Source organism: Phyllostomus hastatus, unplaced genomic scaffold (assembly GCF_019186645.2).
Source record: "Phyllostomus hastatus isolate PE091 unplaced genomic scaffold, TTU_PhHast_1.1 phas_contig_1, whole genome shotgun sequence".
NCBI lineage: Eukaryota > Metazoa > Chordata > Mammalia > Chiroptera > Phyllostomidae > Phyllostomus > Phyllostomus hastatus.
The window spans coordinates 9,383,998-9,456,086 of record NW_025333498.1 but is presented as its reverse complement, the minus strand read 5'-3'; positions in this window follow the sequence as shown (position 1 = coordinate 9,456,086).

The following is a 72,089-nucleotide window of genomic DNA, read 5'->3' as shown; positions in this document are numbered from 1 at the left end:
GAGGAGGGAGATAATGGTGGAAAAAAGGGGAAGGAACTAGTCAAGGAACATGTATGCATGACCCATGAACATGGATGCCAGTGTGGGGATTAACTGTGGGAGAGGGTGTGGGCTGGATGGGGGAGGGCAAAGGGGGAAAAATTAGGACAACTGTAATAGAGTAACAAAAAATTTAAAAAAAGAGAAAAGACTTGTTCAACTAAAAGCTTAAAAACTATCCCATTAAATATAAAATACTTTTCCTCAGTTATAAAATTATCTGCCAGTGCTAAGACAAGTTAGAACAGCATCACCTCTGTTTGAAATGGAAAAAATTTAATGTCACTGTTTTTAATTCACTGTTAAGTCAATAAAAGTTTTTAGAATTATTAAAAAATTAATATGTACACTAGACCAGGGAAATCAATTATTTGAAACATCAGTTGTTTATGGATCTTTACTAGAGTTTGCCTCCTGGCTTTGCCCCAAGAGTAATCCTTTTCTGGTTGCCACTAACCGTACTGGACCCCCTGCTGCTACTGTTTCCCAGAGAACCAGTGTCTATCACCCTTAACATTAATTACTCTCCATGTTTGTGACTATACTCTATCCAGTCATCATTCAGCAGCTACTTGAAAGTCATTTTACCATTTGGTTTTCAAATGCCAGCAATATAGCACCGTGGTATCATTAGGGAGCTTCAGGATATCACCTTTTTTTTCCCATGGTGGTTTATGATTTCAATCTATCAGTTAATCATTAATAAAGGTGTGACTGATAGTGATAATGACACAATATAAGAAATATATATGATTTTAGTATCTATGGACTTACATTTGGTTGATGAAATTTATGAGTCTCTATTCTCCTCAGCCCTGTGTTATTTCTATATCTTACATTCTATTGGGAGAAATGAGCATTTTGACAAACATAGTGAAGAAGCCTCTTAAGAATTTCCATCTTAGCCCAATTGGAGCAGATAGCTCATGGGGAAAATGTCCAGTGCATTGTGAGACTTATAAATAGCATTGTGTGATATGTTTAGTCACACGCCTGAGACCTGGAATGCTTTTGATGAAGCTTGTAATTATAGTTCAAGGTAATTTTGTTCATACAACTATTGCCTTATTAGGTGTCATAGACTGTGGTTAAAATTATTAATTAAATTGCTATTTATAGGACCTATACATATATTATTACATTTTTTCCTCTTGATAACTTGTTGGTTATACATTCTTTCACTATCCTTTTAGTGGTCCTGGTGTGAGAGATTATAACATGCATTTCTCACTTATTGTGGTCTAATACCAATGACTGATTTTAGCACTTCCCTGATAATACTGGAATTTTATGGTGCTACATTTACCCACTACCTCCATTCATATTACTTTTGTTATGCATTTTAATTATACATGTACTTTCAACCCAGAAGGCATAACTATTGTCAAATTAGTATTCACTTATATTTACACAAATATTTACCCATCATTTATATCTCTTTATTTCTCCAGTATTTTGTTGATAATTTTTCTTCTGCTTAAAGATATCCCTCTTTAATTTCTTTTAGTGAATGTCTTATGGATATGCTCGGTTTTTATTTACTTCAATAATGCCTTTATTTCACCTTCATTTCTGGAGGATATTTTCACAAAGATTTAGAGATTGGTATTTATTTTCTTTCAGCACTTAAAAAATCTTTTCACTGTCTTTGGCTTCTATTATGTATGTGAGAAGTTCTCTTTTAGTTTTATTTGTGCTCCTTTGAATTGATACATCACTGGTTTAATGACTTTAGTTCTTGAAAATTCTAACACTAGGTGATGGGCTATTATGTTTTTAAAAATTCTATTGATTTCAATAAGATGTATAACAAAATCCATTTCAACCTAAGATACCCAAACTGAACAAAGGAAAAAGATTTATGGAGTAATGAATCAAAAATGAAAGTAAATAAGTACAATAAATGAAGTTTTACTGTACCCACTAAAAGAGGAAGAGATGATAGGAAATAGTGGTTGGTATGGAGGGGTGTAGCAAAATAATTCTTTAGATGGTACATTTATTCTCTACCATTTTATCACCAAATTTTCAACTTTTTTGAATTTCTTTGTTCACTGATATTCACACTACACTTAATCAGAAATGCATAGCCTTGAGGATACCTTTAGTAGAAAATAAAGACTAAACATGGGAGAGGGTTAAAACACAGAAGCACAGCACATACATACAACACATTGAACAATGGTGAAAGATAATACTTCAGAAGAATTGTTGAAAATGCTACTTTTCCAATCTTTTCACTTGATGTACCTTTGAAAATATGTATTTTTTGGATTGTCTAAATATGGTGTGCAATATTTATTTTTCCACATAGTACTTTCTGAATAGAGACTATTGTGTTGGGTAATTTGGTGACTGTGTTTTTACATGAAATCATATAGATATATTTATCATAACATAATTATTTAGTATCAGTTGCATCCTTCAAAAAGATATGTTGAAACTCTGGAACCACGGGATATGACCTTATTTGGAAATAGGGTACTTGAAAGAGATAATTAAGATGAAATCATAGTGGAGTAGGGTGGACCCCTAAATCAGTATGGCTGGTATCCTTATAGGAAGAGGGAGAGAGACACACAGAGAGGGTGGCCATGTGATGACAATGACTGAAATTGGAGTGATGCATCTATATGCCAAGAAATGTTAAAGATTGCAGATAAGCACCAGAAGCTGGAAGTAGCAAGACCCTGCGGATAACTTGACTTTAGACTTATAGTGTCCACTCTTTTAAGATGCCTAGTTTCTGGTAATTTCTTATAACATTTTTAGGAAACTAATACTGTGTGATTTTTTCTTCTTTTAGATTTGAGTCATTGTTTGTTTGTTTATTTATATTGACACTATTACAGGTGCCCCTATTTCCCCTGGGTCCACTTTACACAGTACCATTGCTCTGGGCAAAGGGTGGAGGGAGCATGGCTGAGAGATCATGTTTGATTTTCACTTGAAAATAAATTGTGCTTGAGTATATGAAACTGAGTGTGTATTATCTCTATCTACAGGTGTTTGGGGGAGAGTGTGTGTATTTCCATGGAATGACTGATAGTGACTTTCCTGCCAGTCTTGGCGAATTTGTTTTAATTTGGTTTTCCTTATTTCAGAAATATGACATTATTTGTGCCCCCAGTATTCTGAAACAGCTCATACCGTCTCAAATGGAATTTTAAAATAATTTTATCAGTCCAAAAATACAATTGGATGCCTGGGAAATTTCCTGTTGCTGAGTCCATTTAGACTAGCATCCAAGGACATCATAAAAAAGAATCCTATATTGCTTGGGAGGTTACACCATTTTTTTTAAAAATGGTTTTTTTAAAATATTTTATTTATTTATTTTTTAGAGAGGGAAGGGAGGGAGAAAGGGAGACAGAGAGAGAGAGAGAGAGAAACATCAATGTGTGGTTGCTGGGGGCTGTGGCCTGCAACCCAGGCATATGCCCTGACTGGGAATCAAACCTGCAATGCTTTGGTTCTCAGCCCATGCTCAATCCACTGAGCTATGCCAGCCAGGGCACACATTTTTTGAATTTAGAGTTGTATCTTAGTATCTAGGAAAGTACCAGGCACATAACAAGAGTGGTGCATATATATGCTGAATAAATGGGTGAACGGATAGATGCATTGAGGTGACCTCTGGTGTGGATATTAGATGAATATATGGATGAACTAACAAGTTATTAGATTATAATTTATATGGATGCTGTCTCAAGAAAGTTATGTATTTCTACAAAAGATTTAAAGAAATCAATGCTTCAACCTATTCATTTCACTTGCAACAACAGTTCTCACTGATGCTATGAAACTTAATCTAATTGCTATTGCACCCTCAGATAGGAGCCATCTTACTCAGAACTCATTGGGAGCTTGGAGCTCCTCTAATTTTGTTCCTTGTCTCAGCACTCAGTTGCTGACTGCTGCCCTCTTTTTGTTCAGTCACCACTGCACCATTGTCATCTGGATTACGTGGTTCCTTTTCTCACTCAAATAGTTGTGTGTGGGCTTTTCATTTCCAAGGGTCTATGGCATAAGGTGGAAACATTTCCTCATTTTGTTCTTTTTGTGCCCTTTAAAAATTAAAACAAAAACTCAAATGTACTAAAAAAGATAAACTTTTTCAATCATTGTTCCTTCAGAGGCAATATTCAAGGACGGTTGATCATGCTATTAATGCATATTCCTTTTCTGACTTAATATTTCTAGCTTGCTCTATCCCCTGAGAGAAATGCTGTTCATCTTTATGCTCTTTGCAGCATAACAGCTTTCAGTGTTATTCAATTTAAATTAAACAAGGTATAGTGAAAAAGAGACTGGTTTGGAAATTCTGGCTGGAGTCTTTGGTTTAACCTGATGGACCCAAAGGTCCATTTTATCTTAAACATTCTATGAGTCCACCATACACTAGACACATTGTGCCTACAATTTTAAAACAAACTTGAGCATAATATATTTTGAACTAAAAATAGTTTTCTAATATTAGGGGACTTTTTACACTGCATATATTTAGCTTTTGAAAAACTGGTTCAGATTTGCACATGTTAGAAGCTGTACTTTGCAGCATTCATGTTTCCTGTTTTGGGTAAACACCTCTATTTTAGAAAATACTTTGCTAAATATTTTCCATTTGTTTTAGCAAAAGTGTGTCACCCTTTGAATTTCTCTGGATAATGTGGGAAAACAACATTTGTTCCATTATAGTTATTACTTTTTTTTCCTTTTTGTTACAACTGGAGTCTGGGCTGGTGGGAATAAGGTGGGTAGAGTTTGTACTCATGCATACTCTCTGCTTACAGCCAGAGAAGAAAATAATTATGGGAAATTTTCTTTTTCACAAAACACTTTAGAAAATCCATTTTCTTTCCTATTCTGAAATCATTCCAGCAATGCTCTTGAAAATTAGTCATCCAAGTTTGACTGAACATTTAATCAGAGAAAGTTTATTGTGTTTTAAGGCTCCATTTTCATTTTAGAAAACTTTGTTAGAAAATCTTCCCTACCCTTAAATTGAGCTGAAATCTCCCCATTTTGAACTTCTATACTTTGTTTTTAGTTCTAAAATTTGGGGCTTTCCAAAATAAATCTGATCTCCCTTTTATATGCTAGCTTTAAACAATAAAGCCTTTAATGTGTCTTCTTCTTACTTCTTCTAGACTAAATGGAAGCAACCTCTTACCATTTGGTTGTCCTTTGGAGGCACTTCAATTTGTCTATGCCTTTAAAAAACCCAGAGAAATAATTAAGAACTGTTTCTTAATCTTGACACTGTGTAGGCAGTTTCTGACTCACGGATATTTGATTTATATGACAGCAACCTTGTATGAATAGTGGGGAAACCCAAGTCAAGAACCCCTATTTTCTTAGGAGGAAATGTTATTTTCAGGTTCAGAGTACTAGGAAAATGACTCTTTCAGGCCCTTGCCAAAATCGGGGCTCTTTTCTCTAGACTGAACCTATGGTTTTCAATACTTCAAAAACAAATCAAAGAAAACCAACAACAACAACAACAAAATAAGGCAGAAATTTCAGGCAGGACTTCAAAGACAAAGATGTATAGCAATCTTTGCTTGTGAAATCTTTTAATGTTTTCTGTGTCTGAGTCACCCTGGACCTCCTAGACTTTTGGGAAGTGGACAGAGCTCTATTAACCCACAGCTGAGGGGTGTCTGCTCCACCAGTGTTCTGACCTTTGATAAGCTTTTCTGGAACAGATAACATTCATATGCTGATATCAAATCAGAACTCTATGACTTCATTTAAGAAAGAGTAGCAGTATTGAATAGAAAGCTAGCAAAATTTTGCATACAGTTTTCTGTTACAAACTGTTTAAGCATTGAATATTGATGTTTTGTTGACTTAGATAGCTTTGGCCTTTCCCTAAGCTTGACTAACCTTTAGACAGGTGTCTCCCTAACTATAGTCCCTGACCTGCCTTTTCTTAGAGCATTCACAGGAGGTCTTCAAATGACATAATTTCATTCAACGCTGTTTCATTAAAATGTTGATGAGGTAATAGCTAACAACCATCAGCTATAATATGTTATTTCTATCTTTTTTAATGGCAAAGTAGAAAATTATGTAACATGGTGATAGCAGAGAGATTTAGGGCCATAAAAGGGATTTGATGAAGAGATTCCCAGAACACATATTCAAAGAGAATGTGTACAATTTCTTTCTTATATGCAAATATAGTTAATATGTTCATTGGTAGCAGGAACTCTGAGAACGTTTCGCCTTTGACACTTTCCTGGCATGTCCTACTGGAACCAGGCTTGATTTTTGTGTTAAAATGATTTATAATTGTAGCTGGTTTTGGCCTCAGATAAAATCAAATGGGATTAAGACATACTTGGGCATATCTAGAACACTTGAGGATCAGACCTGCCAGGGGCCTCTTTGTATGAGGACTGAGGGTGAATGTGAGGGAGTATATGGTGAGTGAGGGAGTAACCCAACATGAGGAATGTGTCTTTTTCCCTTTGATGTAGCCTGCTTCATTCCTCTCATCACTTCTCATCATGTCCTCCACTCCTATGACCCTCAGCTCTAAGTGGACTATGGAAATGCTTCCTAACTGACCTCCATGCTTTCTCTCTTGTGTTCCTGCAGTGTATTTTCCACTCTTCTACTTTCAACATATTCCAAATAGAATCCAAAGTAATCTCCAGGGTTTGCAGGGCTTTAGTGACCAGTCCTTCTTGGACATCATTTTCTACACTTGTCCTCTCCCTTCTGACTGTCTAGCTGCCAGATCTTCTTACATTATCTTCCCACCCAGTCTAGTTAAAGCCCTTTGCACTCCTGTTCTCTCTGATTAGAATGCTTCTCCCCAGGTATTTGCCTTACTCCCATCCGCATTCAGTGTTAGTCTCTGCACAAATATCATCTCTTTAGACCTTCTCTAGGGTACACTGAATTCTTCTTCTTCTTTTTTTCTGTTTTTTTTTTAATCTTTCATAGCACTTCTCCACATTTGAAGTTATACAATGCTTATCTGTTTGTTGTTCCGGCCCTCCCATTAGACTGTAAACATGATGAGGCCAAGAACTTTGTCTTGTCACTGCATTAGAAGTACCTAGAATGGTGCCTAGCATTTAGCAGCAGGTGATGCATAAAATATTCATGTGCTGAACAAATGACCGCATTTATGCTTAGAGGCTGATGAGGCCTCTGTGAAGACTTGAGTTACACAAATTGAGAGTAATTGTGCACATCTGCATGTTTGGTATGCTCCCTCAGATAGATTACATCATGGCTTACAATAGTGTATGTGTGATAGACAGAAGCACTGAATTAAATATATGACATTTTATACTCTGGTTTCTTTTCAGATTGTATAAATCTTTCACCTTTAAATATATGACATTTTATGGGGAAATGCATTTTGAGTTCCAAATAAATGGCTTACACATGATGTTTTGGAACATGATACATTTAAGTTGGGCATAACTAGGCATTCGTAAATGTAACCAAAGATTTTAATAGTATATTTCACTAATATTACCAAGAGAATTGCTATCTTCCCTTGTAACCATAGAACCCAATTGGTGAGCATGACAGGAGTTTCTTTACAATAACATTACTCAAAGTGTTTAGCAAATTTGTTTATTTGGAGTCGTATCTCTAGCCATGCTTTAAGGATGTGAGGGAAAGGGCTGAATTTTTCTGCTGCCTTGGAGAATAACTGGCAAGAGGCAGGACTAGTGTCAGTCCTAGGAAATAAACAGTACTCTGTTTTTCGAGAAAGCGTGTCAGTCAGAATGGAAGGGGAGGTCCAATGGTGATAACTGGAATTAGGTGAAAGCTACAATGTGGTGGGTATGCAGGGGCCCATGATTTACTGAGACACGTTACTAAAACCATGGCAATCCTGATTACAAATCCTACATGCAAGGTTCTGTCTCCAATTATGTAGTTTTGCTGTGGCCAGAAATATCTTAGGCATCACAGCAGGCTTATGGAGAAATGAAGAGACATTTACTGAGCACTCACTGGGCCAGCCACTGGTGCTATACATGCATTGTGTCATTAAAGAACAGACTGAAAGTGACCAGAGGGGAGGGGGGAGGACTATGGTGGTGGAAAGAAGGGGAAGGAACTAGACAAAGAACATGTATGAAAGACCCGTGGACATGGATAGCAATGTAGGATGTTATACATCCCAGGGAATTGACTGTGGAAGCATGGGGGGATGGGCAGAGGAGGGCAAAGGGGAAAAATTGGGACAACTTTAATAGAATAACAATAAAAAATGACTTAATAAAAAAAGGTCCTAGTAACTCTACAAGGTGGGTCCTTGAATTATCTCTATTTCATAGATGAGGGGGCTGAGGCTTAGCCTGGATAAGCAGCACAGTAAGAATACTGCGCTGGAATACTCATCCAGGGCTATCTGACTCAGAAGTCAATTCCGTTTTCTGTGGCATTCTGCGATTATTGCTGCATAAGACTGGGGAATAAATGATCGATGGCATAGACTCTGAGGGCAGCATTTCAGAAAGTTGCCAATATTCTTGAATTTTTCTGGAAAGCTCTTGAAGTCATTGTTAGGGATTTAGGGCCAAATTGGAAGGAATTGCAAGCCAAGAATAAAGTGCATATTAAATCTTAGGTCTTAGAGTTTCCTTGTAACATCTTTTTGTCAGCATTTATCCTTCTATAAGAGGATATATACCAAAGAAAACAATTGAAATTACTAGTTCTTATGAATATACATATAGATGAATTCGTAGCCAGTCACTAAAGCATAATCTCTGCTTGAGTTTATAAGTTCTTATCAGTTTGATTTCCTATTTTTAAATTAAATAATGGATACCTGCAGCAATGAATCCAATACAGGAAAATGGGAGCAGGAAAATGGGAGCCAGAAAATGGGTGAAGGGATGCTATATGTAAATACCATAATAATTTAAAAAATACCCATATTTCTGAGACCAGAGAGGTTTGTGGGTCCTTCAGGAAGTGGTAGTGAGAAAATTCTGCTTTGGGCATGAGGGCCTATGGGGAATAGCTTTACCTTCATTCTTGTTATTTCCATAAGAAATCCAATTTGAGGCTTTTGGTCTAAGATATGGAGGCCTCAGATGCTGTACCTTGCCCTGCTCCTAGAGTCTTGCATTATTTACTTTGTTCAAGTTATTTAAGTTTAAAAAACAATCTGTTAAGAGAGAGATTTGACTTTCTGCCTGCACGGAAGACTTTCCATGGGCATATATTGTGATTTGCTCACACCAGACTTCTCTTCATCCCTCACAGCAAAAACCTTACTCATGAAGCTCCCAAAGAGAGTCTTATTGATGGGAGTTATATGCAATGAAGGAGTTCAGTGGTGGGAGTTTGTACTCACAGAGGTCAGGGAAATCTTTTTTTCTTTCTTCAGTGTGCTTTCCTGTATTCCTAACATCAACTAAATCATACTATAATTTGTAACCCATTATTGTGCTAGGAAAGTATTGATATATTTCCTCCATTAATTTTTAAAATAAACAAACCATAATTGCTAGCCCTAACATAGATTAACCAGCAATTCCCACCTGTGCAGCTGAGAGTCTGTCTTGCTTTTATAGGGTCAGGTCCCATAGAAATATGACTGGGTTTATAATCACAAAAGAGGAGAGATAAAACTTCAGGGTTGATTGCTTTCCCATTAGTTTATATATATATATATTTAATTTGCATTTTCAGGTGTGAAATGTACTATGATCTCTGTACTATGGATAATTATGACAAGAAAGCAAGTGCCTGTCAAAATGGTGAGGAATATTTAACAGGCAATGTGTTTATTCCATAAACTCAATTCTAGAGAAAAACATCTGGCAGGCAGTCAAACAATTTTAATATAAAATATAATGCAACAAGGATGCCATATTTTAGTACAAATTCACTAGATTAGTAAAGTGAAATGTCCTTAGTCTGAAAAAATAAAATGAGTTGCATAACACAGGGTACATTGTGGTAATTCTTAGGCTGTCAGTTCTGTTACCTTGCAATTTGAATTTAGATAATAAAAAATAATATAAGTCTATTTCCTGTTTTTTTTTTCCTGGTTAAATACATAAAAATATAACAATAAGTTTCATTTATTAGAAAAATGAACAGAATATAACTTCAGTAAAAAATTTCTGATTTGTAAGATACCTTTAATTATTTCTTTAATATTTTTTGCTTGTGTTTATATATCATGGCCTTAAGAGAAAGCTCCACGTGTTTGGTTTTAATCCATTTTATTTTACTTTATTAATTTATTTACACCTCAATTTATCCTGCAGATAATATGTGATGGCTTATAATATAAATTAAAAATTAAAAAGAAGAGGTGGTACAGGTGGATATAATAGCCATGACTAGAAAAAAATAGAAAGACAGGTGAGAAAACTAGACTGTGTTAAAACGAGACAAAAAATGCAGGACACAAAGCTTATGTAATTTTTGTGGCTAAATTTCAAATTTGATTCTAAATTCCTAGCAGCAAAAAGTGAAATACGATGAGTTATACAGCTGCCTGAATTATGAAAGAAAACCCTGTTAATTGCATGTAGAGCATTTTAAGTTATAAGTAATGGAAAACCCAACTCAACTGGTCCTCAAGGGATTAAAAATATCCATATGTAGGTGGCAGTCAGGCCTGGTTTCACAAGAACTTGATATGATTGGCTGAGCTAGTATGGCATTTTCACCTTTCTGTGTTGATTTCATCTCAGTCCTGTCACAAGATCCTGCAGCAGCACTAGGCTGACATCCATATACAATTGCATGCATGGGTTGTCATGCCTGCCTTGCTCGTAACACAGGGACTTGCCATGTTTTTCTGCAAACTTCCCCTCACATCTCACTAACCTAATCACTTGATGAATAACCTATGACCAAAGGAATGCTGTGAGATTATTGAGTTTAGGCATAGTTTTCTAACAAGGAAACTAGATTATGTTGGAACATTCAGGGACTCCCTGAAACTGTATGATCAATTTTGCTTCAAATTCATGAGCTATAAGGTTCAGGGATGGATACGTGAACAGATATTAGAAATTAGGTAGGGGAAACAGGTGCAAACAACATTATTTTCTATACAAGTTACCCCAGGGAAATTAACTCTGTTTATTACATAGAAATTTAACATTCTGGATTCATTTATTGGTTACAAAAGTCTATTTTGGATTTGCCTCCAGAGACAGTAATGATATTCCAAAGATTTTAATATTAAGTAAGGATAAATTATAAAATGATCCTATAATAACTGTATCTCCTTTGTGGAGCCTGATGAAGATAGTTGACTTCATAGAAATTTTACATGACAGGCTGATGGGGTTAAAAATTTTCAATATAAATCTTGCCATTTTGTCCAGGTCTTTCCCTATTTTTCACTACATTCTTCTAGTATCTGTCTAAACAGAAGTAAAAATCATTGTCTGTCAATCAAAATATGTTGATTTGAGAAGATTTTCTCATTATAGGAAAAATAATTTTTTGGGAGGTGGGTGGGGGAACAAATTTGAACAACAGAATAATCACTGTAGTGCTAGGGCTAAAAGTTTTGATTTAAAGACATGTCCCAAGGTCAAAGGTGCTGTTACTTCAAGGGTTAAGATCTTAGGTAATGACATGCCTGACCATTTTGTTCATGCACACACTCTCTTCCCAGTAATCTGAACCGGAGGAGACTTACTTCCAAATGTGATTTTTTTCTCTGAGCATCTATGGAATTTTAAATCATTTGACTGCTATTGCCTAGATATGAAATACAAAATCAACATTGTAAAAATATTTTAAAATTTAAATAGGATGTAAGGATGAATTGGTCATAATAAATATTCAGTTTTGCTTCTCTGAATTTGATGATGCTACCTTGTCCTTCTCCCTCCCAGTCTTTGAAGACAGCTTCTACATTTAAACAATGGCTTCTAATTTTCTGGCTCTGCTTTGCTTCGAGATCATTTTTTTCTTTGTAAACAGTGGTCTTGGCAGGTAAATCATCCCGTAAGTACAGTCTCCTGAAATGAAGTGAATTCAGTGTCCTCTCTGGGGGCAGCACTAGCCTGTATTTTATTATCTCTTCCAAATCATGACATTCAATGAAGTGTGGAACTGATAAAAGATGAATTTACTTTAAGGTCCAAGAGAGAAAACATAACAGAAAATGAGAAGTTTCATCATAAATGCATCAATGAAGTTGCCCAGGGAGACTTGGTGATGGTGAAACTATCTCATAGCCACAGAAATTGCATCTCACCTTATTCATGACTGACACTCTAATGGAATCTCAAACTATCTCAGCATATGTCTGTTCCAGCTTCATTTTCTCTTTCGGGTACAAAGCAGTGTTTCTGGTTTGACCCATTGTCTCAAACTAGGCAGAAAGTTTCTTTGGCATTGGCCCAAAGGACAATAGGGAAGTGATCTAGCTAAAATTATATATTGATCTCCCCTTCAACCATCATCCTTTCCAGTTAAATTATCCTGTTTTTCCCTAAGGGATGACTGTGAGTTTTCAAAACCTGCTTAACCTAGCTTCTTTGGTGATAATTTTTTTCTCTTACAGCTTTCTGATTTAGATTCTGAAATATTTAAATAATTGTTATTTTCACAAAAGGATAACAATTTTAGAGTGGTATAAGCATAGACTATTAGGTAAAAAACGATTCTGGAAGTAGGGCAAATTAAATATTTGCTGATGTGAATCTAGGAAAAGTTTTACTACCATGGGAAAATTGAATGTTCTTTCTTCTTATTCTTTTTGCCTAGCATGGTTTCCCTACTATCCCTTTTCCATATTTCTGAAAAATTCTCCTTCTTTAATAAGGTTTACTAATTTTTAAGCCTCTTGAAGGTAGGAAGAAATGTTTATGCTTGTTTTCTTTTTTAACTTCAGGTGCATAGACTTGAATTAACCATGGTACAGTTTGGTTCATGGCACAGTTCCATTAGTCCATGAAAGGTCCTTCTCTTATTGATACAGTAGGTGTTCAATGAATAGTGTGCACAATTGATTAAAGTCTTACTGTTTCAGAAACTTCTTCAATGTGGCATATGGGTAAGAGGATTGAAAATTAATCAGAATTATTTCCTTTAGCACACATAGGAGAGGTTTTTGACAGTTTCTTAGTTAAAACTGGCTTCTAACATGAGAACTCTGTGTCTTTTTTATATTTTATTTTACATAACTATGAATGTTAAAGGACATATCACTGAGATCCAGGTATGAACCATACAGGGCATATGGTTCAACTTTTGCAGTTTTATAATAAATTTACTAACTACTTTATGTATTATTATAAATAAATGCCTGATCTGGTGAACCGTATTAATCTGTTCTAGTCAACATTCAAATGTTTGAAAAATGTACAATCAGGAAGTTTCATCCTTCACAGATAGCTGTCTTAATGAGGTTCAATTCTGGATTCAACAAGTTGAATAGACAATTACTAAATCTTGTTTGATTATGTGCTTGATGTTTCACCATTCACTGACTAAGCAAGCTCTTGCAATCAAGGTTAAAAGGCAGTTTTAAGTGCCACTCAGGGAAGAAACCAGTGCATGATGTGGTTTGCTACGGAGAGACAACATACATATCAAGCTCAAGTGGTACAGTGTTTATTTACAGCAAGAGGAGAGAAAGGCAACACAATCCAGCCCCTTGCAATGTGTTGGTACTCCATGGCCAGTGGATCCACCTTGCAGCCAGCCAGCACAGGCAAGATAGTTGTCCACACCCCACTTTCTGCTGCAGGAAATGTGCCTTCACCCCTCCTCTGTGGAGTCTGAAATACAGAAAGCAAAAGAACCTGAGGACTATTGGCACGTGTACTTAATAGAACAAGAAATGCACACTAGGTCTGAAACTGGGAAAAACATTTCTGCAGGAGGTGATAAACCCAGCACGGGCTGTAATGACTCACCTTGGTGAGGAAATGTTCTAGGCCCAAGGTCTATTCTTATGTGGCTGAGTGGGGGTTGAAAGTCAGCATGTATGAAATTGCATTTCGCAACACTTGATAACAATTAAATGTTTTTATTGTAAACAGATTCACTCATATATAATTTGGGAAAAAAATACTCCAGTGGCAGTGCTGTTGATTTGACTGGCATACAGGTTTCTAGAACAATGTTTCTTTTATGTGTTTAACTATGGTAATAAGTATAACATAAAATAACAAAAACTTTGGAAACAACACTTTCCATTTTTAAGTGCAATGCCCTCTAACATTTTTTGGTTTGCTTCTATTGTATTATAGTAGAAAATCAACCCATTTAATTGATTTCATTGAGTCCAAACTACTATTGAAAAAATGCTATTTTAGGAATTGGTCCATTCTTAAACAATAAAGTTTACAAGAGAATTCAGGGCTTTGAAGAACAATGGGGATGGGTGACAAAACACATTTTCCTGTGTGTTTTGAGTTCCATGTAATTTTTCCTCTTCATCTAAATGGCCAAAGCAAGGTCTTTGGGCATGTTGTTTGCTCTGCTCAGGATGAAATCTTCCATGCCATTCTCCTGCTTCTCTCTCTATATAGTTAATTTTTTAAATAAAAGATTTTATTTATTTTTAGAGAGAAGGGAAGGGAAAGAGAAAGAGACAGAGAGAAATATCAATGTGTGGTTGCCTTTTATGCACCCCCTACTGGAGACCTGTACGGACCTGGCCCATAACCCAGGTATATGCCCTGACTGGGAATTGAACCAGTGACCCTTTAGTTTGCAGCCTGTGCTCAATCCACTGAGCTACACCAGCCAGGGCTACACAGTTTAATTTTTAATTTCTTTAAATCTCATCAGAACTGTCACATTCCCAAGTCTGTTGTGACTCTTCCAAGAATAAGTCATGTCCAATTCTACTAGGTTCTTATAATGTGTCTTTCCCAATACTTCACAGTACTATGTTCACTTTGGCTCACCAGTCACAACCTACTGACTAGTTCCAGATCTTTTAATTTTCTACCTGGATCACAGTTGTCTTTGTACAGGAACACACACTTTCCTCTTTCATATCTTTATGCATCAGATTTGGTAGTGACTTGCATGTAAATGTCTTGTTGGTAGTGACTATATAATAAGTGCATGTTGATTTTTTTTCAGGAGATACACACACACATCACTAATGTAATAAGACCTGTGGAGAGGGGTATATTTCTAGCATAACATTAGAGAACATTTACATAGTCATTATAGTTGTGTTTATTGATTTCCATCTTTTAGAATCAATCTAATAAGAAACATAAAAAATATGTGTCAGCATTAATGTGCTTATGTTACCAAGTGTGTTCAAGAGTTCCTGTGGAAAGTAACTGTAATAAAAAGTGTGTTTTTAGTATGTTATATATAGTTAATGGTTAACCAATCAAAAGCTAAAAATAACAATATTACTATCCAACACTGGGAAGAGGTACAGGGGAGGAGGGAGCAAGGTAAATGAACTCAGTTCCTCCATTTTATAATGATAGCAGTCAGTAGACAGTATTTAAAATTAGTAAGTCAAGATAATAAAAAGAAACCAACTTCATATTTAGACTTATAGAGATAACCACTAAAACCTCTAGAAACAGAAAAAGAGATTATCTTTGATGAGTGTAACTGCAGGAGGGGAGGAATTGCATGAGAGACTGCTGCTTTTCATCATGGATCTTTAGTACTATCAAGGCAAAAACCTAGGAGAAATGTTATACAGAATTCTACTTTATGATTCAATTCCCTTAAAGCTATTTTTGGGGCCCATGCATTTTGCCTCAACTCTGGCTTTTCTTCATCTTACTATGAACTGATTATAATTATTTCTTTTAAAGCACATATTGAATTGCCATGATGGAACATATTCAGGCCTTCACACTTGAACATTGTTATGGGTGGAAATCTTGGTCCTTATAAAATGGGCATCCACATACTATACTAGCATTTAAAGTTTCTATGTAAACAAAAAAAAGTCTTAATACTTCCCAAAGTTGCTTATAAGCAGCGACATTATGAAACCTAGTTAGAAGTTCATTATGGTTCCTTCCAAAGAAACAGAATATATTCTTTACTGATATTGCTCTGTTCAGACACAAACAGATGTTTAGACACTTTAAAATGGTTATATTTTTCAACAGGTTAAATGGAGATCAGGTTTTTTGCTATCAGTTCCTAGAAGCTACAGAGGAGTTGTAGTCTTTTCTGCAAAAAAATGTTTTTATCACTAGTCTTTATTACTTAGAACAGTTTTAGATGCACTGCAGCACTGAGCAGAAGTGACGTCTGGTTTCCAGCTCTACATGTATCAAGATTGGGATTTGCTACTCCTTGCTAACAAGTAAAAATCTGAACAGATAGAAGAAAACAGCTGCCTTAGGAATCATAAGAGAGGTGAGGGTAGGCCCCCACTCCAGGACTGGAGAGACAGACCAGCAAATACAAGGAGTGGCGCCTGACCAGGGCAGACTCACAGGAGGAAACCAACATGAGTACCAGTGCTGGGTGGGAAACTCCTCTGAACTATAATTGATGAATTGCTGAAAGCTCAGTGTGGACAATTCTAAGAGTTAAAAAGTCTAGGGAGCCCAGTCACAAGGGAGGTCCACATTTTATTTCAAGAAGTTCCACCAAGTTCTCACAACAAATATTGAGGAGAAAAATCTGCTCATCCTTCTGGCAAGGGGAGGGAAAAATAACAATTTTTGAAATGTGCCTATATACTTTGTTGTTCCTTTAATTTTTTCCCTTTCTGTTTAATTTACTGGGGTGACACTGGTTAACAAAATTATATAGTTTTCAGGTGTATGGTTCTATAACACATCATCTGTACACTGTATTGTGTATTCACCCCCCCCGCCTCCAAGTTAGGTCTCCTTCCATCATCATTTATCCCCCTTTACCACTATCCACCCCCCCACCCTATTGCCCCTCGGCAATCACCACACTGTTCCCCGTGTTCACGTGTTTTCTCTCTCTCTCTTTTATTTGCTTGTTCCCTCTACTCACCTACCAAGCTCCCTACCTCTCCTAATTGTCATCCTGTTCTTTGTCTATGAGTCTGTGCCTATTTTGCTTGTTAGTTAATCTTGTTCATTAGATTCCACATATGAGTGAAATCATATGGTACTTGTCTTTCTCTGACTGGCTTATTTCACTTACCATAATGTTGTCCAAATCCATCCATGCTGTTTCAAAGGGTAAGATTTCCTTTTTTTTTACAGCTGAGTTTTTTTATCCACTCATCTACTGGTAGACACTTGGACTGCTTCCAAATGTTAGCTATCATAAATAATGCTGCAATGAACACAGAGGTGCATGTATTCTTTCAAATCAGTGTTTCAGGTTTCTTTGGATGAATTGCCAGAAAAGGAATTCCTAGGTAATAAGGCAGTTCCATTTTTAATTTTTTGAGGTTACTCCATGCTGCTTTTCACAGTTGTTGCACAAATCTGCATTCCCACCAACAGTGTACAAGGGTTCCCCTTTTTCCACATCCTCACCAGCATTGTTGTTTATTGATTTATTGATGATAGCCATTCTGACTGGTGTGAAGTGATATCTCACTGTGTTTTTAATTTGCATTTCTCTGATGATTAGTAATACTGAGCATCTTTTTATATGTCTAGTGTCCATCTGTGTGTCCTCTTTGGAGAGGTCCTTTGCTAATTTTTAAATTGGATTTTTTGTTGTTGAGTTGTATAAGTTCTTTATAAATTTTGGATATTAACCCCTTATCAAATGTATCATTGGTGAATATGTTCTCTCATTCAGTGGGTTTGTTGTTTCATTTTTTTGCTGGTTCCCTTTGCTGTGCAAAAACTTTTTAGTTTGATGTAGTCCCATTGTTTATTTCTTTTCTCCTTGCTCGAGGAGATATATGAGAAAAAATATTGCTATAAAAATGTTTGAGATTTTATAGCCTATGTGTTCTTTTAGGATTTTTATGGTTTTGAGTCTAACATTTAATTTTTTAATCAATTTTGAGTTTATTCTTATATGTGGTATTAGAAAGTGGTTTAATTTCATTTTTTCTGCATGTATCTGTCCAATTTTCCCAACACCATTTCTTGAATAGACTATGTTTAGCCCATTGTATATACTTAGTTCCTCTGTAGAATATTAATTGACTATGAAGGTTTATTTCTGGGCTCTCTATTCTGTTCCATTGATCTATAGGTCTGTTTTTATGCCAGTTCCATGCTATTTTGATTATTATGGTCTTGTAATATAGCTTGATATCAGGTAGTGTGAGTCTTCCAACTTTGTTCTTCTTTCTCAAAATTGCTATTCAGGGTCTTTTTGGTTCTATATAAATTTTTGGAATATTTGTTCTAGTTCTGTGAAATATCCCATTGGTATTTTGGCAGGAATTGCATTGAATCTATGTATTGCTTTGTGTAGTATGGGCATTTTAATGATGTTAATTCTTCCTATCCATAAACATGGTATATGCTGCAACTTATTTGTATCCTCTCTAATTTCTTTCCTCAGTGTCTTATAATTGTATGAGTACAGATCTTCTACATCCTTGGTTAGGTTTATTCCTAGGTATTTTATTCTTTTTGTAGCAGCAGTGAATGGGATTGTTTTCTTAATTTCCCTTTCTGTTAATTCATTATTGTTGTATAAAAGTACAACTGATTTTTAGATATTTATATGTATCTTGCTACTTTAGTGAATTCATTTATCAGTTCTAGTAGGTTTTTTTGGTGAAATCTTTATGTTACTCTCTTTATATATCATGTCATCTAGAAATAATGACAGTTTTACTTCTTCCTTTCAAATTTAGATGCCTTTTATTTTTTTTCTTGTCTCATTACTATGGCTAGGACTTTCATATGAGATCTGAAATTATTTATACTATGTGAATAATAGTGGTAAAAGTGGGCATCCTATCTTGTTCCTGACCTAACAGGAAATGCCTATAGTTTTTGCACATTGAGTATTATGTTGACTGTGGGTTTGTCATTTATAGCCTTTATTACATTGAGGTTTGTTCCCTCTATTTCCACTTTACAAATATGTATTTATTCTAGAGAGGGAGAGGAAGTGACAGAGGGAGAATTATCAATGTGACAAAAACATTGATTGTTTGATTCTTATAAATGCCCTGACTGGGGACTGAACATGCAACCTAGGCATGTGCCTGTACTGGTAATTGAAACCCTGACCCTTTGGTTTACAGGACGATTCTCCAACCAACTGGCCCACAATGGCCAGGACAGCTATTCCTGCTTTTCTGAGAGTCTTTTTTAAACCGTAAATGGGTAGGATTTTTATCAAATGCTTTTTTGAATCTATTGATATAATGTGGTTTTTATCCTTAATTTTGTTTATGTAGTGTATCATGTTTTCTGCTTTGTGAATATTGTACCAACCTTGCATCCCTGCCATAAATTCCACTTGATCGTGGGGTACAATCTTTTTAATGTATTGCTGGATCTGGTTTGCTAATATTTTGTTGAGGATTTTAGCATTTATATTTGTCAGGGATATTGATCTATAATTTTCTTTTGTAGTATCTTTATTTAGTTTTGGAATTATTGGGATAATGAGCTTGGGAATTTTCCTCTTCTTGAATTTTTTGAAACAGTTTGAGGATAGGTATTAGTTTCTCTTTGAATGTTTGGTAGCATTTACTTGTGAAGCATCTGTTCCAGAGCTTTTGTTTTTTTGGGAGTTTTCTGATTACTGCTTCAATTTCACTAATTTTTATCAGTCTATTCAGGCTTTCTGCCTCTTCTTGATTCAGTTTTAGAAGACTATATGTTTCTGGAAATTTGTCCATTTTGCCCAGGTTGTCAAATTTCTTGGTATATAGTTGTTCATAGTAATTTCTTAAAATCCTTTGTATTTCTGTGGTATCAGTTGTAATTTCTCCTCTTTTGTTTCTGATTTTATTTATTTGGGTCTTGTCTTTTATTTTCTTGATGAGTCTGGCTAAAGGCTTATCGATTTTGTTTATCTTTTCAAAGAACCAGCTCCTGGATTTATTGAGCCTTTGAATTGTTCTCTTAGTCTTTATGTCATTTAATTCTGCTCTGATCTTGGTTATTTCCTTCCTTCTACTCTCTCTGCCCCTTGTTTGTTGTTGTTCCTTCAGTTCTTACAGATGTAAGAACAAAAACCAGGCTAAGACAAGGAAATATCAAAATTTGAGACAAAAAAAGAAGGGCAGGAGGAAGGCAGTATGGCATAGGAGAGGGGAACAGTAAAATTTGAGATTTGAAATACCAAAATAATGACAATCTAGAGATAAAATTGAAGAAATACAACAACTGCCACCCTATCCACAATTAATGAGCAAAGATGGATAAAGATGAAAAGAGAACAAGGGTATTTTAAGAGTGGGAATAAGAGTGGGAATAAGAATGTGAAATGACAAGAAAAATGGTTTTGAGAGACTGGGGGGAGGAGGAGTATTAAGAGTGCAAAATGGAAACAAGTCATAGCCAGAGAGAAAACAAAATTTAAAATGAAAATAATAAGATGGAAGAAGAAGGTAAAATGGGATAAGAGAAGGGAGGGGCAAAATATGAGATCTGAAATGAACTATGTTATAAAATCTAGTGACTTCATATGTACAAACATAAAGGATTAAAAATGAATGTTTAACAGCTATGCAGGAGAGAAACTATCACAAATCATGGAGAAGACCATGTGGATTTCATTTCTGTAGCATCTAGTATTTACCACTTTTTTCTCTCTGAATCTGCCTATAGTGATGTCAGAGGGTATCCCTGTTTGGCCTTAGGCAACCTGTTTGAGACTGTCAGAGATCTACCATCTGTAGCTTTCTCCTTGAGTTGTTAATCTAGTCACTCCATAATCAGCAGTCCAATTTTAGGCACCACAGGGTGGGGCAGAGTAATTCCTGTATGTGGTGCTATACTTTCCCCTCATGCTGCTGCCACTTGGAGGCAGCTGGTGTGCCTGAGCAAGATGGCTCCTGCAACATGGGTGATGACTCAGCATCAGGATCCTGGTGGCTGCTCTCTTAGTTCTCTCCCCAAAGCCACTGCCCCCAGTCTTTCCTCAAGCATCTCTAGGACTAGAGGACTAGAGAAAAGTTGCAGGCAACTTGTCCTCCCTTTGCTGAAGCCCAGAGTAAGTGTCTGCAAATGACATTTTATGTGTTGGCCCTTTAAAAGGCTCTCAGTGATTCCAGCCATCTGTCCCTGGCAGAGAGAAACCCTGCCACTTTTCATAGCTGATGTTATCCGGGGTCTTTTCAGGCTCTGGTGCTGTAGGCTGAGGAGCCCAGCTTAGGTTTACAGCCCATACTTCTCAGGGCAAACTCCTCGGCCACTGAAATATTCCTCTGGCACTTCAGCTGCCACCAGTGGGAACCCAGCTAGCCCTCTGGTGTCCCCTCCACACTCCCTACCAGTCACATTGTGCTGAAGGTATTTCTTCAATCTGTCTGTTGTTATAAGGCTTCCCTCCCACTATTGTTCAGTTGTTTATTCTGGCTGACTTCTCTACAATTTAATTTTAATTCCAGATTGGTCCTGGGAGGAGGTTTGTGTAGCTTCCACTTACTCCTCCACCATATTGGATCTCTTAGTGTTAAATTCTGACTGATTTTAAAGAAAGTTTACTTAGAAAATCAGGGAAATAAACATTAGGTCAGGTGTGAGGAATCACTTTGGCTAGTTTAACAAGTTACAAATTTATTTTTCCTCATATGAAAGATTTCAGAGGTGGCAGCTCATTGTCCATATAATACTCTGTCATCCCAGACTCCTTCGATGTTTTTGCTTCCCTACTCTTAATTCACGGTTTCAGTCCTTGGGTTCTCAGTTTCTATCTTTGGTTTCTAACTTCATTGTTTCCACCTCTTATGAGATAGCACAAAATTATTATTTTACTTCAGGCAGAAAGAAGGGGGAAAGGAATAAGGACTTCTGCCAGATAAAAGAGAACTTTCACAGTAATTCCACCAGAGACTTGAGTTTGCATCTTATTTGGTACCCTTTTCTGCAGGGGCAGCTTAAATTTAGGTGTTTTACTGGAAACATTGCTACAGCAATGATGTAAGAGCAGTGAAGAAGGGGAAACAGAACTTTTGCAGGCAACTTGCCATCTTTGCCCAAAGCTTTATTTATGGCAAAGCTTCTGCTTTCAGTTTTTTATCCTGTGAAGGAGGAGAACAAGGTATGGATCTGTAAAACGCCACTGTATGTTCTAGTGAATTGTCTTGCTTGTTGACCATAGGTAAAGAACTTTTCTAAGCAATACCCATAATATTATAGACTATCATAAATTATTCCAGGGTCATAAAATAGGACTTGTGGAGAGGGAAACGTATCCCGAGAGTTTCTTGCTAATCTCATCATCTCTAGCACCCATCAGAGCTCTTGCCATATAGGTAACAGTGTTAGTGTTCTATTGCTGTTGTAACAAATCACCTCAAATTTAGTGACTTAAAACAACCCAAATATACTATTTTACAGTTCTGTAGGTTAGAAGTCTGACACAGCTCTCCCTGGGTTGCATTCCTTTCTGGAGGCTCAAGGGGAGAATCCTTGCCCTTGTCTTTTCCACTTTCAACATTCCTTGACTCAGGACCCTTCCTTCATTTTCAAAGCCAGCACCATTGAGTTTCTATAGCTATTTTTTCATAGTCACATCTTCCTCTACTCAGACTCTATGCCTCCCTCCACTACTGTTAAGGATCCTGGTGATCACACTGTGCCCACCAGAGAATCCAGGATAACCTTCATATTTTAAGGTCTGCTGAATGTCACCATTAACTTTTTTTTTTGTTCCATGAGATGACAACTTTATGGGTTCTGGGAATTAAGTGGACATCTTTTGGAAGGTTGTTATTTTGCTTATCATAGTGATGCTTGATAAATTTCTGTAAGTGATAATTATAAATTACATACTGTATTTTATCCTTCAACAATTCTGTAAGGTGGGGAAACTGGGGTTGAAAACTTGGGATAACTTGCACAAAATCACAGGACCAGGATTTTGCCTACATCTGTATGACATGAGAACCCACATCTGCAAACATTATGCTGCACTCTACCTCACCCTAATGAGTGAATTTGTGAAGCGTGAGGCAAGCCGGATTCTATGACAGGGTTGCATGGTTTTCATAAAGCCTAGTGCTAAATCAAGCTAGGCTGGTGACCTTCTAAAAGTAGGAAATAAAAATTTTATTGTGTTTTATGATTTAGAATTTTTCTCATCATGTACCCAGACTTCTACAGGACCTGTTCACAAGAATTATTTGCCTTTTCATCTGTACTTAATCACACTATATAAAACCTGCTAGTTATATTTTAATTAATAGTGTTTTCCCCCTCATTTTTTCCTTTTTCAAGCATTGCTATTCTAAGGTACTGGAGGGAGCTAAGATATTTTGAGCATTAAACTATTTTCAATACATTTTACACGCTAAATAAACCATAATAACCACAAATGATACGAGGGTTTCTGAATATGTTTTCACTCACCTCATCCTCATTTAGTTTAGTGTTCACATGTGTGAACATTACACTTAGTGTAAGTTAAAATATTTAGGGCTGTGAAAACCTGTGTCAGTTCATTATTGTAACTGACCTAGTAAAGCACAATAATGAAGAAGTTTATATTATTTTCAGTCTTTTTAATGACACATTATATTTTGAGCTGCTGACATGTACATGAAAAAATATTTATTTTATAAGTATTCAATGAGAATTTGTTGTATTTTAATGTGAAGTAAAATAAAACCTTTGAATAACATTTGAACTTAGCAACATTGAGAAATGAAATTCCACAGGATAGATATGATCTGTTACAACAAAACTTTTTATGCATTGGATTCTGATGCTTTATTGATATGGTAAATCATTTTATTTAATAATGGAAATGGTCATCTATGAAAGAGTGTATCCAATATTTGTGGGTTCAAGTAATGTTCTGTTTGGGTTATGTAGAAATCATTCTTCTAGGTACTGGTTTCGTTTCAGCCCTGAATCCTCTCTTCATACAAAACATTTAGAATGCTCCATGATTGTTCTGATAAATTCTATAAACAAGGAATGAATTGGGAAGACCTTCTAAGTAAATTATCATCATATAATGATCATCTTTCTATGTGATGACATTCTATGAATGAATGGTAAAGATTCATTAGTGTGGTTTGGGGGATTATTTGTTTTACATAGAAGACAGACGTGAGCTTAGTGATTAGATTTGTGTTTTTTTTGTTGTTTGTTTTTTAGCATTGTATAAAATCTAGAAGTGTATATTTTGAACTTCAATATTTATAATATATATAAACAAGGAGATTGTAGGCTTCAGCTTTATTCCTGTCACTGTGTATGTGGTGTTGCAGAAATGTGGGGTAAGAAGGAATAGAAAAAGGAGACAAATGGAAGAGGGTTTATTATTAAGTATTTCTCACTGCAGAACTGCTCAATAAAGTTACCATATAGTGGCAATGTTTACCACCATTCTCCCTATTAAGAATTTTTTCTTTTATCCATTTGGCTAGAATTTTCAAGTGGTATTAACACAACAGTGTCATGATATACTTAATAATCAGTTTTGAAATGTTATTGTTAGCCCATTTAAACTGTATAGATCCTCAAGTGCAGGACTATGGCTAATTATTTTTTTTATCCACCAGAGTTTATTCTAGTGTCTGGCAGGTTGGGAGTGCTGAATATATGTTTTTTTTTAAATAAATTTATTTTTAGAGAGAGAGGAAGGGAAGGGGAAAGAGAGGGAGAGAAACATCAATGTGTGGTTACCTCTCACACACCCCCAACCAGGGACCTGGCCCACAACCCAGGCATGTGTCCTGACTGGGAATCGAACCAGCAATCCCTTGATTCGCAGGCCAGCACTCAATCCACTGAGCCATACCAGCCAGGGCTGAATATATATTTTTGAATGAAGGAATGAGTACATTAAATCATAACTTTTTTGTCTTTTAGTTACATGAAATATTTTATTCTTGCTGAGCTATGTTAACTCATTTATAAATTGGGAACCTGGATTAGATTGTCTCTAAGGCCCGTTCTAGTGTCAACATTTTGTATCTCTGTGATCCTTTTCTTCATTGGTTGTGGTGGGTGATGGGGCCTTACTTCCCTTGCTTCTCCCTCAGTCATTACTTCTGCCTGGTGGCAGAGAAGACAGACACTCCAGAATAATAAGGTCTCTTCATCTTGGCAGGTTACTCCTGATCCCAATGATTGATGATGATGGCGGGAGGTGGACTTTAGTGGATGGCAAAGGCTTCTAGCATCTTCTACTTTCCTAACTCCATGTTGTTTTGGATTCTCAACCTGACATTCTTAGAACTTTTTCTTTTCCTGCTGAGCTTTCTGGAGGTGGTAGAATGTTGAATGTTCCTTTTAACAGGCAGCTTTGTCAGGGGGTTTATTTGAAGCTACCTAGAGCTCTCCTACTATGACCTGAGTCTTCAGGTTTACATTGTTAGTAGGGTTGCCATAGGTTTTAGTTTGCCTGGGACAGTTTCAGTTAATGCTTGATGCAATGGTTAATAGTGCCCCTTTCACTCTCAGAAGTGCCTTGGTTTGGACAATAAATTAGAGAGTTACCTATTAACTTGGCACTTTTACTCCTGAAATGTTCTCCTTATATTGAGGTGTACCATTCCGGGCAGTGAGGAGTCTTAGATATTGGCTACAGTTCTATATTCCTCCTCCAACACCTCTTGTGAGACCTCTGGCATGGAGGGAAACTGAGTTTACTTACTTTACCCAGTTTCTTGGAAAAAAAAAGAGTCAGTTGAATTCTGGGTTAAAAATTTGAACTTTTTCTTCCAAGAGCTACTAAAATAGAGCAAAATAATAATAGTAATAATGTATTAACTAATCACACCCTTTATGTCCAATCATCTATGAATGGACACTTAGATTGCTTCCATATCTTGCCTATTGTAAATAATGCTGCAATGAGCATAGGGATGAATATACATTTTTGAATTAGTGTTTTGGACTTCTTTGGATAAATACCCAGAAGTGGAATTGCTGGGTCATATGATAGTTCTTGTTTTAATTTCTTTTTTATTTTTTAAAAGATTTTATTTATTTATTTTTAGAGAGGGAGGGAGGGAGAAAGAGAGAGAGAGAGAGAGAAACATCAATGTGCAGTTGCTGGGGGCTGTGGCCTGCAACCCTGGTATGTGCCCTGACTGGGAATCAAACCTGCGGCACTTTGGTTCGCAGCCCACACTCAATCCACTGAGCTACACCAGCCAGGGCTTGGTTTTAATTTTTTGAGGAACCTTCATACAGTTTTCCATAGTGGCTGTACCAATTAGTGGCAATCCCGCTAATAGTACATGAAGGTTCCCTTTTCTCCACATCTTCACCAACACTTGTTGTTTTTTGATTTATTGATAATTATTCCAAGTGAAATAAGTCAGACAGAGTAAAATATATCATATGATTTTCTCATGTACAGAATCTCAGAAACAAAATGATTGAACAAACAAAACAGAAACAAACTCATAGATACAGAGAACAGATAGATGGTTGTCAGATGTGGGGTGGCTTGGGAGATTGAGTGAAAAAGTTGTAGGGGTTAAGAAGTACACATTGACAGTTACAAAACAGTCAGGGGGATGTAAAGTACAGTATAGAGAATAAAGGCAATAATATTGTAAGAACTATGTGTGGTGCCAAGTGGGTACCAGATCCGAAAGAGACTTTGAGATCATGGAGGTGAAGTAGTTTGAACCATCAGGTATTCAGCCTTCCATGACATGCATTTTATTGTATTTTTATTTTTATTTTTTCCATAATTTTATTTTTTTAAATTATATTTTGATTCAGTTGTCCTAAATTTTCCCCCTATGCCAACTTGCACATTGTACCCTCCACTCCCTCAGGCAGTTTCCCCACCATTATTCATTCTATGGGTCAAGGTATAAATTCTTTGGCTACTCCATGTCCTATACTGTACTTTACATCCCCATGGCTATTCTATAACTACCTATTTGTATTTCTTAATCCCCTCACATATTTATCCATTCCCGCACAATCCCCTCCCATCTGGCAACCATTAAAACACTGTTTGTATCTGTGATTCTACCTCTATTTTTCTTGTTCGCTTAGTTTGTCCTTTAGATTCAATTGTTGATAGACTTGTATTTTTTTTGATTTTATTGTTCACAGTTTTGATTTTTTCCTTCAATAAGTCCCTTTAACATTTCATATAATAATGGTTTGGTGATGATGAACACCTTTAGTTTTTTCTTGTCTGGGAAGCTATTTATCTGCCCCTCAATTCTAAATGATAGCTTTGCTGGGTAGAGAAATTTTGGCTGTAGGTCTCTGCATTTCATGACTTTGAATGTTTCTTGCCAATCCCTTCTCGCTTGCAATGTCTGTTTTGTGAAATCAGTTGACAGTATTATGAGAACTCCACTGGAGGTAATTAACTTCATTTCCCTTGCTGCTTTTAAGATTCTCTCTTTATCTTTAAACTTGGGCATTTTCATTATGATGTGTTTTATAGTGGGCCTCTTTGCATCCATTTTGTTTGGGACTCTCTGTGTTTCCTGGACTTGCATGTTTATTTCCTTCATCAAATTAGGGAAGTTTTGTTTCATTATTTTTTCAAATGGGTTTCTTGTCCTTCCTCTTGTCCTTCTGGTAGTGCTATGGTGTGAATGTTGGACCTCTTGGAGTGGTCCCAGAGGCTCCTTACACTGCTCTCATTTTTTTTGGGGGGGGGTGGGGGATTCTTTTTCTTCTTTTGTTCTGACTGGTTGTTTTATGTTTCCTCATGTTTCAAATCATTGATTTGATTCCTGGCTTCATCCACTCTACTGTTATTTCCCTGTGACTTGTTGTTTATTTCAGTTAGTGTATCCTTTATTTCTGATCGGATCTTTTTTATGCTGTTGAGGTCCTCACAAAGCTCCTTGAGCATCCTTATAGCCAGTGTTTTGAACTCTGCATCTGATAGATTGTTTATCTCCATTGTGTTTAGTTCTTTGTCTGGACTTCTTTCTGGAGTTTTGATCTGTACTTTCATTTGGGCCATATTTCTTTGTCCCCTTGTTTTGGCAGCCTCCCTGTTGTTTGTTTCTATGTATTAGGTAGAGCTATTTGACTCCATGGCTTGGTAGTGTGGCCTAATGTAGTTTGGTGTCCTATCAAATCTCGTGGCACAGCCTCCCCTGTCACACAAACTAACTGGGTACACAAATGCTCCTTTCAAGTGGGCTAAGTACACCTCCTTTTGTAGTTGAGCCTTGGTTGCTGTTGGCAGGTCAATGGGAGGGACTTACCCAGGCCAGTCAGCTGTAAGGATTGGCTCTGCCCTCCATGGAGGATCAGCTGTTCAGGGAGAGGATGATGGTGCTCCAGTGTGGACTGTAGCTGGCCACTGGGTGTGCTGGTCCTGGGGCTCCCAGGCGGTACAGGCCAAGGTAAACCTCTACCTGTGTTTTGCCTGGGGTCACTCTGCCTAAGCTATAAAGCAATCTGAGGTGGTTGCTATTTGAGCTGGCTTTGGAGACTCCTGGGCAAAGCCAAGCTGTGAATCTAGGCTGGCTGCTGTTATTGCAGGGTCTGGGGCCACTTAGCAAGAGGTACAGGGGCTAGGGACTCCCTGAAGCTGGCTGTTGCTTGTTTGAGAGGATTTAGGAAGTTGTGAAGCATTAGCCAAGACCAGACATTCATATGGAAAAGAAGTTTGGGTGGGCCCATCAATTGTATGGGGAGTAGGCTTGGGGATCTCCAAGGAGGGTCAAACAGTATTAGCCAGGTTGATGGAGTCTCAGTCACAGAAGGTGTTTGCTGGCTCTATGGGGGGAGGGAGGGTTTAGAAAAGGGACAATGGCCTCTACTCACCTTGATGCCAGACACTTCAGTTTCTCTCTCTATACAACTGGTCCTTTCAAACTGTTACCCCAGTGCTGGAGCTCACAGGGAGTAGGTTTGAATAGGTCAGTCTGTGTATGGGTTCTTTAAGAGTAACTGCTTGGGACTTCTGAAGTTTATTCCACTGACTCAATCCCCACTGGTTTTTGCAGCCAGAAGTTGTGGGGACTTATCTTCCTGGAACGGGAACCCTGGGCTGGGGGGCCTGGTGTGGGTTTGGGACTCGTTACTCCTGAGATATCCCTTCCGAATTTTTATCCACCACGCCTGGGTGAGGGTCCAACATGTTCTGCATTTAAGCCTCTCCTACCAGTCAGGATGGGTGTGGTTTCTTTAATTCCGTAGTTGTCAGATTTTCATTCAACTCAATTTCTGATGGTTCTGAGCAAAGATTGTTCTATATTTTAGTTATAATTTTGATGTAGTTGTGCAAAGAGGTGAGCCATGTCTGCCTACACTGCCATCTTTGTATTTTTAATATTATTTCAAAACCTTTATTTCTGTAGAAGATTTTTACCTTAAAAACAGGTATAGATAGAGTTGAAAGTAAAAAGCAGTTTAATGAATCATCTCCAGGTAGCTTTATCACTGTCTCTTCTTTTACTCCTTTAGTATATAGAACATAAAAGAGAGTGAGGTGGGTGAAAAAGTAGAATATATGATTTCATTGTTGCTGCCTTGCTTGTGCTGGCTGTGTGTCACAAGCCAACTGTACCTTCATTTAGACAGAAGCGAGAGATAATCAGCTTTGGGTATACTGCTCTGGGTTCTATTTTGTAAGACTAGCATCTGGTGGGATATTCCCTGTAGCCCAGAGCAGGGGCTAGGGGCTGGGAGATGTCCCTGACTTCGCTCTTATTAGAGAACCTCCTTGGAAGCTTTTATCCATTCAACTAGGTGTAGCCTGGAGGCATTAATGCCAGAAACTTGGGCCCTCAATGCCAGCAGACCTGCCCTTCACCCAGGATAAGGATCTGGTTTCCCCTCTCCTCCCTTCCATCTGCCTTTTCTGTACTCTTAGTACCTTAGGTTCTATAGGTAATTTTCTGCAGCACATTCTCTCAGAATATAATTTACTTTTAGACTTCAGAAGATTTTTAGCTTATGTTCTGTATGCCCATCCTAAATAGTTTTCAGACATGCATTTATATTCATGTAAGTATTCGAACTATTAAAAATCACCCATTTATTCACACAGTAAATTTTTATGGAGTTTTTACTTATTCGCCATGACTTTACTAATGCTGGAATGCAGCAGGGAAGAAAAAAGCCCTCATGGAGTATGGATTCATGGAAGGGAAGAAATGAAGAATGATGTAATAAACAATAAATACAACAAGCAAAATGTATAGTGTGTTAGAAGTGGATAAATGCTATATTAGGGAGAGAAATTAGATCAGGGTACAGATCAGGGTATGTGTGTGGAGGGGGGTGGTGGGACAGCAGAGGACAGCAGACAATTGTTATCATTAGAGTGACCTGGAGAGGCTCATAAGCAAGGTGACGTTTGAGCAGACTGACAGAAATGATATGAGAGACCTGGCCAAGCAGTTATCTCCCAAAAGAATATTCAGCAGAGGGAAGAGCAGCAGTGAAGCTTGGAAGCAGAAACATGCCTGGTGTGTTCAAAAAGCAGCAAGGAGGCCAGGAAGCTGGAGTAGAGTAAGTGAAAGGGAGAACAATGGTAGAAGTCAGAGAGGTAACAGGGGCCAGTCATTTAGCGACTTGGAGGCCATCACAAAGACTTGGGCTATTATTCTGAGTGTAGCGATAGGCCATTTCAGGATTTGTAGTGTAAGAGTATCATAATGTACCTTATGCTTAAAAGGATCACTTTGACTTCGTGTTGAAAATAGACTGTGAGTGGTAGGTGGGAGAGTCAGGACAAAAGCAGAAAGATTGGTAAGGTCTCCCGGCAAGATGATGGTGGTTTGGACTAAAGTGGTAGCAGAGTAGTCAGATTCTTTGGATGTATCCTGAAGCCTTTAGATCGGATGTGTGGTCTGAGAGACAGAGAAAAGGCAGGGATAACCGTAAGGTTTTTGGCTTAAATATTTGGAGTATTGAGGTTTCCAAGACAGTTCAGTAGTTTATAAATAGTAACTTTACTAATTTATAATATGCAAGTATTCTCATTAATGCTTTTCCTATAATAATTCTGAAATGGAGACTGGGTCCAAATGCAAAGGGTGGGCAACAGGCAAAGTAAATTTCTGTTATAGTAAAGGTTGTCTTGATAACGTCTTAGTACTTCACCTCTAAAAATGCGCACTCAGACATAGAGACCGTGAATTATTCCTCTCGTATTTTTGGTACCTATCACAGTTCCTGCCAAAAACTTATTTCATCAAATCTATTGTTATTGATTTAAAGATGAAACATTATTTTATGTACTATCAGCAAATGCTACCACTTATTAGGCGAGGTATTACTTTAATTGGAATTATAATTTAATTTTGTTGACATGATATTTATTAAAAGAGCTATTTTGGACTATTAGATATATTGTCTTTAGGGGCATTTCTTGGCATGTGAAGGCAATGCTTTTCATATATATATATGTATACTATAAAAAAATTTAATACAGCTTCATCTACTTGTTGTCATCATTCTTCCTTTGCTGTTAAAACACACTTGGTAATGCTTTCCAAAAAAAAATAATTTTAATCATTCTCCCAGCCATGAATATGTGCTTCATTAATATTAAATATATGCCCTGTCACACGGATTTCTTTTCTGCATGTATAATGACATTAATTTTAATGGTGGATCATAGTTTAATCTTTTTGAAGGTATTTTAAACAACAATTGAACTCTACAAACATAGTATTAACAGTGCACATAACTCAGTTGAAGAGATGAAAATATGAGGAATTATGGCTGCATTCCATGCTGACTTTGAAAACTATTATTACAGCTGCCCCCTGGCCAATAGTGATTCCAGGACATCATTTATTGTAAGAAATGTTCTGATATCTGCATTGTTAAAACGTGAAAAATGCTCACCTTAAAACCAATTAAATATGGTAGTAAATACCCAACAAATGTGTTAGTGCCGGAAGTGTGATTCTCCCACCCCTGACGCTCCACATGTGTTCCTGTTTCCAGGCTGCACTGTGTTTTGACCTGTGTTATGAAGTCTTCAATGCATGATTTTTATTTTCATTTTTTGTGTGTGCCCAGGATTTCTTCCAATGGGGAACTATCTGTTTCACCTACGTTCTGTCCCTGTGGTGGGCTGGGCTGGGCTGGGCTAGATTTCAATGCCCTCTCTCCCCTCAAACGGGGCAAGGGTAGCATGTGCATTTACTCCTTGGGACCTCCTCCGTCAGGCCATAGTGGTTGGTTCACCTCCTCCATCAGGTCGTAGTGATTGGTTCACATGATCCAAGCCAGGTTGGACCCCCCTCTCTGAGCCCAAAAGAGGACGTCTATAAAGGAGAAACCAGAATTGAGATGAAGACAACATTCTCTGGCAAACTGATTCCCTCTCTAACCATAGTTGAAGCCAGATTTTTTTTTTTTGAGTTTTCAGTTATAAGGCCAGTATTTTTTTTCTTAAGGTAGACTGAGTTCATTCAGTTTCTTTGGTTTAAAATGGAAAGTGCCCTTACTACTCCAGAAACAGTTTCCTGTATGCTACTAGTGGCCCTCTTTGCAGTAAACATCCCCTGCAGAGTGCAGGCTGACATTCAGCTGCCATCTTCACTGCGTCTGACTCTAGGAGTTGGAATTCTTCCTCTCACCCTTAGCCCCATTTTCTCTGAATTATTGCGTTAATCCAAATTGATTTTATAGTTAATTGTTGAAACCAGAGGTGTAAGTTAGGATCTTCACTTCCTCTAGGCCAGGTTCCCAGCTCAGCTTCAGTTGTGGAGTGGCACATGGCAGCTTCTTGCGATCACATACTTTTGACAGACTCTGACTCCTGCTTTTGACAGAAGTCAACTTATACTGTCTGTTTCAAAGCCTAAATACTCTTTGTGCCTCCTGCAAAGCTCTGGCCACTTGTGGTGTTGAACACCTCAAACCCTCAGTTCACGTGTGCAGCATAGAAGCCTATGATGCTCCTAAACTTATTCGAAGGTTAAAACTGTTCCAGGTCGGGTTATCAACTCCAGCTATTTTCCAAAAATTTCTTTGGTGACTTAGATATTCTCAGTGCAGAGATTCAAACCCTCCCACCATTTCCTAATTAGGTTGCTATATAATGTATGGCAATATTTTATTGTGTGGATAAAGGTAAATTTTAGCACTAGACAAACCTGGGTTCAAATCTTTGTTCTGGCCTTTTTTGTTCTATAGTCCTGGGTAAATTGTTTAAACTCTCCAAGCCTTAATTTGTAAAATGGGTATGGAAAAATTGTTCCTAGCTGAAATAATTATAGTGAAATTTAAATGTATCTCTATATTGATCTATGTCTTATCTACTTATCTGAATTTATCATATCTGACACTTAGCAAGTTCTCATAAATTGTAGCTATCATTAAAAATTGCATGTCATATTAATGGCTTAATGTCTTTTTAGATTGAATTTTATATCACATATCTTTAATTATTCTTATTCTTTCACATATGCACAATGCCAAAACATTCATACTTAAACTAAGGCAGCAATGTTGGGTCCTTGTAAAACAAAAATCCTTTTAATATTGCGGGTAAGTCCACACACCTTGCCCTAAAATAAAAATATAAAACTCTGAAAGTAGACTCAGAATGGTCGTGGAATTTATTACCTAAAAGACAGAGCTTGGCTAGGTTCTGCCATCTCTTATAGGTTCAGTACGTCTCTCCAGAATTCTTAGCTGCAGATAAAGTAATCCTGTATGATTTATATGGCCCCAGTTTAAGAAATCTACAGGAGGGTAGGCCTATACCAATTCTTTATCTTAGGCCCTTTGGTGGTAGTAGCTCTGTGTCCAAAAAGATGTGAGGTAAGGAATAAAGGGTTTTTCTCTCAATACAATTTTCATTTGCTCAGTTACTTCCTCAATATGTAGTGATATTTGCTGAGCTCTACTATTTAGGGATTAAAAATAATAGTCTTCTTAGTACTTGAGAAAAGTGCTAGATTGATTGCCAGGAAGCTTATGTCCTCTTAATGTATTATAATTAACTAAATTCAGTCTCTTCTTTGCCAACTTCTTTTACCTATCAGAATTACACAGCCCTAGGAACACTGTCAAATATAAAAAGTCAATCCTTGCATTTCTTAATACTATAGAAGAGAAAAAAGGGTGATTAAAGATTTAGACCTATGGTAAAATTATTAAGAATTATTTATTATAGAGCTTGGTTCTTAACCTTTATGGGTCACAGAACCCTTAGAGAAATTTATGAAAGCTTTAGATACTCTCCATGAAAATACACAAAGGTAAAAAAATTCTGTACCTAATTTTCAAGATATTTTGAATCACTTGAAGCTTATCCAAGTTAAGAAGCCTTCTTAAAATCATAGAATATTAGAAAAGTACAGGATGTTAGAGTCCAGTTAGATCAATCTCCAGCTTTGTGTGGGGTGTTTCAAACTCAGCACTCTGACATTTGAGCTGGATATTTCTTTGTTGTGTGGGACTCCTCCATGTATTGTGGGATGTTTAGCAGCATCACTTGCCTCTACTCACTGGATGCTTGAGTAGGGGTGGTGGCAGTCAGGATAATTAAAAATGTCCTCTAGGGGACACAATCAATTGAGATCCACTAGTGTAACTTAAAAATCACTCCCATTTTCATAGCAAGTGTCTGGTCCCTCAGGGCATATATTCATTAACTCCAAGTTGACACAACTCTTTTAATTTGAATCTGCAGGAAGTAGAAGTTGAGATCAGTTCTTGAGGGCAGGTAGTTTATTTGGGAGGTGATCCTTAAAAGTACAAGGGAGAGTGGAAAAAAGAAATGAGACATAGGGGAAAGCCAATGTAGTTTGAATTAATGAGACAAACAGGGCTCAGTTACAATGGGGATTCTCTGAGAGACAGTAGAGAACATAACCTAGAGTTGTTCCACTAAGGGGAGAAGCTGAGCTATTTATTCTTTTGCTCTTCAGCTTCATTGGTTGAGATTGCTCCAGCTCTTCCAGACTGCCCAGCAGGTGGGCTGTGCTAGCTCACCTGAAGGGTAGCAGGTTAGAGGGCATTTAAAATGGACAGTTATCAGTTTGCAGAGGAATTGTCTATGGAATTCAGAGGTGGGCCAAGGGGATATGGGACAGGTTATCAATAGTACCAGCACAACATTCCGTTTTAGGTTTCAATTATTAAAACAATGTGTCTTTAAACAGACATTTTTTATATCACTAGGACTTGACCTCTTACCTAATTTTCTATAGCAAGAGTTTGCCATAGTTGGCTATGGGTTGAATTCACTCTACTGCTTATTTTATCATGGCCAGAGAGTTAAAAATATTTTTTCACATTTTAAATTGAAAAAAATGGAAAAAAATAGTATTTATGACATATGGAAACTATATTAAATTCAAATTTGAGGTTCCATAAGTGATGTTTTATTGAACACAGTTACATAAATTAATTTATATGTTATCTTTTATATTTGTGCTTTCCTGTTACAACAGTAAGTTGAGTGGTTGCAAGAGACCACAAGACCTAAAATATTTATTTCTAGCTGGCATATTCAAAAAAAAGTTGACCCAACATTTGCCTTACATATAGCCAACCCCTGATTAATAACAACAACCAATGAAACTATGTCCTCTTCCAAATGACAGTCTGAAAACATTTCAGGATGTTTCTTATGTTTTCCTTCCTTCCTTGTTTTTTTCTCTTTTCCAAGACGACCTTCCAAATGTCTTTACATGTTTATCATATAGCATTATTGAGGATCCTTTATTTTCTTGGTCACTTTCCTCTAGAATCATTCCATGTAATCAATGCTTCTCTCAAAATGAACTGTATTTTTACAATATGTTATTTGGACAGTCAAAAGAATAGTATAGTGTTCCCTGTGCTGGGTATTCTACTTTTTAAACACAGCCTGACTTCATTAGATTTTTGGAAGGCTCATTACAATGTCAGTTCATAGTAAATGTTGAGTCAACTAAGATGCATTTTCACACAAATTGATACTCAGTGTAGGTGCATTATTTCTTGACATTAAGGATTCCTCCCTTTTAACTATTATATTTGTTTTCTCTGCATAAAGTTTAACTATTAATAATAATTTTAAAGATATTACTTATTGATTTTACTTGTTAAAATTGAATATTCATTTTTATAAACAAAAATCTTTGTGTTTATATTCAGGGGACCCTGCTTTGGGATCTAATTCATTCCTGCAAAACAATCTCAGTATGGAATTACCAGAGATCAAACTTAAATTTTGATCATTACATTATAAAATGGGACTATTTTCAGCAGATTAAACAACTATTCACTCTTTGTAGTAGTGTTATGCAACCACATTGTTGTCATGGCCTCATGGTAGGTGTATAGTAATGTACTTCTGCTTTTTGACTTTGAACTTGGTCATGTGACTGGCTTTGACAAATGGGATAGGAGCAGATAAGAAATGCACTTGCATGGCTAGGTTTATTCTCAGAGAGATTCTAGTAACTATCATGAATAAAAGAACTCAGCTCCAGGAAATATTTACCTACTTCTAGAACCAGAGTCTAATAAAGGAAAGTTCCTTTAAAGAGAGGGCATATTTGCCCAATAATTTCAAAATTTTTAGTGATACCTGTGCCTACCATTCTTACCTTTTTCAAAGAAAAGTGCTTATTTCAGTTATCCTGTCCTCTGTCAACCATTGTGGAACTTGTCTTTTTACTTCCTAGATCTACAGGTCAAGAGTGGCTACGTTAGGACCTGAGGTAGATTAGAACAGCTCGATGCTTTGTTTGAGTGAATTTTTGGATATTTTGGGACAGGGGTGAAAATATTTTGCTTTTGATAGGGATATAAATAGTTACAACCAATAAGATGAATTGTGGCAGATTAAATTAGTTTTCCCTTTGTGTGTGTGTGTGTGTGTTTATTTTTTACTTTCCTTTAGTAATGCTATCATGGTCTAATGCAATGGTAGGCTAACTATGGCCAGTAGGCCACATCTAGCTACAGCTTCTTTTTGAAAGGTCCTCTGTGAATAATAGCTTTTACATTTTTAAAGAGTTTTAAAAAGGAAAAATTTACAGAAGGTATGTATGTAGCCTATATAAGCAAAAATATTTCTATCTGACCCCTATAGAAAAAGTTTACCTAATGACAGACTTTTGCCTGAAGCCATGCTGGACTTTGGGCCATGCTGTATGAGTTGCTTTGGCCAATGATATATTAACAGATGTGATATGAGCAAAGAATTGAAAGCTGTTTACGAGTTTGTGTTTGATTTCTGGGAGTCCCCCACCAACCTCAGATTTTAAAAATTTTCAAGTGTGAAATATAACACCAATGCAAAAAAAATGCACAAAACAAAAATGCATAGCTCAGTGATTCATTGCAAAGCAAACAGCTGTGTAACTATCATTCAAATTAAGAAATGAATATTGCCACCACTTTACAAGTTAATTGTGCCTCCTTTCTTCCCCCAGAGGTGATCCTTATCTGATACATATGTCCTCTGACTTTCCAATGGCAAATATTAGTATTTCCCCCTTCTTCTTGGACAGTGCAAGGACCTTAGAACTCTTATTCAATGTCATGCCTCTGGACTCAGATACTACTTTTGCCTGTTTTCTCTATTTTTAAACTTGAGATATTGTTTTGTTTTACATTTAAAATTCATTTAATTTACTGACATGTGTATACTTTTTATTAATTTTTATTTCTTTCCATTTCTCTGAGCTTCTTTCTAAGTTCATTTTCCTTTTGATGCTAAGAACATGTGTTAGTGCAGGTCTGCTGCTGATGAGTTCTTAGCTTTTGTCTGAAAATATTTTTGTTTTTTTTAAATTTCTGATGAGCATTTTTCACTGAATGTGTGTGTGTGTGTGTGTGTGTGTGTGTGTGTGTATGTTACCAGTAATTTACTTACTGTTTTTTGACATCCTTCATGGTTATTAAGGGGTTAGCAATGTGATATTTTTTTTTATGGAATAGCTGTATTAAGATAAAATTGACAACTGATAAAATGTAAATGTTTAAAATGTCCAATTTGGTAAGTTTTGATAAACTCTTGTGAAATTATGATCACAATTGAGATAATGAACAAAGCTATCATCTCCAAAGTTTTCTAATGACTCTTTATTTTTTCTTTTCTCCTATTCCTCCTACCCTCCTCCATACTCAGGCAAAAGGAATCTGCTCTCTTCCTTATAGATTAGTTTGCATTAAAACATATTTCATATAAATGGAATCATATAGTATGTATTCTGTTTTGTCTGTTTTCTTTCACTCAGCATGATTATTTTGGAGTTCATCTTTACTTCAGTGTAATCAAAGTTTTATTTCCCTGTATCCCATTGTGCATAGCACAGTGCATCTATCCATTCAGCCATTGGTGACCTTTGGGTTGCTCTTAGCTTTTGGTTCTTACAAACAAAACTGCTATGAACATGTCTTTGTGTGTGAACATATAGTTTATTTTCTCTTGAGTAAATTCCTAGGAATGGAATGGCTAGATCTTATGATAGGTGTATATTTAACTTTTTAAGAAACTGCTGAACTTTTCCCACGGTACTTGAAACATGACGTATTTCCACTATCAGTGTAAGAGAGCTTCATTTCCTCCATGCCCTTCCCAACACTGGGTATTGTCAGTCATTTTAATTTTAACTACTCCAGTAAGATTTAGTGATATCTCCAAACATTTTAATTTCAATTCCCCTAATGACAAATGATGCTGTACATCTTTACATGGGTTTATTTGACAGGTGTATACTTCCATTGGTGATATATCTATTCAAGTCTTTTGCCTAATTTTAATTGGTTATTTTTCTTATTATGGAGTTTTGAGAATTCTTTATATAACCTGGTTATAAGTGCTTTACAGGTCTGTGATTTGAAATGATCTTTTTTCAGTCTGGAGATGTCTTTTAATTTTTTTGAGTGTCTTTCAAAAAGAAGAAAATGTGAATTTTGATGAAGTCCAATTTAGTAACTTGCTCTTTAATGAATTGTCCTTTTTTTGTTATAATTAAGAAATATTTGCCAAGCTCAAGGTTCAAAATGTCTTCTCTCATGTTCCACACTTAAGAACAGATTGCTTCAGGGTTTTTTGTGGGGTGTTTTTTTTTTTTTTGGCACTCTAGTAAGACTCTTGGTTATGCAAAGGTAAAGCCGAGATTCTGTTCTGGAATGGAAAAGTGTAAGACAGTAAAGGTAAACAAATTTCTACGAATATGTAAGTTTCTTTTTTTCTTTTCAAAAGTGAATTTAGTCTCATCAGATTATTCTAATCTTTGGGGTTTGGGCAAGAAACTGGAGATAAGTAGAACACTTATTTTTCTTCCCCCTCCTGGTCCCATTTAGGTCAAGGGAAGGGCTCCTGGGTTCTGGATGGAGAGAGGTACTCAAATACCCCCCTTGGCGTATAAGTGGGCTGCTTACTGCAAGATGCTTTATTATAGGAGGCCAGGCCTTTGAACTTTAAGGGTGATGAGGGTCAGATTCAGTTTTAAGTTTTCTTTTCTAAGATATTATTTATTTAGCTGGAATCAATAATTTCTTAATGCTTCTTTTAAACACCACAGTACTCACTTCTGTACTTTGTTGAACTGAGGAAGTTTTCTCCTTCCTGGCATATTGGCAGAGTTCTAAGATATCTCCCCAGATTCTTGCATCTTGGTGTTCATGCCTGCATAATGCCCTTCCCTGGTGGGGGGGGGCAACATGTGGATATTATGAGAAATTACTTTTGTGGTTGTTATTTCATTAGGCAAAGGGATTTTACAGATGGAATAGAGATTTCTCATCAGTTGACTCTGAGTTAATAATCAAAAGAGGTTCCATGGGCAGTCCTGACCTATTCAGGTGAGCCCTTAAAACAGACAATAGCCCTTAAAAGAGACAATAGGCAGCAGCAGGCACTCCCCTGGACAGCCTAGTGGAGCTGCTTACTTTGTTGTGAGAGAAGGGGACATGTGTCAAAGACCTAAGGGCAGCCTCTTGGAACTGAGAGCAGTTTCTAGCAGGCAACCATCAAGAAAGCACCTATCTCAGACTCACAGCCAAGAATCAGTGAGCTGGCAAGAGGATCGTGGTCTTCAAATGAAAATGCAGCCCCAGCTGACACCTTAATCACAGCCTCGGGTGGCTCTGAGCAGAGGAACCCGTTTATCTGTACCTGGAATCCTAGCCCACAGTAACTGTGAAATAATAAATGATATTGTTTTAAGCCATCAGGTTTATTGTACTTTGTGAAGCAGCAATAGAAAACTAATATACTAGTAGAAAGCCAAATGATGTGAGAGAGCAGCAGCCTCCGGGAGCAGATACGAAGCAGCAAAGGCAGAGGGTTGGTGATCTGGGAAAGGAAGGCAGGCTGAGGGGAGAAGCAGCAACTGCAGCAGGTTTATGGGATGTTTCCTTGGAGACTCATACAAATACTCGGGACAAAACCCAAGTAGATTTTATATTTCCTGCAATTATGTGAGATAGACTAATTTGTTGACTGAAGGAAAGTTTGGTATCTGAATTCTGGAGAAGTTGGTGATTTTCATGTCCTGTTCTACATGTCTGACATTATACTAAAAGCTGTGTATTCATTGGTGAGCAAGACAATTTCTCTGCCTTCATGATCTTCCAGTGTAGTGGAGAACACAGTTCATTAACTGTGCACTCACAATAGACCAGAAGTGCTGTCATGGAGAAAGGGCAGGGTGCCATAGGAGCATGTTGCAATGTCACAGAATCTCAATTTAGAGATTCAAGATCCTTTCCTAGAAGAGGTAATATATTACCTGAACTTTACAGAAGACCTGGTGATAGGTAACTGAGCTGGGGATGGTGGCACTGTCTCCTTGACAGAGGAAATAGCAAGGCCAAAGGTTGAGAAGCAAGAGATAGCATTGCTTGTGAGGAACTGAGGTTTATTCTACATACCAAGAAACATTCTACACACCAACATACAGGCTGGGACTGACCTATGCTCCCTTCTGATTCAATGTCTTTAGCCACACTCTTTTCTCTCCTTGGGGTGCCCTTGAACTTAATTGGACTTCTCTCTCTCTCCTTCCATTTCTGTTTCTCTTCTCTTCCTTCCTCCCTCCTTTCCTTCTTTCTTAGTTTTCAAAGTTGTTCAAATGTGACTTCCTCAGGGATGCCTTCCCTTACCTTAAATTTAGATCAGGTCCTCCTGCTCAGGCTCTCCTGTCTATTTAGCTTCATTTTCTGTTCTTTCATGACACTTATTGCAGTCAGTACTTACATACTTTTGTGATGATTTGGTTAAGGCATATGTTCTTACACTAAGCTGTACTCTATGAGATTGAGTTTGTTTTGCTTTTATTCTATTCAGAGCTCAGGCACATCTACATGGCTGGAATAGAGAAGGAATTCAAATATCTGTTGAATAAATGAAATTTATAAATAATTTTAATATAGGAGGAGAAGGAAAAACAATTGTGCCAGTGAGAGAGAAGCCTTTACAAGAAAATTGGAGCTATCTTCAAGGATGAATACAAGCTCACTGTGGGAGGGAAGGAAGGGCGTTCTGTAAATTGAGAGCTGCCTGTTGGTAGAGGCAAGGACGTGTGATGAGAAGAGGGGAAGTAATTGCTTGGCTGATACACGGCAGTGGGGTGTGGATGGCCAAGGCAGAGTGGTCCAAGGGTCAGCTAATAAATGCATTGTGTTTCTATTTTGAGAAGTTTCGGCATTATCCTTCAAGAGATTATGGTGAATGATTGAAAGATTTTCAGCAGAGCCAATATGATCACATTTTTCCTTCAGAAAATTCATGGATTTGAAGGGATGAGACCAAAGTCTGAGGGACCATAGTTAAAAAAAATATTGCAGTCTGCCAGGCCAGAGATGAAAACAGCATAACTAAAGACAAGAAGTGGAACTAGAAATAAAGGAAATGAAATAGTAATATTTTACAGGCACAGCCTACAGAACGTGCTTGCGGGTACCATGGAGATGGGGAGGTGTACATGGATAGACATGCCCTCTTGCGGGAACAGCCTGGCCTGGGTTCAGCTGCGAGGAGGGCAGTGGATAGGTGTTGGGAAGAGCTGGGCAGGGGAGGGATGGGATGATTCATTGGGGTTCTTTTATATTCTATAAATGCTCATCACTCCTTTTTCTTTATTTTCATGTGGCTTTGGGGCATATAAGAAAAGTCATAAAATTTAGGCAAGGAAGGTTTTTAATTGGGAAGAGAGCACTGAAAATAAATTTTACTTAGGCCTTTTAATTTTACCGGGGCTTTTCCTTTGTCAGGGAAGAATATTTAATCAGAGGTATAGCCAGTGTCTCTGGCTATGATATTCTCTAACTATAAATTCTCTGAGGAGAATGAATAAATTATGGAAAACAATTGAGCTGTGAGGTGATATGCTAAGTTGTGTAAAAGGCTGAGAGGCCATGGTAGCATGAATGGGAATGGTGTATTTTTGGCTGAGGCATATGTATTTGTATTAGACCATCATGTTGTTCTAAGCATAAAAACTTGGCAGATGATTTGTTGTGTTTTAAATATCACAGGAGACCTAAAATAATGCTGACTCTATGAATGCTTGACTATTGTATCACCGCCCATGGAAGACTTAAACATCGTGATTCCAATTAGAAATAATGGGTGCAACAAATGACTCAATTTGTTGATTCTAAAGTCTGCAGACAGCCCTAGTCCTAGAGAATGTAAAAGTTAAGCAAATTTTGGATCTGACAAGGAACTGCAATTTCTTCCCTAATGCTGTAGGCACAGCATGTACGTTCTAATAGCCTTCCTTCGTTTCTGATTCAAATCTTTCAAATTGATATAAAAGCATTTAATAGGCTTTTAAAAAGAGTATCTCCTTTAAAACAATCTAATGAATAACAAAGCTAGCTTACTACTACCAGAAAGCACTTTTCTTGAAACTCCAAAGACCTGAGTTATTTCCCCTGCTCTCCAGGGACAAGGAATATAAAACCTTGCTTTGTTTCTTTCTGGGCTTTGTTTGCTATTGCTGATATAAAATCTGGATAATCGCCTTCCCACAGACTTCTCTCTTGGGAAGGTTGCACAGACAGATGTTATCATACCTGAAAAATGCTGTAAAAGAAAATTTCTTTGTGACTATAAAAGAATAATGCTACTACATTTTCCCTAAATACTCTCATTTCATACTGTTTGATGGAATATGATTTTAGCACGTTCTTTCCCCAATGCTTAAAAACATCTAGCTGAAGATCTCAACCAAGGAGAATGTGTTCCTGGGATAGCTTTATGAGTATAGGTGCCATGGCAGCCTTTGAGAAGAGGTGAAGGCACACGGAGGTCAGAAGCAGTCATGAGGGTCAGGGGAGAAGGCCGTGCTGGTGCCTTCCCAGGTATCTGGCACAGAGAAGCAAGAATGTATCTGTCTACTACCAGGGCAAATTCTGAGTGATCGTCCATAATAATACATCCGTATACCAGCTGTGCTCAGCTTTGAGCTATGCCACCTGACGGTTTTAAGCATTCTGTTTTGAATTTATATCCAAGGAATATCAAACCTACAGGACATTGATAAATTGAAATGGACCTTCTTAGGAGTAACTGATGCTGGCCTGTCAGGTGACTATAAGCACTGTTGGCAAAGGCTGGCAATAATCAGTCCTGATGGTGAGTTGAAAACATTTAATTGGATACTGAGACGTGATGGGGATGAAATGTTAAAGGGAGAGTGAGAAATTCAAGGCTGTTGGTCTGCTCAGTCTTATTTTACAAGAGACATGCTGGCAGGATATGTGGTTTAACCTTCTGGATGTGGCATTAAAGAAAAGATTCAGGACTTGATCATTTTAGCCATGGTCCCAAAACCATATCAAATTTAATTACTTCCTTTTCTTGGCTGGACTAAGAGAAAAACTTTAACAAATAACAACTTGCTCTGGGGAACATTGAATTACAGTTATCTCAGTCTATTGGAATGTGAATCATCCAATGAAGTTGAGAAAAAAAAATTTAACATGGTATACATTTGTTAAAAAGTGAATAAAAGTGATTGCTGTTAATATTATGATTTTGAGCTTATTTAGCCAAATGTATAAGAAATTTAAAATAGTATTTCTGTCTTTGAAATGAATGTTGTGTTCTAGACTTTTGCGTAGGTTGCTATTAAACTGATATTGCTAGTTAGTCTCACAACACTTCAAGTATTACATATGTTCATTAAGGTCATGTTTAAACTGCAGGGCTTATTTCTAACAAGTGGCACGCTCACAGACCTTTCACTATGAGGAAGCTGTTGCAATACAAAAGTAGAGCTTTTTTCTCTTTTTTTACTTTTAATAGAAAACATTGAGAGGTTTTATTCTTATGCTTATAGAACAGCTTAAGTTGGTTGTAATAATAGAAAATGACTTTCCATTTGTGCTTAATTTTATAATATCATAAGTATTGTGTGATCTTAGGTGCTATAGGAGAAAAAGATCTTGAATGAAGTGTTCAACAGTGGCATCAGAGATGATTATATAACCAAAATGAAAGTTATTAATTTTTCTTTCTAGAAATTCAGGGTTCGGGGGGACCATCAAGTGGACAAAGAGCTCCTGGTAGCCTCTGATTGGGCCTTGGAGGTATCTAGCCTGATGACACTAAATCATACCCTCTCCCTGCACAGGGCAAAGTTCCCTAGAATAGTCTGCTGAGAAGATGGTGTACTCTGGGGTGAATAGCTCTGTCTTTCACAGCTGCTCCCCTGGGTAAGTGATTTTGTTTTCCCGACTGTAAAATAAGGTATCTTAGCTTTCTCACAAGGACATTGTAAACATTGATTAGAACAGACTTGGTACAGACCTGACATACAGCATTTACTAAATAAATGAGACTTCTTCATTTCCCCTTCCAGCTTTAGTATGTGAGGGCCTTTCTCAATCTGACTCCTTCCTCCCACCCCAAGTGTGGCTGTCAGTTGCTTGGTCCTGAGCTCTCTTGCAGTTATTTTTGTATCCAGGCTTAGTGACATTGAGTGGGGCTCTGTACTTGTTCTATTTTTGACCCAAAGTATATCATTTATGTGATTAATTATTGCAGTGATTATAATCATTGGTCTTTGCCTTCCCAAATGTCAGATTCAAAGTTCCAGAGGACTTTGTTTTAGGTGTGATAGACCTCCTGTAACAAAGGGCCAATTAAATGGCAGATAAAACAGAGTGGAACATGATGACATAGATCTTCTTTACACTAGCTTATTTTAGGATAATATTCAGGATGGTTCATTCACATTAATAGGGTTCTAGCCATGACATTACTCAACAGTTCAATTAGGGCTCACTTTTAAAAAATAGGCAAGATTAGAACTACTTTCCCCTGTGAATTCTGATGGTTGCACTGTAGCGCAAGCTGGTTTCAGCTGTTGGTTTTGATTAAAATTTTTAACAAAATTATTTCAGAATAATTTTTCAGTGAATAGCTCTAAACAGGAGTAGTTTATAATATTATTAATGTAGAAGATACAAAAGTGTTGAAGATCAAACTAGTCTAAGTAGAATTGGAGAGAATTTTTTTGCAACCTGAATGCTACAAATCTGGTATCATTTCTAATTGGATATTGTGGGTGCAAGTGAGTTTGGGATAGTTTCCAGAAAGTTGAAGTTGCTTGCTAAATTAACTTTCAGAGGTCAAGATATGAGATCGATGTTCTTGAAGTTCCATGAAAAGACCTTTATGCCAATAAATAATGTTTCAGTCTTTTTCCTTCAACTGTAGCTACCAATATGCATACTGGAAACTAGCAATTCTAAAATAGCACATTTTAGCATATACAAGCAATTATTATCTTTCTTTGGGTGATAAATACCTTCCTAAATGTCTGTATCATATTTATTGCAAGTTTAACAAATGGTGTTTTACAAAGGAGAATTTTGAGGATGCTCTTGTAAGTCATGGCATAAGACTGCATTATCACACAGCACCATGTAAAGGCTCGCTGCAAAGGGAGGAGCAATAATTACTTCATTAGTTACATAAGGGAGTCATAGGTCTTCAGCATAAATTGATTCTGATTCCTCAAGGATATTATTAAGCTGTCAAAATCTGTCAATATGGAGTGTGACAACAACATGTTAAAATTCCATTAAAAGGTCATTAATGAGGTCTTTGAGCTCATGTTTAGCATTTTCTCTGGGTTCCTAATGGAACTTTTCCCAAAATGATTTAAGTCAGACGTCTCATAAACTTTAAAGCTGTTAAAAGTTTGCAATTGGAAAAAAGTATTAGTCTTTTCTGAGTTTTTTTTTTTTTAGTTTCTATGTCAGCCAAAATGAAACAGCCGTTAAGTACAACCATAGTAATTTTCAAACCTTGACATTTACACCCATTATTTTTTAAATCTGGTAAGCTCTGAAGATGGGCTACAGTTATTGTATATAGAGCCTTAAACATTCCTCTACCACTAACAGAGTCATTATTGAATTTTTGCTATTACTTTGATAGACTTTTTTTTTCTGTAGAAGAAAAGGAAGTACAATTTATGATGAAAACTTATTTTTCTTTCATTATACTGTCAATTGCTAAGATTGGTGGTATTTGCAAATGACAGTGTCCAACAGGAAAGTTAGTGCAATATTTTTTTTCTTTCTATAGAAATATCTGACAACCACAGAAGTGAGTCATTACCATTTTTTCTTGCTGCCCTAAGTATAGCAGAAAACGCCAAGTTGATCGAGTCTCAGCATTGCGGGTGGTGGCAGCTACAATCTGAACAACTTAGTTCTTCATTTAAATGGCAGACAGGTAGAGATTAGAGCTATTCTATCATTTTAATGAACACAAGAAAAAGTTATTTATGATGTGTAGAATAACAAGTTGCATTTTTCAAAAACAATAATAAAAGTTGAGGCTGTCAAGAAACTTTCTGAAACTTTGAATAACTAAATAAAATTTCTTATACTTGTTCTTCATATTTTTAAAAAGATAAATAAGACATAGATTGGAAAGAGATAAACACCTGACAAGAATACATTTTGGAAATTTGACATAGGATGATCCAAATGGAATAGGCATCAATAATATCATTTCTAATCTCCACACAATAAATAGGGGTGTTGGCAAAATGATTGTTCCATTTTTCAGTTAAGTTATTTTGTCAATTGACAAATAATGTTTGCTAATATTTTAAACATGCAAGAGGGCAAATCAAGTAAAAATGAAAATTTGCCATGAATCTGTACCTTCTTGCTCTTAACCTAGTGATCTTGAGAGAATGCCACTCTTTTTTTTAATCAGTAAGGGGAAAATATTTACAAATACAGTTGATTTGGATTAATAATATCTCAAAAAAAGTTTTGAAAAGTTATTTGAAATAATGTTTTGAGGATTAGGAACAGGTTGCAATTTTGCATCGAGAGATGAGAAAGATGAAAATAACAGACAGTATCAATAAAACTAATAGATGTGAAAGGTTATTATTATGGAGAAAAAGTGTGAATTCTCAAAAGCCAGAGTTTTAGGAAAATGATTTATGCAAAGCTTCTGGGATTTATTGTGTTGAATCAATGATTTCACTTGTTAAGCCCTCTATTTGTTTTGAAGGTCATTAAGGTCCCTCAGGAATTTTCCGATAGGTTATTACAGTGATTGCTTTGGACAGCTTATCTCCTTTCAATTTCTTTTACTTGGCTTCCCAAACATTTGCACTCTTAAAACTCGTTGCACACTTGTGTTCATGACCTATATCGCCCAGGCATGGCTGCACTCGAGCTGCCTCAGACCCTGTTCACTCTGGGGATCTTGAGGGATTAAGAGAGTTGTCAAAAGCCCCTCTCCACAGGGGCCGATTCAGAGGGGGCAGCTCAGGAAGCCTGTGCAATTACCTCCTTATACATAGAGGGTAGAGACATTTCATTTGTGTAGTAAATCAGTTTATAAAACTCTTTCAAATGAGCTAGTTCAAATGCCACCTTCATGAAAATTTTATTATTATTTTTTCTTCAGTTTACAGCAATAATTTATATATACCATTCTGATGGTATTTTTTCCATTTTACTGTATCCATAAGTATCTTCTCCAATAGGTTGTAATAAAAGAGCACAGGGCATATTTTATTCACTCTTGTATCTCCATACCTAGTTTGGTACTTGGTACAGTGGTACCTTATCACTTGTTGTTGTTGTTTTTTAGCAAAGAACATAAGCTTTGCAATAGATGCAATTGTATTTCATTGGACCACTTGCCCACTTAAACATTAATGAATTTTTACATTTCTAAATTTTATAGTATGTAATGATTTCTAGTTGGAAAATCAAAATATAACTGTGTCATCTTTTAAGGACAGTTCCTTCATATTTTTAATTATATGGATTCCTTTTGTGTGTTCATGTCTGTGTTTTTGAATTGTGTTTTCGAATTGTGTTTTCTTTCTGTTTATTCTTCTAAAATTTTCATTGCTTTTATTTTTGTTAAGAATATAACCCAATTAACTTGTTTATTCTCAAATATACAAAAATATGGATAGTTATGTTCTAGGTTTGTTAGAAATTTTAATTAGTCAAAATTAAATTTACATGTAAAATATATAAACATGAAAAGAAATACTGCAGGTGTCAAGAAAATAGCACCACACTGAGTTATTGAGAAAGATGAGATATTTTTATATTTTAAGATTCTCATTGTGTTTGTCAGCTGTATTTAGCAAGGTCAGGAAGGGAGCTGACAATTGGCAAAAGGTCAGAGGAAAGGTTTTGTTATTGTGTTTAAGTTCAAAGTATTGTCAAAAAGTTGAATAAATTTATAATAACAAGAAGAATAGCCATTGGGTATTCAGTTAAGTGCACATTGAAAGATCAATTTCAGGAAAGATCAGATCTATGCCTTGCACTGAACAGGAAAATAGACTGCTGAAACTATTGACACTTTGGGTAGACCTGGCATATTCAAGACTGGGGTGTCTAATACCTAAGGAGTACAAACCTTGATTTTTTAAGGAGCGGGACAGCAAAAGGGTGTCCCTCAGACACAGAGAGGCTTTGGGCTTTACTACCTGGCTGGATTCACAGTGGGGAGGGTGCTGGTGCCACAGTGTGAGTGCTGAGTCAGCCTGATGGCCACCTTTCTGACTATTGATCTATAGATAGCAGAGGACAGAAACTGTGAGCTATGAATGCAGAGTGCCCTTGTTTTCCCATCTTCTATGGAGAATCTTCCAGACAGGTACAGTGCTTGCTCTTTACAGGGACATGTGTCCCCACTGCCTGTCAGCATGTGTTGTGAGCTAATTTAGGCTTGCTGAAGAGACCTGGAAATCTCAATAGCTAAGCTCCTTGTTACTGTGTCTGAGACTTTTTATTTTGTGAGATGGATAAAGTAAGCAGGAAGAATAAAAACATTGCTCAGGCGAGACTTCTACTCAGAACCTTGTTCAAAGGAGGCTATAACTTACAATGCAAAAGAACATTGCACTCACTGCCTGGTGATCTGGTTTTGAAAGCAAAGCTTTTCGTTGATAGCTGGAGAACAACTAACTCTAAAGATCAAAATTCTTGTTATAAGAAGCCCAAATCTATGACAGTGTATGTATTATTTTTCAAAATGTTCAGTTAGTATTCTCCATCACTTCAGTGTTCAAAAACTAAAATGAACCATAGGATCAGGGGAGAGTGATATCATTACAGCCCATTCTGGCAACCAGTTGGATTGTTTTTACGACCTTCAAACTTTTCCTTCATTGCCTTGCTATCTCCTTGGAGGTAGCTCTCTAGGTTTCTCTTTCTCCTAGTGCCCGGAGTTTCTGGCAATAGGAGAAGATTAAAAAACTGAGGACAGTAGGAGTTGGTGAACTGACACTGTCGAGCCAAATCTAGCCCCTGGCGTGTTTTTGTACTGCCTGCAAGCTAACAATCATTTTTAAACTTTGAAAATGATTGTAGAAAAACAAGAAACAAAGACTAGGCTGACAGAGACCACCTATGTGCCTAGAATGTACACTATCTGGCCTTTGACAGAAAAGTTTGACAACCGCTGCTCTACAAAATAAAATTCAAATGACTTAGCTGGCCATCTCTGCTTTCTTGCACAGCTCCTCTGACCTCCTCTTACCACCTCTCAGGCACATCTTGACCTCTATAGCTGCAGCAAACATCCTTCAGCTCCTGCATGGCTGTCTCCTCCCTCTTTCCCATGCTTCCATGTCTTTGCACATGCTTTTCCTTCTTTCTGGAATGTTCTGCACTCTACCCTGTACCTGTACCTGTTCAATTTATCCATTTTATTTTCAATTTTTCTGAAAACGGCAATGTACACAATGCTGGTATCTAATGGATATTATCTAGTAATTAAATAAATCTTATCAAATAAATAATAGCTAGCCAGAGAGAAAATCACAGACATGAGACAGAAAGCCAGTGAAAGATCTGTGGCTCTGTTTGTTGTTGGCCATGCTGCTGCTGTTGACAGCTCTGCTCTCACACTGCCTTGGTTATTTACTGTCAGCATTAATAATTCAGCATTTAGCTTTCATCTTTCTTTTCTCATTTGTGTTTTACTGATACTTTTTTTTCCAGCACAGAAAAAATATGAAGCCCAAGACCTTAAAGATTAGTGGCTCAGAGTCCTAAGCAACGGTAGGAAGAAAGATAGCATTTCAGGAGAGAAAAAGCAACTTGTAACAGCAAATGATGTTGCAAGGAAATGTGTATCAGGTAGTATACTCGTTAAGGAAAAGAATTATGATCATTAACCACAGTTGGCCATTTTATTTATTTTTTGAAAGACTTTATTTGTTTTTTTAGAGGGGAAGCAAGGGGTAAAGAGAAGGAGAAAAACATCAATGTGTGGTTGCCTCTTGTGCAACCCCTTCTGGGGACCTGGCCCACAATCCAGACATGTGCCCTACACTGAGAATGGAACCAGTGACCCTTTGATTCATAGGCTGACATTCAACCACTGAGCCACACCAGCCAGGGCACAATCGACCATTTTGAAGTCCTAGATATTGCAAAGGCTACACTGAGAAACCTGTCAGCCATCTTTATAGTATACACAATAATAAAGGACACTTAGTACATTCAGATACAAATATGAATAATAAAATTTTGTTTTCAAATCAAAAAGAAAAAAGTGAAAATGCATCTGTTCAGCTATGGGAATTAGAGGTTGTAATGAAACTAAGAAAGTTGGCATATGTGTTAGGTTACAGTAAAGATATGGAAATTTAGCAGTAATCCTGGAAAAAAAAAGATATAACTTTCTATTGTGAAATTTTGATAAAAGGGGCAAAGGGAGTAGCACCATAATGTAAATAATACCAAAATTCTTAAATGATACTTTATAAATCATAAAATACAAAAGCAGGTAACCTATAGTTTCCCAATTTTTAAATCTTATGTTTGGAAATTTCTTGTAATGTGAAGCTCTTCAAAAGCAGTTCTTGTTCTTTGCCTGCTTTCTCCTGACCTTTAAGGACTCTGTGATGAAAGTCCCACCTCCATACTTTCCCATTTTAGAGCTATCCAGCGGAGCTGTTCTTTAGTCACGAAGATGCCTTTATGTTTTATTCTGATTTGACCTGAATTTCTTTTGTGATCCTTTTCTTCTAGAAAAATCCATTTCAACTGTTGGCATCAAAATCACTCCTTCTGTGGGCAAGTAAAATAGTAGCAAAGTGTCAGATTCCATTCACCTTAATCTCCTTGAAGATCCAGCTATCTCATTTATCAATTTATCATTCTGGGAGTGTGAAGTAATCTGTATTGTCATTTTTATGAAGACTCACTTTCCATTATCATTTAAACAACATCAAAATGGATGCATCACTGTTTTTTCTGTGGTGTGAGGTCAACAAGTTATTATGTGGCTGTCACAAAGCTACTGCTGTACATTTTATTTTATTTATCTGACTTGGAAAACTTTGGGTTTCATTTAGAAAATGTAAAAAAGAAAACCTTTGCAACGCTATGTAAAAGTCATTTTACTGACTATTTTGGCTCATATAGTCACCAAATTGATATCTAATTCTAAAAGAAAGCATGTCTAGTTTTTTATGTTCAGTCCAATGGACTTACCTTTATTGGGTACTTATTTATTTTGCTCTGAGTAACTTTATGTGTTCTGAAACTTTGGATTTTGCATTTTAATGTGATCGTAAAGTTCCTGATGGAATTTAGAGAAGAAAATTCCAAACGTTATCAATCAAACCTGTCTCTATACCTTTTGACAACTGCTGTTGTTCAGTGTCGGTTAGATTTAGAGATCTTCGAGATAACTGTTCTTTTATATGAAACCTTTGAGGAGTGCATAGATAAGCCAGTCGGCAAGCCAGCCAGCACACAGGCCCATGGCCACAGGCTGGTGCCAACCACTGATCCTTTCCTCCCTAGTCACCCTTTTTCAGCCAACTGATCAACAGTGGTCACCTTGACCCAATGTCAGCCAGTCTGCATGGCACCTAAAAAAAGGAGCTTGGAACATTAAATCCACCCCTAGTACTTTTCATAGAAAACATTGTGATCCTTGCCATTGAAAATGAAGGTTGAGACAAAAAGATGCAAAGAGGGGAACTACGTGGTAGGGTTGGGACCATGAGGATTTATAAAAAAACTGAAATGATCATCTAGCACATTTTCCCAGAGATGAAATGAGGACCATGATACCTCTGGGCATGGCTGAAAGCTCAGTTCGCTGAGCTGCCTCCACGTTTGACTGCAGTCCAATTCTGATTTCTGTTTATATAGCTTTACAATCCTTTCTCCCTACCCATTATTTCCCCCTGAGATAAACTGAATTCCTTATAGTCAAAAGAACTGACCAGAAGCAAGTGAATTCTTGCTGTTTAGCCCTTCCTCCCAAGCAGCCCATCAACATGCCTCATATTACATTGTCGTGCTGTGCATGCCATCAGTGTGGCTGTGAACACGAGCTGACAGGCGACCATGATCCATTCAGGGGGTGTCATGCTCCTGAGCTTTTGCTTTGACAGCTGGCTCCCCAAAGAATTGTAGCACTGTCAAAATTTAAACAGCTCTCCCTAACTGTGCTTAAGTGAGGAATATGCCGTCCCTTTGCACTTAATAGGTGATCTAACATCTCTGGAACGGAATTGAATTGCATGTATATTTCACGCTTGGTTTTCTGTGAATGAGGAAAATAGCACCAGCTGGGTCTGCTTTGGAGCAGGGGAGGGGCACAGGCCCTACTCGGTTTCCATCCTGACCTTTAGCCTCCGGGCTTGTACCTTACTTGCTTGAAAGGTTTAGTTCATGTAGGTCATGTATGGGTATGGAAGATACTAACAATCCTTAAATTCAGGTACTTGTATTAAAGACAAAGAATTTTTACCATAAAATAACAAGAACTGTTTGGGGGAAAGTACTGTCTTCTAATAAACTGCCCTCTAGTACGTGAACTTGCTAACTCCTCTTCCTGTGTCCTGGGCCTTTCCTCAGGGCTGGTGCTGTGATATTGCAATATAATATATCTATTTGGTCTTTCTCTCTGGCACAGATCTCCTAAAACCTTCGTAATTTCCTAAGTGATATGAGTGTCTTTTTGTATTCTCAGGAGATGCCTGGTGCATGGGAGCCCCTAGAGAGCTTCAGGGTGGGGCTGTTTCCCAAAACGATCAAGGTGTGCTTAGAAGGTTGGCGCTTTCAGACGCGCCTTCTGACCTCTGGGGAGGGAAGGGGCTAGAGAGTGAGAGTTAGTTATCAGTGGTCAATGATTTAGTCACTTGTGCCTCCCTAATGGAACCTCCATAAACCCCTAAGTCCTGGGGTTGGGAAAGCTACTGGGCTGGCAAACACATCCATGTGCTGGGAGGCTGGTGCACTGTGACTCCAGGGGCAGAAACTTCTGTGCTCTGGGCCTTCCTGGGCCTCAATGCATGTACTTCATCTGGTTGTTTATTTGCATCCTTTATAATAAACTGGTAGATATAAGAAAATGTTTGCCTGTGTTTTCTGAGCCGTTCTAGCCAATTACTGAAACTGGAAGTGGGAGGAAAAAGATTTATTGGAACACCTGATTTTGTAGCCAGATTAGACAGAAGTGTGAGGACCCTGGGTACCCATTTCTTATGACTATCATCTGAAGAAAGGACGGTCTTTTAGAATGAGTCTTTAAACCTGTGGAGGTGGACACTAACGCTGGTTATTGAAATAGGACGCCAGAGAATTGGAAGAGTGTCTGATATAGGAAAACCCTCACACATTTGAGGTCAGAAGTGTTGTGAGCAGAGAAACAGGTCTCTAACAGTGACTATTTATAATACACCAATGGTTCTGGGTACATAGCAGACAGTACTAAACGTGAAGAATAAATGAGGTGCAATTATATAATGAGCATTTTTATTGAATTTAGGAGCTTTATTCAACATGTGAGCTTCATTTTCTTACTTAGGAAAATCCCACTTTTTAGGTGCCCCTAGTAAATAAGTGCAGGGATATAAATAATGCCCTTAGGTGGACACTGACTTGACCTCATTTTATTGTCACATGCATACTACCAGGTAGGTATTCTAACCCGTATTTTGTGATACAGGAACTGAGGCTAAGCCTCACTAATGGACATTGCCCAAAGTCTGCTAAAAGGCATATTTAAAAGCACATTTGATTTACTCCAAAGCCCATAATCTTTCCAATTTTCCATAAAGATATTAGAATACAAATGAATTATCCTAGTGTTAGTTTGAAGTGCCTTTAAAACTCCAACTTAGTTTCTTTCTCTCTTGTTTTTTTTTTTTTGTAAAATTGACTATAAACTTAAAAATCATTTTCACCCAGGACATTTCATTTCTTTAAAAATTTTTTTAAAAACCTCCTGTACTTGGAGGCATCGCCTGTGAGCAGCAGTGGGATTCTGAAGGTATAACTCATTGTTCCCAATCAGGTGGTAGCAAGGATTTTTTCTGCTGCCTTGGCTCAGAGTAATTGCATATGTATCTATCTATCTGAGCAATTAATCAGAGATGCAAGTAGTCAAGGTAGAGGCTGAATTCCCATGTTGGACTTTCATGTTACATTGACCAGTTCTCAGCACTTTCAATGATTTCTTACCCAAGCAGTATGAAACCACATGAACCATCTGACCAAGTCCGAGCTATGTGAAGGATGATTTACCCATCCCACAGAATGTGTTTCAGATGACTTCGCAGGAAATATAAAGAAAAATGGTTACAGTAAAGATATTTTAAAAGTGAAAAACATTCACTAGTTTATATCTCTAGAATGACACTACTAGGCCTTACATTTATAGTCTAAAAATTGTTTTGCAGAAGCAACGGATATAATATTCTATTACTGTAATAAGAAAGCTTCTGTAAAAACATCTTTGTTGAAAATGTGCATTTTTACCTGATTTGGAATCAGCATTACAGCCATTTTCCTTAGCCATCTGTAGGTGGGCAGGAAACAATAACAGACCCATGGCGTCCACTAACCGAAATTCAAAAACCAGACCCACCTTTGACCAAAATGTTAAGTGGCAGGCTTATTTAATTTAATTTGATTTGATTTGATTTGATTTATTTTTATTGTATTTTTCCCATTACCATTTAGTTTCCTTTAGCCCCCTCCCTATACCCCAGGCAATCAGCACACTGTTGTCCATGTCCATGGGTCCTTTTTCCTTTGTGCTCAACCCCTCCTCCCCCTGACCCCCCACACCTCACTGAATGGGAAACTTTTTGAAGATACAGAATGAATTACCCATCATTACCCAACATTAACCAGTAATTAAAAAATTCAGTTACATGGAATTGCCTAAACCCTAAAGCATCCATCAAGCCCATATTGACTGGGTTCTGAAAGAACTTGAATTTTGGAAGCTTGAAAGGCTACAGTACGGCTTCTTCTCATAGGTATATTGTGTTAGGCCCATGCAATGTTTTGTAAATTAAAAGTTGATGGGAGGATTTCACATAAACATCAGAAATGTTGGCTTTTCTTGAAAAACAGATCAAAAGATGTGGCCACACAGGGCCTATTGTTTCTATTAGTTGAGGTGTATGCTTTCCAGTTCTTATTCCTTTGCAAGTAAGGTGTATGCTAATTTTTTCTCCATAGCTTGCTTAACTCATTTGAAGTTACCTGACTAGGTGTGTAGGCATTTGAGTTTCAGTCTTTCTTTTAAGGTCTGCTTGCTGCCAGTTCCGAGAAACTGTATGTAGTCTTACATGACTTTGGTCTTTTGAGATGGTGATAATGATTGCTCTTGCAATTTGGTTCTAATATTAATATCTCAGAGACTTCTTGAAATTATACAAACCTTAGAAGAAAAGAGCCATTGCCATGAAGAAAGCAGAAAATGGCAACATTAAAATTATGAAATTTGGTAGTAGCATTATTTGTTGTGAGAAATTCATGTGTTAAAAAAGGTTTGGAACATAGGAGGAGAATCCAAAACAACCTTTGTTATAATAAAAAGAAATTAGATGCTTTAAGTTTGGGAATACAATGGGAGATTCTATGCTATAGCTTTCTTTGTCTTTCTCATCTCCGCCCCCTGCTCCCCACAATGAATAAAGCCAAAGACAAACAAAATTCATAGTAATGGGATGTGAAGTAAAAGTGCATCCCACTGTACATATTCAGCAGGTTAGAATGGGATATAGAATAGGACAGGGTGCTAAGATTTAACAAATAAAAATATAGGATGTATACATATATACACACAATACATATTTATAAAATTTTACATAGTATTTAATATGCATTTTATACATAGATGTTTATATATTCTAACATAAAGATGGCTCCGTACAAACCTGAGAGTGCTTTCATCGCCTTGACCTTTGATACTAGGAAACTTAGGGAGGGTGAAAACCTCTGAGGAAGGAAATACTGGGGAATTGAGACCAGCTCCACTGAGGGTAGTTTTGTCCACAGTGGGCTTGGTGACCCAACATGTTGTTGTCCACTTGTGGGCCAGGGACAATTTACTGCACTGTCCCTGACTAAACAATAGCTTTATGTAGCAACTTCAGAATCTGCTTTTAGTAAACCTGACTTATTTCTTAAAGATAGCATCATATTTCAGATTAAAAAAAATCTCAAAGAACAGGCTTTTTATTATTCTGCTGTTATTCTTTAGGGTCTCCTAAAAATTTACTAGTGGGCCAGACTCAGTTTCTTTTAACTGCAAAGAGAAGTTAATAACAGGATAGCAACAAAAAAACTGGTCAAAAGTTTTTACGTGACCTTTTATTCCCAACTTGAATGTAATACTCCAAGCTTACTTTTAGTTCTCTACTAAAAGTGGAAGATTCCACGTGTCTGAGGGTCCTGCATCAAGCCTGTGTTAAAGCTAATGTTTGCTGTGGAAAATCAGAGGACAATACAGAAATTTGCTGCTAGGCTACTGTGGAGAATTTTTGGACCATCCCTTTCCAGCAACTTATTAAAACCTTTTCAAAGTCTAAAGATGGCAGAAGGCATGGCTGAGGAAGAAATCTTGTTGAGAATCTCTAGGGCTGAATCTTACTGGCTCCTTTGCTCAGCTTGAACAAGAGCAAAGTGCCATTCCTGGAAAAAATAAAAAAGACAATCACCTGCATTAACAGACTGGGGCAGCTGATATGCTATAGGGTGAACTATGCCTAAACCAGGGTGTGAGATTTATGCATGTCATGAATTCTCCCTGGGAAAAACAAGTAGGGATCATGAAAGAATGTAGTGGTTTTAGGTAATTCATCCTGGGGATAGTAATCATAAGCTTACAGATGTTATCTTTTCCCTTAATCAGGAAAGAACAATTATGTGACGTGGCCGTGGAAGATTCAGCTCCACAAGGATGCATCTTCCTGCCCAAGTTCCTTATCCCTGCTAGACTTCAGGTATTACTTCTGCTGTACTCATGAGAAACTTGAGGCTTAGAGAGGTCAAGTAAATGAGCTTAAAGTTGTACACCTCATGAATAGTATGATTCCACAGATTCGTTTGTTCCAAGCCATGTGCTTTTGCTGTACATCTTCTCCTAGGACAAATTGCCCCGCCATCTCAGCCTCAGTGTCCTACCTGGGAAAACATGATGCTGCTCCTGCCTTGTTGGGCTGTGACTGGGCTTAGAGATCACAAATGTAGAGTGTTGCGCGTGGGTCACCGGCCAGCAGTGACCACGGAACGCTGTGGATGGCTCGACGATAAACACGCGAGAAATAACAACATGCACAGAGACAAACTAGTTTCTGTGGGGAAGTAGGGACGGAATGGCCACCGCCCCTAGTGGGGAGCGCGCTGATTTACCGTCCATACCTGCTTTTATTAGGCTCATTTTGCATAATAATTCAGGTAAAGTACAGTACTCATTAGGGGAAGTAAGGAACTATAGAAAACAAAGAACTCTGCCGGTCTATTGAGTTGGGGTCAAAGAGCTGTAAGACTGAGGAACAAAATAACTTCCTCCTAAGACCCTTCTCATTCAACTGAGAGCATTCTAAACAAAGAAGGTTTCACAGTAATTTACATGTTCTTTCTTAGGCCTGATCACCCCGGGAAATCCGCACTTCTCAGTACCGAGCTGCACCACCCTGTCATTGTTTTAGGCTTAGGTGGAGCAAGGGAACTAGGTAACTAAGAGATAAGGAGATTTTCTCCCAGACGCTGAGAACTCAGGCTATGTCAAAGCCGAGGAGTGAGGGTCCATCACCCCCCTTTTGCTGCAGCCCCCCAAGTCCTTCTTTTGGGGGGGCCTCCCAAAGTGATTGTGCCTGGCTTAGGTCATTCCCCCCATGGGGAATCTTACCCGTGTTTGGCTAACCGACCAAGCTTTTGGGGGTTCAGTCATGAATAAAGCAGCAGAAGCAGCATTCCTGCCAGGAAGATAAGCTTTTATCTCCTTGCCGGCTTACGGTTCCAAGGGCGTTCCCTTAGCCTTAGCTAGGCGGGGGTTTCAGCCTCTGATACCAGTCAGGGCGGTTCCCAACAGTAGAGTGTCCAGGGCAGTGAGCAGCCCATGCTTATTTATATTCAATAAATAAGAACTTTTACGCTTATGAAGCAGCTAACAGGTAAGTGTCCTAATGAGTGGATGGACAGAATACAGTGTCTAACAAGTCTAATAAGAGGCACTGAAGTCTAGATAGGAAGGAATTAAGTTTCATTTGGACTCTGACAGGAGCACTGAGCTCATAGAAGGGCTAGGCTGAGAACAAACAAGGAAATGGCCTGGTTCTGCAGAAAATGAAAGCAGAAACCTAGAAAGGTGATGACTAAATTTATTCAACCTAGAATGAATTTGACCTTGAGTGAATTTTCTTGGGAACAGTGGAGCACACCCCTATAATTCCATTGGCAGTTTTCAATGTTTGATTGCTAAAAAACTGAAAGGATTAAATGGAAAAGATTATATTTGCTAATTAAAGAATCCAATCATTTTTAAACTATAAGCACGGGAACCACAGAAGTCACTTTTTAAAATTTTTAATCATGGCCTGGATTTGGCATTGACATAATGTTTAATTTGCCACTTCATATGCAATCAGGTCTAGAATTTTCTTTAGGTGTATTTTTTACACGATGTAATACAGGTTTGACATTAAAAAATGATGATGTGTGACAGCAGCAAGAGTATTTTTGTATGTGACTATGTAACCTGTCAAAGAATTTGCATCAGGCCTTTCTGAAGCGCTGTCATTCTCATTCACAACAAAGACCCTCAAGCCCCTCACTGTCCCGCAGTAAAGGCTGTCGCCCAGTCAGCACCAATTTTATTCCTGTAAGAGTCGGCTGTGATACTGATGATGCACGTCAAGACCTTGTTAAATTCACTGCAGGTCAGCTACCTAAATGTTTCTTCTAAATGATTCAATCATAAAGCACAGGGCCCTGAGATACCTAGAGAAATGTGGCAACCAGCATTATTTATGATAGATGTGTCAGGCGATTGATGAATTGGGATGGGAGCTGAATTTAACACAAGTACAAATAAAAATGAAGTAGTGAAAATTCCTATACATTTATATTGTATACTTACATATTATTCCAAAGACATTTGGTTTGATTGCTTACTAGCTTTCTTCTGGGTAAAATGGGATGGTTTTAGAGTCTTATTGAAAGGATTCAAGTCATTCATTCCTTCATCAAACTTCCCTTGCACCAGGTGGTATGGTAAACACTGAAGATACAGAGAAATAAGACTTGGCCTTTATCTTCCTGGGTCCCACAGAGTATTAGGAAAAGAAATTTTAATGTATTAACAAAAAATAGTATTATTTTGCTTTTGAAGTAGCCACTTTTATTTAAAACCACTTTGCTGGTTGTGCTCAAGTGGTAAATGGATTAATGTGGAGTGCTGGAAGGCTTGGAAGAGCAGAAAGGCAAGAATAATGTTTATTCTCCTCTGTTCTATTCCTAGTCTGTATCATGCTATTCCCCTCAGTGTCTGAGGGGGGATTGTTTCCAGGGCCTTCGTGGAAACCAAAATCTGTGAATGGTTAAGCCCTTTATAAAAAATGGCATTGTGTTTACATATAACCTATGCACATCCTCACGTATATGAGGTCTGTCCAGAAAGTATCTAGCCATGTACTATGAAAAAGAGACATTTATTGAAGAAGACACAAGGCACAAGAAACATTGTACATAGGACAGTGACACCTCAGTCCCCTTCAAAGTAGTCACCTTAAAAATTCACACAGTTCTCCCAATCTCCATCGACTGCCCCATCGTGTTTTCTTGAATGTCATCACTGGTCTGAAATCTCTTCCCTCTCAAAGATGGTTTTAGCTTTAAGAAAAGCCAGAAGGCCCAGGGTGCCAAATCTGGCCTATAGGGGGGCCAAGTAAACCTGGGAGATTTGATATTTCACCAAAAACCTCTACACCAGATGTGATGCATAACCAGATACATTGTTGTGATGAAGCTGCCGATCACCAGTTGCCCATAGTCCATAGTGCAGCCTTCTGAATCATTCAAATGGTTTCCGTGGAGGAATGTTCGAGCTTAATGCAAAATTTCAGGCAGATTCATTGTTCAACTCCCTCAGTCATTTTGAGTGTGAAGGCCACACAGTACACACGCTCACTCAAAGGTGTCTACCACATCTACTGACTAGTACAGAGAAGTCGTCATTGTTCACACTTATGCATTCCAGTCCATTCTCCTTGGCTGACAGGTTACATGGATGTTGCATAAACTGTTTCCATTATATTAATAATGGTTGAGCTTTTTCCTGACAGACCTCATACTTTAAATCATTTCTTGGTTAGTATAATGCCCTATATAATGTAAATGCTATGTAAATAGTTGTTATACTGTATTGTTTAGGAATTAATAAAGAGGAAAAAAGCCTCTCTGTGTTCAGTACAGACACAGCCATCATAGGCCTGACTACCTTGAACACATCAACAAGAATGTAACATTTTTTCCTGAATATTTTCAAATCAATGTAGGTTGAATCTGCAGGAGCAGAACAGAGAATAGGAAGTGCCAACTGCATATTTTAGTGAGTCAGAGATTTAAGGCTCCATTTGTGTTAGTAAGGGGCCTATTGGCTTTAGAATTTTTCTTTTTTCCTGTAGAAATTGTGCTCCTCAGTCTCTGCATTTACCACTTTGATTAGGAGTCTCCCTTTATCGGTTTCTAACTGTGAGATCTAAAGCAATGCATCTAAAATTAACTCTTGCCTCCTGGGAACCATAGGATAATCAAGAAAAGACATAAAACTATTATCAAGTTTTCTCGACACTTGTGTGTATTTTCACTCTATTGCCTTTCAAATTTTTGTATAAGCCTATTTTGTTTTATTTATTACAGAATTAGTATCTTAAGATGCCTAAGAAAATAGAGAAGAGAAAGGCAAAAATTTATCTGCTACTACAATACCCAGATAGAATTACAGTTAGAATATTTTATAAATTGTTCTTCCAGTAATCCTTCAGGCACTAACATACATTTCTCTTTAAACAAAATTGGGATTTTGGTAGGAAAAAATTCCAGAAGTAGCAATGTATGATAAAAAACCTGAGCATTTTTAAATATTTAAAACATTTCACCTAATTGCACTGCTAAATCAGTACAATGATTTGTATTCCCATCAGCAATGTGTTTAAGTGGTTGTATTTCTGAATTCACTAAAGACAAATTATCATTTAAAACATTATTGAATATATCAATGTGATAGATGAGCTCTTTCAGGTTTTACAAGTTTTTGGTATAATCCTCAGGCCTCTGATTGCCAACTGGTCCTCCTCTAGCTCAAGGTATTCTTTATCTGTGAAGCAACCTCTTACTTTTCCAAACTTGGTCTGGCTTCTCAAGATCCATTTGTTTTTGCTGTTGGTAGTTGTATGTCTGTTGGTTTTGTTTTATGTATGTGATAGTTTTTTTCTGTCCCTTGCTCCTTCTTCTGCTCAGGAAGAGGCCTGCTCATAGGAAGGCCACCGTAGCTAGGATAGGCTTCTACTATAGCTTTTGATTAATCTATTAAAAAGCCAGTATTGAATGCTCACTGACTTGTGTAATTTCCAGGAAAGTAAAATCCTGTCCCTACAATCATTCAGGCCAAAGCCCTCTGAGTAGGAAAACAAGGGCAATATGATTATTTTGATTAGAAAAACAAAAAGCATTTTAAGTATTTCAGGCAAGTTGGAATTTAATTCAAGGTCATAGAATCTTGCATAACTGTTATGAGGATTAGAGGAGCAGAGGTCAATAGCTGTATGGAATATATAAGAACCCTATTTTCTATGTAGAGTATTTGTGTTTGATGATACACTTGGTTAGATTAAGGTCATTTCCCTACTGACTTTTCATCCATTTGCATCTTAGAGAATGTTTAATCCTTTCTATGAGTTGCCATGTTCTCTTAGAAGTTGTAAGCATTTCTGTAAGAAAACATACAACTAACTCATCTCTCATGACACACCAGGGCTGGATGGTCTGCTGCTATTTCTGTGTTTTTGACAGGCCACAGTGGTATTGTTTCTTGAAGTTGTCTCCATGTGCCTTTTCTCGACTCCTCCAGTCCTTCTTGTTTGCCATCACCTGATCCAGGTTGCTGAGCCATAGCTTCTTGATATCTGGCGTGAGTCTACCCTTCTCTAACATATACCCTCTGATGGAGAGTTGCAGCGAGCAAAGCTTCAGTGCAGTGAACTGGCTGTGCTCCAGGCCTCAGCTGCTGACAAATCTGCCTTGGCATTTGATGTTAAGTATAGCTTTCAGATGATGACTACATTTTTTGAAGCTTCATGCAACATTTTGATAGGCTGTTATTTATAAGCCAGCACCTAAAACCAGAAGCAAGAATGGGAAGGAATTTTCCATGCATAGAACCCCGTTAGCAATGGTTGTCCTTTTCTGCACTCAATAATGTGGAATCTAAATATTTCTAATGGAATGTGATGCTCAAATCAAAAAAGACAGGCTAGGGCACAGTCACCCTCAGGGAACCTCACACAGCCTTTGACCTAGGAGGTCCTTGAAAATATGGATAGTTGCCTATTCTGTTTGCCCCCAAGAGAAAGCAGTGCTTGATGTAGACGGATGGGAGACAAATATGCTAATTTACTCCAGCAGTGAGCCGTATCCCTCACTTTTATTCACTTCAGGTCACTGTTTCCCAAAGTGCTTTTCAAACCTTAAATTAAGCCTTGAGTGTTACGCCAAAAGAACGTTTTCCTGATCGAAGTAATTAGGGAGATGGTGTGATTTTTACACATGTCTTGAGAGTCACAGTTGACATTTTCAAACTTATGAGAAGTCCTATAGTAACATAATCTACTTAATTTGTTTAACACAACATCCTCCCCATCATCCACTTTTTTTGATTGCAGACTTTTTTATTCTGCAGCATTTTGATAAAAACATGTTGAAAACTGGGGCCATCTTCCCCACTATCTCCTATGAATGATTATTTTATTCTAGATGATTATACTTGACATTCTTCAATTCGTTCTGTGTCATTGGCTCCTGTGGCAGTCTGGTGCCTGAACTCCATCTCAAAATAAAATTTTCTTTACTGATTTCAAGGTTTTCTCTTTGTCTTTGACCTTCAGCATTTTTATTATAATGTGTTGGTTTGTGGGTCTCTTTGTATTTTTCTGCTTAGAGTTCATTGAGCTTCCTGGATGTGTAGGTTATTTTTTAAAAAATAAATTTGGGAAGTGTTCAGTCATTATTTATTTGAATATATATACATCATTTGAATATCTATCTATCTATATCTATATCTATATCTATATATATATCTCCTCTGTCTCCTCTTTCCTCTTGTTCTTACCTCTTTGCCTATGTTGGTGCACTTAATGGTACCCGCTTTTATTATTTGTGGCTCCTTTCATTTTTCCTCATTCTTTTTTCTCTCTGTTCTTCACCTTGCATAATCTCTACTAGGCAACTGTGGGTGGGAGGAGAAACACTAATGGTCCTGCTCCTTCAGGGAAGAAAACCCCCTGACTGGGAGCTGAGGAGAGAGAGAGAGAGCCCAGTGTTCTCAGCTGCACCAGTCTGCTGTTGAGTCTCCACGTTGCTGAGCTGGAAGAAGGGAGGGAAGGAGCAGTCTTGGTTCAAATACACAGACTCTCACATTTCCTGCTGAATTTTTATAGGTTTTGTTAAATAGTATTTCTTTATTTTCTGTTTGTACTTAGAAACATTTCCAGAGGCTTTGAATGACTGTTTTCTTTTTAAATAATTTTTACCAATTTTATTGGAGATAGGTCAACCGAGCTCCTCCTATTGTCATGCTGGAAGGTGATTTCTATAGAATTTCAAATGTATGAAGTGAAACACATAGGATTACAAAAAAAATCAAGTGTATTGAACTATAGTCATCAAAAGACTTAAAAATTGTGGACTAATAATAGTAACTGCTATACTTTAAGATAGAGCTGAACATAAATGAGGTATATATTTTGGGGTATTTGCAACAACTCTAAGGTGATATGGAAATATCTATAATTGTCATTGGTGACAAAATCGTAGGACTTTAATACCACTGTGATTTGTTGTCTACTCTTATAATTTCAGGAAGTGCTAAATTTCTGTTAGAGGTAAGAGAAAATAAAAATGTTATTTTTTTCAGTCTGCATTCACTGATCCCCCGAATTTTATCCACAGTCCCTTTGGGGATCCATGCACCCAGGTGCACATTGTGCATAAGATTCAAGACCATAACACAAACTAAAGAAAGCCATGGAGCAACTCACGTGTACTTGTGACCTAGGAATTGCTCTGATTCTTCTTTTCAATGGCAAATGAAACAACCCACAGGAATTTTAAAGTCCTCTGGAGTCTTGCATGAACTTTTCTTTGAAAGCCACGACCTCTCTTGGTCTCCATCCTTGTCACATCTCTGCATTCTCTGAACAAAGTAACCTTGGAAATTATGGCACAAGCATAAGAGGGAGTTTTAATAAAAGCTATATCATTTCCATTGTTGTAACAACAAAGGTACTGGTGATTTTAGAAAAATAGTACTAATCTAAAATATGCATATCTGGGAGCTTTAAGCTGTAAATATCAAGCAATACAAACTCAAAGAGATTTAAAGTTACAGAAAAAGTCTTTAAATAATTTCCTACTAAAAGTTTAGTCTCTATAGAAAACATGTTTCTGAAAACACAATACTCCATTTAGAAACTATAATTCGCTTACATAATCCCTTTAAAAGAGAAAAATTGTCCAAATCTTACATGTTGAACAAAAAATTATTCTTTAGGCATTGCTCAGTTCAGTCTCTTATTTACATTAATTCATTTCACTTCTACCAATAAATATAAATATTTCTAAGATATAAAGTTGCCTTTAGAATCCCTTCCTTCAGGTTTTATGTAACAGCATGTTGTGTGGGAAGCTTAGTTTATGCTGTTTGTTTACAACACCTTAAACTATATGTTATTTTTAAGAGGCAGTATTAAATATTGGGAAATATAAATTATATAACTGTGAATTACATAAATTATACATATGCAATTTTTCTTTTTCCATCAGAGTCATCAAATGTCATTAAAAATTAGTGATATGTTACAAGATAAAACAAAACTCTTATTATTGCACCATCGTGCCCTAAGACATTTAGGTTAAGGTATAAAGGAGGTTTATTTTTGTTGCTGTTCTTTTAATCTCAGCATTGTTAAACATTAGAAGGAAGATATTTCTTTCTTTAAAGGTCATTAAAACCCTTCTGTGTGGGGTGATTTGAGAGTCCTCCTGTTGCCTGAAGATACTGGTCAGACTACATGAGTCCTCCGTGCTTTACCCTGACATTCAATTTATGATTCTGTGTTCTGAAGTGCAAAAGCAGCTTGGTATGTTGATGTGCAAGTGATCTGGCTCGAATAAATCACATCAAAGCATTCCCCGTTTCAGTATTTTTCTCTCTTATAAAAACAGATTCTATTATGAGAGAGAGCATGAGGGACAATTATTAGTGTTTACAGAATATTTCACAACACGAAATGAAATAAGAAAAGGAATTTTAATACTGTTGAAGCTTTCTGTGGTTATATTGGCATATTATTTTATCTTTCCCTCTATGGTGAAGCTTTATTCTTCAGCAGCATTCATTAAAGGTTACCAAAGACTAATTTTGGTGCTAGGACTGAAGAAACATATCTTTTCTTCTGGGACCAGAACTCAAAGGTGGTTAGTACTCAGGGATGTATGGAACCAATGTAATGGTTTGCCTTCAAGTGAGAAATCACCTCCTTCTTCAAAACCTGAAAATCCCTGCAGAGTTATGACTCACCTCGCACACTGGGAGGGCTGTGGAGAGGAAGGCATCACACTGAGAAAGAGGGATAATTGTGAGGGCCAGGGAAGTTTTAGAAGACAGACTGCTTGGGTGGAAAGAGAAACATTAAAATAAATACAATGTAAGTGCAATAAAAATATCTCGAGATAAATTGGAGAGTAAAATAACAAAGGTCTAATGGCTCAAGACTCAATAGACTAAAAATTCAGGCATGGTACATTCTGGCACTGTGGAATTAGCTCACCATGTGAGCCTGCACAGGCAGATCACCTCCCATCTGAGGTTCCACTGCTGTAGCTGAGTAAGTTCAGAAGATGATAGCATACCCAGTGAGCATAGACACATTTTGCTTTCCTCTTTGTGGAGCCTGTCTCTTAAATGTGGAATCAGGAGACACACCATTACTTCCTTATAGCTTTCTTTGTTCATTGTTACCACCTCCCCCAGCCCCATTCACATTGGAAATTATAGGAACCTCTAGATAGAAATTATTTTGCTGAAGTCTATTCGCTTGGATAAGTTGGAATAGAAAACTGCCAACTTCAATCATTTTGACCTCATACTTTTGGACAATAAAATAGACTTTATCTCCAAGCCCTCCAGGTCAAATCCAGGGTCTTTTTCTTAACCTTATTTCTTCTTGATTTAATGAACCACCCCTCATAGCTGAGAGACAGGTTTTCACCATGTGGTGACTTTGGGCACTCACACAACTTCTGGCTGGCACAGTGATGCCTTTATTCCTTTGTTTTTTCTCTCACATTCTAAAAATTCAGCTTCTAACTGGCACCATAGAACAACCTGGAAACTCATGTGGGCTTGAGATAGGGATGCCCATATATCCTGGTTTCTTTATACTCACGTGGACAGAAATGATTGGAAAGAAAAGCATAGACACAGTGGAGTTGGTATAATGGTACTGAATGCTCACCTGAGTTTTATCTACATGTCTATGCCTCTTGGCTTTTCTTCCCCTTCCTGCTCATCAAGAATTGCCCCAATTTCTCATCTCTTTTCTCCTTGAGCAGATTAATTTTTCTTGCTTTGACATTTAAGCTTGTTTGTTTATAATTGAGAATATTATTTAAGACCATGCAAACTTTTTGGAATGGATGATTTGAAGGTGAAAACCAAACATAGATGTTTTTGGTATATTTAGATAATAAGCCACTATTACCACTTAAGGTTAAATTTTCATCCTATTTCTAGTCTGAATCCTTCAGATATCCTCCAGAACCTAGCTATATCCATTTCCTTTTCCCTCATACCATCTTTAAACCTTTCCTTGATTCTTAAAATACTTGTATTGAATGTCTTCTGTGTGTTAGGCAATAGGTGGGTTAGTTGCTAGGGAAACGATGCTGAACAAGGCAGCATCTGCCCTTAATAAACTCATAGTCTAGTTGGAAGAATGAGAAGTAAATAAGCATCACAAGATGAAGACTGAGTTTGTGATGTTAGCACCAAGAGGAGTCTAATTCCTTCTGGTACGTCAAGATTACTCATGATTCTCCTATCCTAAATATCTCTGACTCAACTCTACTACTATTCACCTTTTACTACCAGCCTTTTCCACCATGTCCTGGCTCTTTCTCCTGTTTTACACTTTAATTTATTATCTCTACCATTCAGGCTTCTGCTCTCACCATCCTACTGCTACTGATGGTTATTGAAGAACATCTTCTAAAAGCCAAATCCAGGGTCTTTTTCTTAACTTTATTTCTTCTTGACTTAATGAAACACTCATCATTACTGACCCCACTCTCCAAGCTCATTGATTGAATCCTTGAACAGCTGCCTAATGTTTTTCATCTGTCTTTGTCCCTATTCATCATCTCCAGTTCCAACTTCTCTCCCGATGGCACCTTTCATTTTCAACTGTGCATTTCCTCCTAGACACTTTGCCAGATCTTAAATTAAATTCATGGATATAAATATTAACTCATCATATTCAAACCTCAGAAAGCATATTTTTGACATAACACAGTTTCTCATTAAAAAATCTTTTATGGTTTCTTATTGCCTACTAAATTATATACAAGTTCTCTCGCATGACATTCAACGCCCTACATGATATATCCTCAAGCTATATTTATAGCCTTTTCATTTTCATTACTTTTCAACACTCACCTTATCCTTAAGACTAAGTTAAGAGATTGCTGCATTTTAAATATTTCCATATTTTTCTGCTTCCATTTGTTTGCTCATTCTTGCTTCTTGGGCTGGCATTCTATCTACTCCCATATCCTTCTGTCAAAATGCTCCTACTTTTTCAAGGCCCTCACAATAGGCACTTCCTCTATAATGTCTCCCTATGCCCCCAGTGAGCTAACATCTTTCCTTTTTAGAATGTTGCAGCATATTGTTTTCCCCCATCATCATCTTCTGTCATTTTTATATATGCGTAATGTGCTTTTCTAATATACTATGTAATGTCTTTGAGGGCAGTAAATAGCATATTGCTCTGCACACATATGAGTTGCATTTACCTCCTCAAATCATCATCTTTTCTTGACTTGCCCATTTTTCGTGGTATTCACCCATTACATTTGTCCTAGTAAATTAAATATAGATATAAGGGTAAAATAAATTTGAAGATTATATAAATTTGTGAGTGATAAGAACATATTGACTAACAAAATAAGAAGCCAAAAAAGTAGACTGGGTTAAAAAAACATTAATTATAATATTGATCTAAAGCGAATGATTGGCCAAGAAATGGATGAAGGGAAAATGGTTGAACAGTAACCAATACAGAAAGAATCCTTAAGGATTTGACTTTGTGTTGAAATCTAAATGAGTCAACAGTCAATAATGTTGTTCAGCTGTACCATTTATTAGCAGCCAAGCATGTGGAAGTAACTTAATTTCTTAGAGTATTTACTCTTTTCATCTATTAAACATTGTTGAACACTGGAACTATGTACCAGACATTTCTAGGCACTAAATTACAGCTGTGAAAGTGTACCTGGTCTTTGTCCTTAGGGAATAAAACATTAGTGAAATAATATTTGTTCCACATTATAGAAAGTAGTAATATTCAGTTCAGGAAAATACATCGGAGGAAGAAAAAAGAGTAAAGAGGTGAGAAATAGACAAATATTATGGGAGATTTAAAAATATAAAAACTTTGGTCAAAATTTCTGATGAATTACCTAGATATGTTTTCCATTCTTGATGTTTCATTTTCACTGTGGTGCACCAACATGTGAATTCATTTATTATATGTGGTACTGGGAATGCATTTTTGTCTGAGTATACATGTAATTCTTCACATTTTAAAATTTCTTAGCTCTTGCATCTTCAAGTATTTCTGCATTTTTTTCTTCTAGAACTTCACTAGAATTCTTCTAGAATTTCACTCCTCTCATGTGTATGTGAAATATCCCCAATCTATCTTCCACGTTTCTTGACTTTTCTTTCTTTTAAAAAATGCCTTTGTCCCTTTGTGCAGCATTCTAGGCAACTTCCTCAGTATTTTGTGTCTAAAACGTAAAGTCTCTTTTCAGCAGTGTCCAGTCTAGATGATCAAATCTAGTGGAATAAAAAAATTGATGTTTTTAATTTATAAGGTTTAAAACTTATATATACACATATTTTTAATTTCTTAAAAGATTTTATTTTATTTATTTTTTAGAGAGGGAAGGGAGGGAGAAAGAGAGAGAGAAACATCAATGTGAGGTTGCTGGGGGTCATGGCCTGCAACCCAAGCATGTACCCTGACTGGGAATCGAACCTGCGACACTTTGGTTCGCAGCCTGCGCTCAATCCACTGAGCTACACCAGCCAGGGCTAAAAATTTATATTTTAATAAATCTGGCAATTATAGTACCTTTTGCCTTTTTTGTTTTGTAATTCCTCCTTCATTTTTCATGCAAGTTTTTCTTTTATACATCTCTTTGGCCAATCAAAGCATTTGCTTGAAAATCTTTGATAAAGTATATCTTAAATATATATAATTAGGAAAAAAGTTTCTGCCATAGAATCTCATACAATTATTTTATCTGAGTGAATATATATCACTAGACTTTTTACTTTTTTGGCATTAGATATCTTTATGGGATTCTGTTTGGTAAGATCAGTTTTGGGGGGATATTTTTGCATTTATTTTTTCTGTCCCTGTACTTCTGGGTCATCCCTCAGTCTATTTTTGCAGTTATTTCCTAGATCCAAGTTTCATAATGGTACTGAGGGTCACTGTCTAGAAGCAATAGTGCACATGCAGCCACTGATCCTAGAGTGCCCCACCTCCCTTCCTCAGGGGTGTCCTACTCGTGGCCAGTTGCTCTGCATGTGGCCCAGGATGGCTATGAATGAGGCCCAACACAAAACCGTACATTTACTTACAACCTTTTTTTTGCTCATCAGTTTTTGTTAGTGTTTGTGTATTTAATGCATGATCCAAGACAACTCTTCTTTCAGTGTGGCCCAGACACACCAAAAGGTTGGATACCCCTGCTAGAGCAATGCATAAAACTAGACCTACTTCAAGAACAAGTTATGGGAGTTAAAATACCATAGTCCCTTAGTTCAAGCAATGAGTCCGACTTTGCTGCATCAGCTCACTAGGGGAACATTTTGTCCCTATTATCATGGAGGAGAAGCACTCCATGTTACTAGTGCCTGCTTCTGGGTTAAGAGTAAAGCAGGCCTAAGACTGTCCCTGCACACATTGTTTTTAGTTTTTATTCTTTTGGTGTCCACAGAGATGTTAAATATTTTTGTAAACTTTCCTCTTTTTATAGCTTGTGTAATTTCTTTCACATACATTCACCATTCATGATTACTTTCTGAATGCTTAAATTAGTTAACACCAGAAGTAAGCCAAGGCAGCAGAGATCCATTTGTAGTGGCTATCACCTAGAGCGAAATCAGTGACGCTTTACAGCTTGAAATCCCTACATACTTGTCAACCTCTAACCAGCAGCAAGGTTTACTGGCCCTTATTTGTTCCAAACATCTTTCTCTGGCTTCTTCTTTGGAGCCCTCTCTGAGTTTTCATTGAGTCTTCTTTAAAACTCAATATACTTCATATAAAAATTCTGGGAGAGGGGAGGGGAGCAAGAACAAGAGGATGATTTATCTCAACTTCATGATACCTAGAGGTGACTCGGCATTCTTAGTCTTACTAGAGAGGCCACTGTATATAGTTCAGTCCACACCACCTTGGTCATTCATTAAGTGTTCTTTAAAAACCTCTGGCTGTTTTCTTCTCAATAAAGTAAAATTTCTCCTGTTTTCCAGCAAAACGGAGAAAAATCTTCATTCCTCATCTCTGTTTATTCAAAATTGAATGAACATTTGTTGCATATTAGTTGCAAAAAGATTGTGTTCTTTCATTGTAGGATTATTAAAACACAATGCATGTGCTTTAATTTCTACACACTTAGTAAAGATTTCATGAAAGAAGTCAGGGAGTTGGAAAAGTTATATTTCTGCCATATCTTATGGAACAAACAATGGATAATAACATTGCATAATATTCTATATTTAATTTAATACTAGATCTAATGATTACTGGTTTTTGGTGTCAAAAT